Below are 72089 nucleotides of genomic sequence, written 5' to 3'. Positions count from 1 at the left end.
AAAAAAGAAAAAGAGAAGGAGAAAGGGAAAGAGAGAGGAAGGGAGAAAGGAAGAAAGGAGGAGAAAGAGGAATTGAGTCCCGCAACACATTTTTAGTTTGTTTTCAAAGTGTAGCAAGTATTTCAGTACAGTAGAGTCTCACTAATCCAAGCCTCGCTTATCCAAGCCTCTGGATAATCCAAGCCATTTTGGTAGTCAATGTTTTCAATATTTCATGATATTTTGGTGCTAAATTTGTAACTACAGTAATTACAACATGACATTACTGCGTATTGAACTACTTTTTCTGTCAAATTTGTTGCATAACATGATGTTTTGGTGCTTAATTTGTAAAATCATAACCTAATTTGATGTTTAATAGGCTTTTCCTTAATCCCTCCTTATTATCCAAGTTATTCGCTTATCCAAGCTTCTGCTGGCCCGTTTAGCTTGGATGAGTGAGACTCTACTGTATATCACTAGCTGAAATGTAATGGAACAATGACAATGATGTCACCAGATAGCTCTGGTGACATTCCTCTTATGGTCTAAATGCATATCAAAATGCATAGAATATACTGTTTATATTAACATCAATCTAGAAAAATACTATAAGCCTGCTCAATAGAAAATGAGTTGAAAATGAAAAAGTGAATAGCAAAGAGGTGTTGTCAACAAATGGAGGGGGGGTATGTACAAGACATAGGGTGATATGGGACCCATCTCAACAGGGCCCATAACGAGGGCCCTCTCACACTTTTTCTGGAGATGTCCAAAGGACACCTCTAGTAAAAGAGGATTAATTTGAGACAAAACAGGAAAACTCTGCTTTTTCCAGAATTAATTTGATAGTCCATTAGACCCGCGCCTTCGTGAAAGGTGCAGGTCTGATGGGCTATAGGCCCTGTGGGTTCCTGGAGCCCAAAGATGTGAGATGGCCCCAACCCCCTTTCCAAAATCCCCCCAAAAGCCGTAAAACTAAAAATAAAACTTATGGGAGCTATTAAACCTCTCTTCAGGCCTGATGAAACATACCAATGATGCCTGAGGAGACAGAGGACCCAGGAGTAATTCCCCATCCCCATCCCCACCACCATCATTGATATGTTTCATCATGCTGAAGAGAAGCTTGATGTTTTCTTTTTCTTTTTAAGGATTTTTTTGGTGCCGGGGGGGGGGGGGGTTGGATGGCCAGATGACATCTCAAAAATATTCAGGATTGCATGTGGACAGCCAATGAACAAAGTACGTTTTTCCCCTGGCTGTGCGGACTAAAACCTCCTTTGGAGCAGGTTTCTTATACCCAATCCAAAGTGAAATTAATGTATGTCTGGAACCGCCCATGGCGATGGGAAGTAGCTGCACCAGCCTGGGAAATATAGCCAGTAGCCACAATAGGGTATTTCTCACCACCAAACTGCCTCTCATTCCAAATAATATAAATAGTATGGCAGCAATCACCCAAGGTTGAAAATGTTGCTGTTTAGTGCCAGGTTGATGAATTGTAAAGCAACTGACTGTCAGGATATAAACACACTGACCTGGCATGTATTACCTGGTTGGATAAGACAATGGGTGAGCAAAGTAATATTTCTCAACTTTGCCCACTAGGATTCTCTATGCAGCAAAAGGTGAACACCAAACAGCAGGGAGGTAGATTTGCAGTGTTATATTAGGATAATATCCCCCTGATCAGGTGCCCTATTCTTCCATCTATAGGTTTTGAGTGAGTTTATTTGAAGGTGAATAGTCAGGACAGATTAGAGATTCTGTTGGTGTGTTGCTGCTCAACTGTTTCCCTTCCTAAATCAGATAGGTGGGCTCAGGGGTATAGTTGGAGACTCATTGTTTGGTGATACTGCGGGATTTCAATGTGCCTGTCAAGAGTGGCCCAGGACCTAAGTATGCCAAGACAGCCATGGGTCTCCCCCGGATGGTATATGGCTGCACTTGTTTGCTGGATATGATCTAGACCTTGTTTTCTTTACAAGGTAGAATGATGGTGGTCTGGCAATGGAAGAGCTTTCTATTGTTCCATTTTAGACTTGCTGGAACTCAGAACCTCTTCATGGATGGGGGGCCCATTCAGATAGTCCACCCCAGAAGATATGGATCCAGATGGATTCCTGATAGGTCTTGTTTAAGCAGCTAATCCTGTTGATCTCTGGAATGGAAAAAGTCCAAGATACTGGACACAATTGCTCCTAAATATCCCTTTTCATGTAGTGGAGTTAAAGTATACCCCATGCAGATAGAGCGGCAGTGGCAGAAAACTCAGAGTGAATTCAACTACGTAAAAACAAGTTAAAATCCCATTGAAGACATATGCAAAGAAAAGAAGAGTAGAAAAAATGTCATATCTATGCTAGGCTAGGCAAGTATCATAACATTCTGTTGTTCTACTTTTGTTGCATAAACGAGTTATTTTGTTCTCACTCAAAAGCTTATGTTGGTGCAAAATGGACCAGTGTGCGTTTTCCTAAAGTGGATAGACAAAACAGAGCAAAGTACCTTTAGTGAAGCTGATGATAATCAAAACAATCTGTTATTGCTCCAAGTACAGCTAGATTCAGATAAAAGCATTCTGTGTGATGAAAAATGAAGAGTAAATGGAAAAGCAATAAGATACATTCTCAGTAATAGCTCAGAGGAGCTATAGCAATACACTATAGCATACCTTCTGCAAGTAGGATAAGCAAATATTAGATACTTCATGATATCAAATACAAAGAACTGGAGCATAAGATATCAGTGGTAGATATCTGAATTTAGGTCATTGTTTGAGAGTATTGTTGGACAGACTGACATGTGCTCCCACTGCACAATCGTTCCCTGGGTTGATCCATCTATTGGAGACAACCACTGACAAAAACAGTCATCTTGGGGCTAATGTTATAGCTTGCAATGAACAAACAAGCTTTCTGTTTCTCATTGTAAATGTTCCTACACAGTAAACTGAATTGCCCTCTCACAGCTTATTTTGCCTTTCATTTTCCCAACACATTTATCTGGTGTTGATACCATCTTCAGTGGATAAAATTCCAGACATAATAACTCAGAAAACAACACTGGTGGATCAAAGGAGTATTTTTGTAAGGAAGCAAATACTTTAGATACACTTAAAAAAAAAAGCTTCCCGATATATATATTCATAGTTATTTCTGTTCTTTATAAAGTCTTTGACGTAGTCAAAACAACACCATCTGCACACAATAAGAAGGTATCATCAGGATTAGAAAAAAATCAAGCTACAGAGATCAAAGATACTACTCTATTCTGCTTCAGTCACAGCTCAACTGAAGTACTGTATTTATTTTGGGGCACCACAGTTTTAAAGGGGCATTGTCAAGCTGGAACCTGTTTTGAGGAGGAAAAGAAAGATGACAAATAATCTGGAAATTAAGCCTTATAAAACGTATATGGGAATTGGGTATGCTTAACATGCAGGAGAGGTAATGATAGCTGTCTTCAAATATTTGAATTGTTGATGCATAGATGAAGAAATGTTGGGTTCAAATTACAGTAAAGGATATTCTGTGTTAATGTTGGAAAGAAAGTCTTACTTGTAAGAGCTCTGTGACAGTGAAATAGGCTGAATCAACACTGCCGTATAATTCAGTTTCAGAAGTCAGATTAACTACATTGAACTGGATTATAGGGCAGTGTACATCCAGCCATAGACTACTTCAGGTGGACTCTCCAGCACTGGAATTAACACAAAGGTTGGTGGCCAGCTGTCAGATAGACCTAAATTCAGATAGCTACCATCAGTTAACCTAAAATTCTGAGATTTGATAAATCCCAAGGTTTTGTGAAGGACTAAACCTCCAGCTTCAGGAAAAAGGGAAAATTACAGCCACCAGGCAACTTTATTTTTCGTGTCAGGAGCAACTGGAGTTGCTTCTGGAGTGAGAGAATTGGCTGTCTGCAAGGATGTTGCCCAGGGGACGCCCGGATGTTTTGATGTTTTACCATCTTTGTGGGAGGCTTCTCTCATGTCTCCGCATGGAGCTGGAGCTGATAGAGGGAGCTCATCGGTGCTCTCCCCGGGTGGGATTCGAACCTGGTAGCCTTCAGGTCAGCAACCCAACCTTCAAGTCACAAGGCTTTTATCCCCTAGGCCATCGGAGGCTCCTACCAGGCAACTGATGGAAGAGAAGATAGACATTTGGTAACTCATATTTTGGAACCAAATTGTGGGTTTTTTGGTGCATTTCTCAAGATAGACAGGAATGCGGACATTTGAGAAATGTTCATTTTTATTAAACAGCTAGCATGGTGCTGTCATCTTTTATGGTAGAGACCAATTTGGCCCTGTTTGGCCATGGAAACCCACTGAGTGACCTTGGTCATGTCAAACTTTCTCAGCCTCAGAAGAAGGCAATAGCAAATCCCCTCTGAACAAATCTTGCCATGAAAATCCTGTGATTGTTAAACATGATTTGAAGGCACAAAACAACAGCAACTCTATCCAGCTAGATTTGGATATTGTTTTATATTTGTCAGACCTTTCTTGCTTCCAATCAGAAGCCATTTTTACCTATGAAGATAACTGATAAACAGACCCTGGTCCAAATCTATTAGAATACTAGCTGTGCCCTGCCACACGTTGCTGTGGCCAATTGGAATTGCAGTGAGTAGATTTGCTGCTTGTAAGCCTGGGGGCAGGCGCAGATGGAGCGTTCCAATTTTTGGGTTTTTTTAGGCCCCATGGAGGTTGGGGATGTCTAGTTTTGTTGTATGAACCTAGAGACGTGGATGATGGGTTCTGTTATCAAATTTTGAGGTTGGGGGGGGGGCGTTTAGTTTTGTTGTTTTGTCCAGTGGAGCGATGCCATTCTACTTTTATATATATAGATGTATCAGCTATGTAACATGATGAAAGTACATTTATCACTCTTTTTGAGCTAATGCCAAAATTCTCATCACAATGCAATTTAAATAGGAATTTGCAAACATCGTGATTTTCTGTTTTAATTTAAGAATAGTGTTGTTTTCCTCTTATTTCTCAAAGATGTAATGTATTGTATTGATTTCTTTGATGAATCTATTATTCTCAAATGTGGAGTTTTTCCTCCAGTTGTCCAGTATTCATACTATTGTTGTACTTCTCTTGAGATGGGAATATTACTTCCTTTTTGATTAGCCTATCTTGGAATCATAAACCTTTTGCTCAGGAACACCTCTTCAGCAGTTCTGGAAATTCTGAAAAGCCTTTTCCATAATTTTGGTTATGTAATGTTACTTTACGAAAGCCTTGGAACACTAAAAATAATACTTTGCTTTTCAGCAAAAGAACAATCTAATAATAACGTCATCTGATCCCTTTAAATCAAACTATGAGCCTATGCATATGTGAGCACTACAACATCTCTTAATTTTCATTCACATTCACAACAAATCTTCAATGTCTCATTGAAGTAAATGTGGTGGCCTTGGTAGCCTAATGCTGGGGTCACAATTAAATACTGCAGCCACCAAGGTTGACAGATACAGGAAACATTTTTTAATCTTTCTTCTTGCTTCCAGGAGTGTAGTTCTGCATGTCAAATTTAGGACACTCTTTCTTCTTCCCCAGCAATTGCCCATTGCATGAGCAATCCAATAAAACTATGGATGAGAACCATTCCTATCTTATTGCTCATGATCGTTTGTCTGTCCCACTTCAATATCTGTAAAATAGGGGGTAATAAATCTAACAGAAAAAAAAGGAATTTTCGAACTAGAAATGATGAATAAATAACCATACTACAATTTCTTTCACCAGAAATATGAATTTGGAAGTATGTGCCAAACCTGTACTTGTTTTGGGAATGGTAATTGTATAACGATGAGAAAAATAAGGTAATTCTCTCTTGTAGGTTTTCATTTAAGCATTTTTGTTATGCTTGGTTATGTTGCTAGGTATAATGAATACTGCATTCTGAGTCTCCTTAAATAGAACAGTATTTTAACATAATAAAGAAATATCAAACTCTATTACTTATGATAACTCAGTTTTCAGTTATAGGCTGCAAAATGATAGATGAACCCATATTTGAAAGTGAAAGATTATAAAGATTAAAGTGTATGATGACTTTGATCAAATCTCTAATGCTTTTGAATCACTCTTTAATTCTTATCAGTAGCCCTGCATAAAACTCTGAAGTATTGGACTGAAATGTCATTTAGTTTTATTTATACCCACCTAGTGCAGAAAAATATTGAATTTTCTAATTTTATGATTTTTTTTTTACAGAGTGCTAGTTAAAAAAGGAAATAAAACTCAATAAGGTGTATCACACTGGAAGATAAAATTAGGGAAACACTGTTGATTTTATTTGGAGTGATAGCCAAACATAATTTGGTGCATGAAACATGGGACTCAAGCATTTTTCAATGAGGGAAATGTACTACAGTATATTAATTGAATGTCATAGAGATTGTATGAAACATGTCTATTAATCATAGCTAACTGTGGCTGTTTCTCCAATAAGAATATTTCTACTATTTGAAAACAGTATATTTAATCCAAATAAAGTCATATATACTTTGATTTCTCTCTCCCAAATAAATTACATGAGGCAGACCCATGAGTGAATTTTCAAATGATAACAGGAGATTTATCCTGACATAATTGTGGTAATTGAACTACTGTAATGATTTTGAAATATCCAAATCACGATATGGTTCTGATAATATTTGTCATATTCTTGGAATCTAAACAATTAGTTATAAACCATTCTGGGGATAAGAAAAGGTAATCATAATTGTTGTCTTGTTTGCCCATGAAGTCATATTGGTATAATTGAGAATTTCAGAGGGGCTGCAAGTTATTTTGTGACATTATAGCAAGAACAACAAAGGATGTTGTGCCATTTTAAAAGACAAACAGATTATACTATATGCTTTGAACTGAAATCAGCTAAAACATAGAAGGTGAAGGCTGGGGAGGAAGGGGCAAATGGTAATGGAATACGAAAGAGTCAATCTGTGGCAGTTTTGAGATCATTTTTTTTTGTTCTATCAAAGTATGATGCATGTTGAGAGATGCATCATATTATTTGGTGAGTTAGTTTCCAGAAATGGAACACAACAAAATAGAAGGATAGTTAACTCAACAAATGGAAATTTGGAAGATGATCTATCATGTTCCTTTTTCAATATCTTATTTATTGTCTATGTCATGATAGAATCATCAAGACTATAAAGCAGATTAATACAGGAAGGGAAGGAGGGAGGGAGAGATCTGGAGTTTTTAGAATTCATACAAAATTTATGTTTTCTAGATAGATGGTTCCTGTCTTTAGTCATCTAAATGTCACTTCTGCCACAGCAATGAGGTGAAAAAGCAGAAGTTCTGTCTCAACTTTTATGTTGGAAGTTATATACATACCCACGTTGTTTTGTCCAACTTCAAGCCAATTCGGATTTATGACAACTCTAATGCGATCCTATTGTAAGGTTTTCCTGGCAAGATTTCTTCAGAAGAATTCGCAATTTCCTTTTTCTCAGACTGAGAGTGTGATTTTCCCAAGGTTTCCAGTGGGTTTTTTGGCCAAGCATGGATGTTTTTAATTAATCTTTTAATTTGTTTTAATCATAATTGTTTTAAATATTATGTTTCTTAATAATGGTTGCTGATTGTGAGACCTCCCTGAATCCGTCCCTCTCCTGATGTGTGTGTGTGAGAAGGACGGGATATAAATGTCTGAAATAAATAAATAAATAAATAAATAAAATTCAATCCCTGGTGTCCAGAGTTGGAATCCAATGCTCACACCAATACACCACATTGGCTCCCATTCTTCACATTCTCTCTTATTCTTCCAATAGTGAGAGCAAAATCTCAAAGTGGTAAGTTCAGAACTGTAGCTACAATGATAGACAAAACAGCACTTTCTCTACAAATAAAGAGTAGGCTTGTGCACCGATTTGTTTTGGACGTTTGCCTTTAGCTTGTTCGGCTGGTTTGGAAGCCCATAATGGCATAGGCTCTACCATCATTTTTTTACTGGCTACAAAAGAACAGTGGCTGTCAAAAACTGGCTGCTTTCAGTTTCTTTCGGTTACATGTTGAGTGTAGGGAGGGAGGCAGCCACTAGAAGGAAAAGGATCCCAAGAAGTGAGGTTTCTTAAGCCCTTTCTTTAAACCCACATCTCCTCTAAAGGGAAAGGATCCCAGGAAACAAGGTTTCTTAAGCCCGTCCTTTCTTCAAAACCATGTCTTTTTTAAAGATAGAAGGGAAAGGATCCCAGAAAGTGAGGTTTCTTAAGCCCTTTCTTTAAACACAGGTTTCCTCTAAAGACAGAAGGGAAAGAATCCCAGGAAGTGAGGTTTTTTAAGCCCTTTATTAAACCCAGACAGAAGGGAAAGATCACAGAAAGAGTGGTATATTAAATCTGATGCTTTTAATTCAGGTCTTAATAAAGGATATAAGGACAAACAATCCCTAAAATGATAGGAAGGGGAGCCAATGGGATGGATACTTTAGCTTCCTGGATTGAAAATGGATTTCTGTCCTCCTGAATTTGGGAGGCTCCCAAAAAATGGATCAGGGCCCCCACTGAAATCTGGGACACCAAAACGGATTGCAGTTTACCCGCATTGCAGAAGCCTAATAAATTGCTTTGCCTCCTCAAATGAAATTATCTCTCATTCCTCAGATTTCAAGCATTTCAGCAACTTAAGATGAACATTTAAAAATGCAGTTTAGACATCCAAAGAAAATGAATGGGCAAACTTGTCAATATGGGAGCTCCAGGTGTGAATAATATTCAATGTCTCACTCCCTACAATGCTAGAAATTTAGGGATTGAAGTAAAATTCATAGTGACATTCCTGGGTAAGGCTGTGTGAACTGTAGTGAGGAAGGTGTGGTGAGATTTTCTTTCCTTTGGGAGGGCTTTAATGCCAAGGTGGCCAACATATAAACTACAACTCCTATCAATATAGCCAAAAATAATGGACAACGGAATTACAGATCAGTGAATTCAGAAAGGCCACATGTTACCTCTTTTTGTTTTAATTGTGTATGATGTGCTCTCATGCAGTGTTTAGAGGGGACTTTGACGTTTTGCATTATCTCTCCTTTCTACTGTTTTAAAAAGCCACTTCGACTTTTTTTGATTAGCTCACCCTCATAATTTCTTACTCTCATAACCAGAACAGTATCATTATAATTACCTAGAAGCTTTTAAACACTGATGTTGCTAAAATTACTACAGCTGATTTCTCTGACTGTTTTCGAGTCTATAATAATGAATCATGTTCTTCCACACAATGATTACAAGGCACTAAGAACAGCAGGCCTTGTATGCCTTTGTTCCATTCTTTTGGATGATTTTGAGCTAATGCATAATACATGTTACAACCCATCATTAGACATACTTTCACTCTCATTCACTTTTGTCCCTCCCTTCTACCTGCATAGAATCCTCGAATGCCCATTTCATGGAATGGTATGGTTTGCAACATATTAATGGGAGAAAATGCATTAATTGGAGGTTTTATGCATGTTCAGATTATAGAGTCAGGGGGCATAATCAGTGGCTGGGGATTCTGAGACTATAGTCCAAGGAGAAACATTTCCATTTTCTGTATAAATTACATGAAAGGCAGTTTATATAACTGGTCCATGTCCCCCTTTAAAAATAACATAGAATCTGGGAAAGTGAGGGAAATTGTGCTAATATTTTCAAAATCTTATTAATGAGACACAAACTGTCCAACTAGGCAAAGGCTGAGATATCCTTGAGCTGTTCCTCCAGATCTGTGTGACTGCATTATAAATGTTACAACCAGTCATTAGACATACTTTCACTTTTGTCCCTCCCTCCTGCTTGCATAGGATCTCTGTCCTAAAACCTTTAAGTGTCCATTTCATTGAATGGTATGATTTGTAGTGGAAGAATGTTGCATGGAAAAAAATCTTTAAAATTTCCCAATGAAAAGTATAATAGTTGGTCTATACATTTCCCATGATCCTTACCCCTTTTCTTTGATAAGACAGTATCATTTTTTTGGGTGGGGGGTTGAAAAATTCTGCATGTTGTTTCATTACAATTATATATATGTGTTTTCAATTTTTATGTTTTTTGATACTTTTGAAATCTAACAGTTTAGAGCAACTGATAGAGCTGAGAAAACATTGTACTGGGATATGTATTATGCTCTGCTTCTCTCACTGGTTTGAATTTTAATGGATATTTCAATTGTATTTTAAATTCTATATTTAGGATATTGTTAGATATGTTTTTTTAAACCATTGAATCCAGAGTGGGTAAAAGGCAGGATAGTAATAAAAGAAACAACAACGACAAGCATTATAAATAGTGAAACTTACATTTTTAATACTCCGAAATGAACTGTCATGAGTACTTGAGCATGTATTTTTAACTTTCTCATAATGTTACATTAGGCTCAACTAATGTCAGGTAGTAAAAACAGATTTTGTCATCAAGAGTTTATGTGACCAGACTTATTAGTATTTCTGTCTGCAATTATTAAGAAATAAATTGCATCTAATAGGCTGGTAACATTGTTATTCTGAATGAGGCATGCTTACTTAATGAAGAGACACAAGCACTGTTTTTCAAAGCGGTAAAATGTTTGGTTTGATTAAATGTTAATGAGATTTAGGCAAACAAAGACTGCTAGCTATTTATATACAATTGACCAATAGTTTCATTATTGCAAATTAGAATTCTGATGCCTTGAAAAGTTTATCGCACATCTTGTGTAATGAGATTACCCACAGAAACAAATTCACCACCTGAAGAAATGTATGTCTAAAGTTGCAGTCCTAAGCATCCCTTCATGTAGTCATTTTGATCTTAAACCCATTTATTTCAGTGATAAATCCCACTGATTTGGGATTCTAGAGGATTTATTGTTCTGTTTTAACCCTGGGATTTCATAGGAAGTAGCCATGGCAGTTAAAACGGAGTCATATTGCTATAATTATGCTATAATTTCAGAATGACTACGGTCAAACTAGTCATTCTGAAATTATCAATTTGTGAATTATTTTTAAAAGTATAGAATCCTACGTCTAGGTTGAGGACCTGCCATGAGAGATAGAAGTATTTTAGTCCTGATCTGCAATTCTAGGATATGCTATTTGTGTTGCAGAGAAAACACATTCATTCTATCTTTTATACAAATTCAGATTATAAAGACAGGAGCATGACCAGTAGTTGGGGAATTCTGAGATCTATAGTTCAAGAAGAAACATTTCAGTGTTCTTTGTTAATTTAATTAATAGTAGCATATAGCCCATCTCCTTTAAATTTAACATTTAATCTGGGAAAGTGGGGAAAATTGCCCTAATAGTTTCAGATAGTCCAGCCAGGTCAAGGCTGAGATATCTTTGAGGACCAGGACCAGTGAGTATCTCTGTACAGTTGGGAGATTTTTTTATATATATAAATAAAATAACAAGTTCTCATGTGTGGTACTACCAATCCTGTGGGAAAATCTACACTCCTTATATTATCGCCTCATTATTTTGAAAGGATGCAGCTGTTCAGCTGCTGCTTTTAAAAATGTCTCTGGTCACACTAGAGCTTTAAAGTGGGCAGCCCTGCATTTCTGCAACCTGCAGAATTCTGGGGAATGTAGATTGGGAAGTGAGGACCTCTATAGCTGAGAATTCAAAAGGCCCCACCCTAAACTACATTTCCCAGAATTCTACAGGTGGCAGAAATTCAGGGCTGCCCGCTTTAAAGCCCTGGTGTGATAACAATGTTGAATATGTCTGGGAGAATATTTAAATGTAGGATATCTGTTTCTGAGTCTTCTCTTGCATTTTTTTCAAAAAGGCATTTTTAAACAATTTATTTTAAAAGCTGCTTGAATTTTCAAGTGATTGAACTATTTTGTTGCAGAATATCCAGTCAGATTATGTCAATATACGTCCTCAGCTTGTCCCTCCCATTAGACAAGGAAGAGAAATGTTCCTTTTTCCTGGTTATCCAAAAGCATGCACACCCTGCCACTTGTTGGTCTTGCTGATGCACCCTGTAGACATCATGCTGTATTGCGCAACCATTGGCAGAAAAAGCCTGGCAGATGTCTACTGGTGGAAATTTATTCTGCACAACCAGTGCTATTGGATCTTGATTTCACTCAATTTCAGACAAAGCTTTAAAACCTAAGCATCTACTTTGACTCCTTCCAACTACCACCAGGTTTGACATGGAACCATTGCATATGTGTTTTGATTCTGCAAAATTGCCGGGGTAAAGAACTGCACTTGGATCAGTCTGAAGGAAGGCAAGAATCTGTTGGCAGCACTGCAGGATCTAGAAAGGGGGAATACCAGGGGGTAAGGGTGGGGGGAAGATGGCCATGAGCATAAACCTAGAACACTGGAGGTAAGTTTCAAGAGGTGGAAGCAGCAAGAACTCCCATTATTATCACAGCTGCTGGGTGCATTTTGCCACCTGGAGAGTTACTTTTCCCCCATTTCTACATTCATCTGGCCCACACACCAATCCTGTCTTGCTTGAAACCTATGGCTACCTTGTCCCTGTGGTATCACAAGAATCTGAACCATGATATTGCAAGGATTCACCCATGTTATGTCACAGAGGCCTGTTTCTCTGGTATCTGTTTTTGACCTTGTAATGTGGATACCACTAAAAATGTGATAGTGCTGATGTGACAAACCCATTCAAGTCAAGATTTATATACCCCAAGTATAAAGATCATTTCTTACTTTTACTACTGGGGAAATATTTAAACGGCTGAACTCATACAAAGCGGCCATTCATTTCTTGAAGTGTCAGAAATGCTAAATTTCAAAATTTAGCTGTCAAATGTTCCCATGCTTGTATAAGGGATAATGGAGAGAAATATTAATCTGTAAAATGTCATATTGTAGGGAAATGATCTCAGCAGATACAACAGGGCTATCCATGGCTGACAAGGAGCAGTAAATAGTGACACCCAGATAATGGGGCAGCATAGTGGGACCAATGTAGTTTCAGCCCAGCTTGACTATCTAGACACTGCAGAGGGTTCAGCCCAGTGCATGTGGCTGCCGTCACAGCTGGTCTAAGTCAGAATTAGAAAGAGAAGAGGAAGGGGGAGAATCTTGACCTTTTCAACTGCTGCAGTCTCTATTAATTATGGTTCCTTCCTTATTAATAACATTTGTCATCTCAACCACACTGTAATATCAGCAAGATACGTCACAATTTTCATAAGTGACATGTTGGAAACAGTACTGCATCCTAAGTTCCAGAGTAATCATAGGTATGATATCAAGGTTGCTGATTGTTTCAATGCCAGTGGGAAAGTGAACCTGCTCCAAATTTTAGTCCACACTTTACAGGAACTATCCAAGAAATTGAATCAACTCCAAGCTGGTTAGTTTTCAATTTTCAGCTGATGATGTGTGAAGGTGCACTGTAGCTTTTGACAGGCTGAGGCTGCATTATGACTAGCATTGTTCATGTCAGCCAGTTCAACCTTTCCTTTTCACCTTACCTATTTTCCAATTAACCAATGCAACCATACATCTCCTGTACTATCAGTTCAGAAGGATGGAGAACCTATTAAAGGCTGCCTTGGATCTTTCCGCTCGTGGGTAAGTGTGAATTGAAAGCATAACAACTGAAGAAATTTCTATTTACAACAAGGATGAACTTTGGCCCTAGCAAGTCTGGCCATTTTTCAGGCAGATTCTTTGATGCTAATATTTTGAAAATAATAAAACAAGGAAGAAGCTAATAATATAGGACACAGCTTGCCTTTCCTTTCTGATTCAGTTGTTAAAACACATATTAAATGAAAAATAAGAGAGGGTTAGTGAAACACACTTACCATCGTGAATCTCTTCTAAAGTTACAGAACAATAGCATACAGCTTACATGAAGAAACTGGTTTGTTATCCTATTTTGCTTTGCAATAACGTATGAAAATGCAAGATGTGGATTAAAATGATAAAAATAACATGATGTTTAGTTACTGGTTTTTTTTTACAATATTTTATTAGTTAAGTATGAGAATTTGTGAAATATTACAATGATAAACATATCTTTCCACAGTCCTGAATTACCCTATATACCTAAAATAAAATCCAAAATAAACCTAAGTTGACTTATCTATGTGTCAGTGTAAGTACTGCATCAAAAAAGTAATCATCCCCTTCCCTGAGTAGAGTGGCAAAAGACAAAAGGGATAGCCTAAAAGAAGCACTGGCCAATGTGACGCTTTCCTCTGTAGCGCCACTTCTCATATTTTTAAATATCTGAATGTGAAAATGGCAGCAGTAAGGACAGGGTGCCCCTCCCCCAGTCAGCATTGCTGCTTTCTCCTCTCTATAGAAGATCTTTGATGTATTCACGGGACATATAAAAAACAATAATTTTGGCTAGAAAAGCTGCCCTCAACTTATACATGAGAATGACATGAGTATATATGGTAATCTTTGGATGTCCTCCTTTTTAGCTGTTTTTAAGTCCTAGTTTCTTTCTCCTCCCCCACTCTTTTTAATGCATACTGAATTCAAATGTAAAAGTAGTTGGCACTCATTGAAGAGCTTGTCTACACTAGTAAAAAAAAAGAAAGCATTTACTTCAATCCAGTGCTGACAGTCTCAGCACCACGTGCAATATCTTGTAAATATCCATATGTGTGTGTGAGTGTGGTGTGCATGACTTCAGAAACTCACTTTGTTTGTATTTATGAAATTTGTATGACACCCGTTTTGATTCTAAATTGTTTTGAAAAATTCCTAAGGAGTCCGGGTCGTATCTAAGACAAAGTGATGATAAATTAGTTAGTTTTTTCCATTTGTTATTTTACTTACAAGAGCTAAGCTATACCTGGTAGAGTAGGAAGCCCCATGGGGCTTGGGGCAGCTTTTCTCCGTCCACACTAATCATGCGAGCAGGCCCTGCCCTGCATTGGGCCTGGAAAGAGCCACATGCCTGATGGGGAGAGGCCTCATCAAAGGCCTTTGGTGCAAGAATTTTGGCCTTACCCAAGCAGATCTTGTTTGCACCTGGCAGAAAAGGAGCCCCCCCCCCCACTCTCCATTGGCCTCCTCCTCCTCTCTGCAAGCCACATGCCTGGAGAAAGAGGAGGCCCAGCCAAAGGCTCTCCCCCAGCAGGCACACAGCTCACCCCAGACCCAAAGCAGGAAGAAAGAGGGAGGGAGAGCAGCTAGGGAAGGGTCTATTTGCAGCTCTAGCTGGGGCCTCCTCCTCCACCAAGTGAGTGGCTCACCATGAGGGGGAAGCCAACAGAGAGTGTGGAGGGGAGGGGGGAGAGAGGGAGGGATGGAGGGATGGAGATCAGCCCTACTGTCATCGCAAGGGAGAAAGTAGACCGAGAGAAAGAAATGACATACAAAGTAAGCAAACGCCTTTATGAAAATTCAAGAGGTGGGAGTTTTGATTGGTTTGTGTTCAATGGGAGTGGTTCTAGGGGTCGTAAATCAGATTGTATGTTCAGATTTAACAAAACACTTATGATTTATGACCCTTTTACGATTTTTTGCACAGCCTCAGAAATACTCCAGAGTTTCCAGGGCAACTGCAGAATATCCTTGGGCTTTGTGGTCTTCTGGAAAGCTGGATCAGTTCCATTTCAGATCAATCCATTGTCCACATTGCCACCATCATCATTCCCCTGCACTCTTATGATTTTATGATTTATGCACAGTAATCTGAAAGTGATCATTTCAGATTATCTTTATTTTTTCATTTATAGTTTGCAGTGAAGGATTCTTTAAGAGACTTCTGGCCTCTTTATAAAAACCCAGTGAAAGAAAGACCTACAGTTAGCCCTTCAGATACATGGATTTTGCAGCCATAGATTCAACCATCCATGGCTGCAAAACATCATCTGTGCAATTTTTTCCCCCAAAAACCAAATTTTGATTTTGCGATTTTGTATTATGGATACTATCTTACTATACTTTTGTATATACAGTAGAGTCTCACTTATCCAACATAAACGGGCCAGCAGAACGTTGGATAAGCGAATATGTTGGATAATAAGGAGAGATTAAGGGGAAGCCTATTAAACACCAAATTAGGTTATGATTTTACAAATTAAGCACCAAAACATCATGTTATACAACAAATTTGGCAGAAAAAGTAGTTCAATACGCAGTAATGCTACGTAGTAATTACTTTATTTACGAATTTAGCACCAAAATATCATGAAGTATTGAAAACATTGACTACAAAAATGCATTGGATAATCCAGAATGTTGGATAAGTGAATGTTGGATAATGAGACTCTACTTTATTTGGACTTGAGTCTCTGTGGATTTTGTTATGTTTTCTACAAGACATCCTGGATCCAAACCCCACTGGATGCCAAAGGTCCACTGTAATTACAAAGTTGCAAAAAGCTTCCCTCAACATCAAAAAATATTTTAGACATATTTTATGAGCTTTAATTGAAACCTGAGCAAAACCTCACCCTAACCAGCTTGGCTTTTCTTGGGTGATAGGCTTGATATTGTTTTATTAGGCATATAAATGCTACTGGGAGAAACTGTATTTGGCTGAGTCAGAGGATATCAAACAAACTTTCCCTGGCGATCATCAGCCTCACAGTTGAAAATCTACTTGCAATGGAAGGTAAGTCATTTTGAGCATTGTACATTAATATCTTGATTCTTCATATTTGTTTTGTCTTAATATTATTGCAGCTATGCAAAATATAGTAATTCATAATGTCAGTAGTTGAATACTAAGAGTATAAGTGCTCTTTGTTGGTGCAGCTGTTCCACGTAAGTGACAGAGGCATCAGAACATTAAAATTGCTACTGTGAGCAAAACCAGAGAACCATTTAGCTCTAGCTAACCTGATAACCCAGTCAGATTTAAAAAGGGAAAAAGTCAGTACTGTAATATCCCATGTTCTCAGCATGCTTTTCTTTCTTTGTCCCCCCCCCCCCCGCCCCCAATTGCTTCAGATAGGTCTGTGCTTGTCATCTGTTGAGAGCAAAGATGCCATAAATCACTGAATTGTGATTAATGATGCTTGCTACATCCTTGGAATTAATTAGCAATGCATATACACATTCACAGAACCTTTCTGTTTATAAAGAGTTCAGTATTTACAATTGCATTTTACGTCTTTTTCAAAAAAGCCACAAGAACCAGCATGACCAAGTCATACGGGTTGCACATATCCTCCTACATTTCACAGCTCAAAATTGGGACACATGTATCCAAGTGAAATCAGAGAGTGGTTAAAGTGGCGAGGGGGGGGGGAGAGATATATTAATTAGGATAAACACACAACCTAGGAGAGGATACATAAGTCTGCTGTTGTCTGAACCTCCCGGAAATGATAAGGACCTCCTCTCTTTTCTACTTCTTGCTGATTTTTGATGAGTACCACTTGCTTTTGCACTTTAAAGTTTCTGACAAGAGTTCTTCTCTCACCCTGGACCTTCCACAGATATATAAATCTTCCTTTCTTAGTTTTCCCATATATCTCACAACCTCTGAGGATGCCTGCCATAGATGTGGGTGAAACATCATGAGAGAATACCTCTAGAACGTGGCCATACAGCCCCGAAAACACACAGCAACCCTGTGATTCCGGCTATGAAAGCCTTTGACAACTCTTTGAAGTTTGTTTGCAGCAATTGAAAGAAATGGAGGACAAATAAGTAAAGTAGAAGCAGGAGAGGGAATTCTTACATTTTAAAGAAGCTAGAAAGTGGAATGACAGAAGATCAAACAGAATTGAAACAGCTGGAGGATATGGTAGTTTGGAAGAAGGAAATTCTGTTGTGGAAAGTCGGGGCAGAATCCTGGGTGAGGTTAATCCCAAAGATTAGAAAAATTCTGGGTGTTCGCTCATAACTGGGAAACATCTGGCTTTCCTGATGTTTTTTAGATGCAGCTTCTAACATCTCTTCCTATGAGTAGGATTAGTGAGGATAACAATTTCAGCGCAATGATCCCAATCCCTGGCTAAGGTGGAAATTTTAGCATTTGGAATATCATTTATACTGCAGTGTTTCTTATGAGAAAATCCCAGTGAGAGTTCTGTTTTTCTTATTCAGTACATGTTATATATCTTCCTGAGAAATCTGAGTTCTAACAAGCCTATGGGGAGTGGAGAGATGTGGGTTATAAAACTGCCCCAAATAGTGATTAACAGCATAATAGCGATTAAATTTAAAATAGAAGGGAAAAAAGGTAATGCGATCCAGAATAGTAAAATAAACACAAAAAGTGATCCCATAATGATATTTACAATCTCCAAGGAAAGCTGCAGAAGGGCAGTGCTTAATAAATGATGGAGGGGAAAATTGATGTATCCAAATAGTTCAATAATTTTCAACAATAGTCTTTGTTTCTTCTTAATATGCATGTTTCTTTCTTTTTTAAAAAATAAACAATATACTGTTTTAGTGAGGGAATGCCAGATTGAAAAGCCATGGGAGGCATTCATTTTACAATGTGACATTCAATCTGCAGAGTTTAAAAGTACAGTTATTGTGTTTTGAATAGGCTTACATCCTGCAGTGCTTAACAAATGAGAACCTTATGTAAGAAACTATGTGTGTAAACCCAATTGTTAACCTTAAATTTGGCCATGGTCCTACATTAAACCAGCCCACACTGGATTACAATTATTATCATTATTTACTGACACCTGTTCCTCTCCACCTTTCTTCAAGGTAGAAAATACCATGTTGGGATCTCCTTTTGAGATAGACTTGGTGAATCTTAGTTTACATCAAAAAGTTTACAGAACAAAAATAGAATAGTATGGTCAAAATCGGAACATAACAAAAATGCAAATTGTTATAAATGATGAAGGACAGAGAAACTGGGAGACGTTGCAGCAGTTAGCTCAAGCCTACCTAGAAAGGGCTTTGCCTTTTTCTGTCCTCTTCCCACTCTGATTGAATAGAGTTGAAATTACTTTTGCACTTTGAACTCAGTTTGTAGCAGATAATATAAATCAAAGAGGAAGGAAAAAAGCAGCAAGAGGAGAGAGAAACTGCAACATTTCAAAATGATATTAACAAATGAGACTGCAGAAGATTCATTGGGGGGGGGGGCATCCAGACAGGGCCCATAATGCAGGAGTTCCCATGGTTTTACCGGAGGCGTCCAAACAACGTCTCCAGTAAAACCGAATTAATTTGAGACAAAGCAGGAAAACCCTGTTTTGTCCTGAATTAATTTGATACTCCATTAGAACCGGGTCTTCCTGAAAGGCCTGGGTGCAGTAGAATATGGGCCCTGTGTCAGGTGAGTTCTCCCAGCCCAATTCTCTTCTTTGGGCCCAGTGGGCCAAGAGAAGCTAAGAGGGAACTCACCCCTTCCTCAAATCCCTCCTAAAACCATTAAAACAAAAGAAAAACTTACCACAATAATGCCTTTTGGCATGCTTTTTGGAATGTACCAATGTAGTACTAAGAAATGGGGGGGGGATTGCTCCTCCCCCCAGTCTCTTAGCACTACATTGGTATGTTCCAGGAAGTGTGCTGCAAGGCCTAATGATGGCTGGTTAAGTTATAATCTATTTTAAGGCTGAGGGTGGATGGGTTGGGTGTCCTGTAAGTTACAGGGAGGGCGTCTAGACACCCCCCGAGGAAAGTGTGTGCTTTAGGGGGTGGTGTGTGGACTTAAAAGTGAGCCCAAGTGAGTTTCTTAAACCTGCTGCAGCGCACATTTAAGTGCTGTCTAGAAGCGGCCTAAGACTATCTCTGCCAAATTTGGAGAGTATAATTTAAGAGATATGAAATGCAGTAGTGTGAAATATCTGATTGGTGAAAAAATGTGTAAACATAACATTATGGATTATTTAGTAGATTAACAACTTCTTTACATGGGGCAGAAATGCCCTGTTTTGCTGTCTTCATGTGTGGCTTTGATGTGGCCTGCTGTGCACCATCACACGATGCACCACAGTCCCTGCCTACTTTCCTCCACTATGGAGAGGAAAGCACATGCACTTTTCACCCCAAACCCCCTTGTGATGACAAAAAGAGCACCAAGGGAATGCGTGTTGCCATGCATTGCCACCCTTTCCACCATGTAATGGGTATGGGGTGATGAGGGGAGGGTGCGCAGGGCATCACAGGGAAACAGAACAGCCCTGCTGGACCATGTGACAAGGTCCTTAGAGAGCCAATTAAGCTGTAACAGGTGTGTAAATATAAAACTGCCTTATGGTTGCTTAATGCAGGGCTTCTTAAAGTTTTCCACTTGGGACTCCTTTCAGCCTGAGAATGTTTTTTTTATGTGAACCCAGTTATTTAGGTATATAAAATAGTTGTTAAAATGAAACACTTACTGATAACAAATCAGCCATTCAACATTTACTAAATAGGCTGATTTTTCTTTTTATGAAGTACAGCTGAAGCATCTTCTGCAGAGTCCACTATAAACATTGCATGTTGTTGCTAACAGATTTGTGTAAATTTCTAGGTAGCTTTCAGAAATGTTTACTGTTGCCAGGATCCACTGTAAACACTGAATAACAGATTTGTGTAAATTTCTAAAAAGCCACTAGATGACATTGAGAAAATTTTTGGAATTCCAACATTGAGCTAATGGGACCCAGTTTGGGGCCAGGACCCATGGTTTAAGAAGCCCTAGTTTAGAGCCAGGATTCGGGGATTCATTTTATGAAGTTGTGATCCTTTTATCTCTTAAGACAATGTAGCATCTTGTGCCTAGTGCTAACACGTAATAAAATGTTGTGAAAGAATACCTCCTCTCACATGAAGCTGCTTGTTGCCTGAGATATTTTTAAAGCCCTTTCAGTATGTCCCAGCAGCAAGAAAGGCATCCTAGTGTGAACAGATAACAGGATCTTTGTTGTGGTAACATGTTGTTTGAAGTTAGATTGGCTCCTCCTTTGTTGATTTTAAGGTCATTAATGTCTCTTATAGTACATGGTATTGTATTATTATTGCTATACTGTATTTCTACTCTGCATTTCCACAAGATTCAAAACAAGATACAAATTAAAATGTTTAAAATATGGTTAAAATATCAACAACCTTAACACAATTTAATATGCATTCTTTTAAAATATAAAAAGATGCACAGTTTAAAACAATGCTTACCTGTCCTTTCCTTAAAAGCCTGTCAGGGTAAAAAAGCCTTCAGAAGGTACTGGTAGCCTAAATCTAGGGGCCCTCCTTGTGTTCCCATAACCTGCTCTCGTGAACATCATGGGACTGAAAAAAGAGTATTTCTTGTAAATTTCTATATTTCCTCTAACCTCTGTTTTTAAATTTCTCCAGCTCTTTATTATTTAGTTTGTTTGTGATATTTTAAAATCATGTTAAAATTTAGTTGTGAATTGCAGGAGAGATAGATCAGCCAAAAGGTAAAACACATTTTTAATTAACACCAATCCACATAAAAGCACCAAACCCAAACTAAAAAAGTTGTAGCATAATTACTTTATGGAAAACAATATGAAAGATATCAAAAAGTAGATTATACCCTCAGGAATGAGTGTTGATTACTATCTACCAATAAATACAAAGAGAGACTCCATTTTCAACATCACAACTGTTTGTGGATAGCCAGAAGAATAAAGGAAAAAACTAATTTTGTGACAGATGAGATTTATTGCCATAGTAAAAATAGGAAAATGCAAGTTATGTTTTTCCAATAAAGCCTTAAAATTCCATTATTTGTTTTTGTTGATTGGAATCTTCCACATAATCCCCCAAAAGGATGATAGTAGGCAATACAATATCATGTGAAAATTAGGAAATAACATGTTTTCCTGAAGATACTATTAGTTAGTTACCTTTATACTTTGAACATATAAAAATAACAGAAGAAAAAACAGCAAATGGAAATTACTTATGTTTATTGTTTCCCTTAGTACTTTTCACATGTCTTATCAAAGTGTGACTACAGGATTGTTCCTTATTGCACACTCAAAGTTTGTGTTAGTATCCTTCAAAGCCATAGATTTTTCATATATGAGGGCTATCCACAAAGTAGATTACATTTTGGAATTAAAAATGAACAAAGTATAGGAGAAAACATTTACCATATGCAGTTGAAAGCCACACCCAAATACCACTTCTCAACATAGTCGCCATTCAAATCTAGGCACTTATCATAGCGATGAATGAGCTTTGCAACTCCTTCCCCACCAAATTCTGCCACTTGGGTCCTCAACAGTGTGCGACCCGCCACATGGGGCCGGGCGTCCCCATGAAACAGGAAAATCCCCACGCTATTGCAATGCTGAAACACAGCTAGGCTGAATAATGAATTTACCAGGAAGAGAGGAGCAAAAGCAAGCAAGGAAGAACCCCACACTCACTTCTTTTGCAAGGAGATCTCAAGACAGAATAAAAACATTGAGGCTTCCCTTCCCTTCCTGCTGGCTCAAGGAAAAGGCGTGGGCTTACCTAAGAAGGCCTGCTCGGCCTGGCTGCTGAGCAAGCTCCGGAAAGCGGCCTGGAGGAGAGCGGCGTAGGCTCCCGAGGAGAAGCAGCCAGGATTGGCCAGGCTGTGTACCAGGACTGCACTGATACAGTAGAAGAGCATCCCCAGAGCCCTTTTGGTGTCTATGTGACTGGCCAGTCCATGGGTCACCAGTGCTACTGTTTTGCTGGCCACAGAGATTCACTGGTGATGTTGCTTCTGATGAGGTCACAACAAGGTGCTGAGTCATGTTGCCAGCAGAAATGATATTGCCAGCAAATCTCTGTAGGGAGCTGCATCTGAGCAAGACTGTGGTGGATCTGTTTGGTGTCTGTCTGGAAGCTCCGTAGTACATTCTGGTAGTCCTTGCAATGAACTAATGGCTGAAAGCAATGCATCTGCTTTAAACCAATCATATGTCATGTGGGCTCCCCAAAGCATTTGCAAGGTGAGTCTGCTCTATTTGATACGTGTATCCATGGCTGAAGTTAATTAAATATCTGACACATTCATGAAAACCAGGTACACATTATGTTCCTCAAAATCCTGAGACAAATAAAAAGGGTTAGAATGGAGGTGCAAGTATCCCTCTACTAGAATCACTAACCATGTGATTCAGCTACATGGTAGGTGGTTGGACCGGTTGGCCCTTGTGGTCTCTTCCATCTCTGTGATTCTATGATTCTACATCCTTGATAATTCCATGGGCATAAATCTACTGGCAGTAGAGTCTCTTGAAAGGGTGCATTTCTGAAGTTGGAAGGGTGACTTTGGACCCAGAGCTCTTCTATTCCTCTCAAAGACCCAGATTTATACCCTTTGCTTCCACCAGTCTGCCATATAATCCAGATTATCAAAGAAAATAATCCACATTATCCGCTTTGAACTGGATTGTATAAGTCTATGCTGCCATATAATCCAGTTCAAAGCAGATAATCTGGATTTTATATGGCAGTGTAGTCAAGTTTAGGTATTTTTGTTAGATGGTGTTTTTAAGGGAAAATGAACCAGAGAAAACCAGAAATATACCTCTTGTTTTGGCTACTTGTGTGCAGAGGACCTCTAGGTGCTGTGATCATTCTAGAGTGATTTCTCTTTTATTGAGCTGCAAGATAAAACATCTCCTAACATTTCACCCACATCTATGGCAGACATTCTCAGAGGTTGTGAGGATGCTTGCCATAGATGTGGGTGAAACATCAGGAGAGAATGCTTCTGTAGCATGGCCATAGATTTTGGAAAATTCACAGCAACCCACTATGGGGATTCTTTAGTGGATCAAAGTGTTAAATTAATTATTTGATTCTTCTATCCTTTTATTTTCCTACAGCTCTTGAGGTGAAAAATGTAGACCTGAACTGTGCTGAAAATTCCATTAGCCATTCCACACACCTTTTTAATGCTAATAAACTCATAGTGAGACGAGGCCAACCTTTTGGGTTCTATCTACATTTCCAAAACCGGGAATGGGATGATGAAAATGATAAGATCACCTTTACAGTGGAGACAGGTAATTCACTTATGTGATGATGTTACCATATTTCATGAAGTAACTTGGTATCTTTCTGAGTTTATTCAGATATTTAGTAAGTAGGGTTTTTAAATGGAAACCTACTGACTGCATTCTTCAAACAGTAGGCCCTCTACATTCACTATGGTTAGGGGTGGAGGACCCCTGTGCAAGTTAAAAATACATCAAAAAACCTTATTTTTTCAATCTGAGAGTACGCCTTTATAGGAATCTCTTGGCCTTAAAGCACAGCTTTGGCTGGAGGTTGACCACAGAGTTATGTTGCAGGATCTAGAAATCAAATCCTCAACATTTAATCTTGCAATTGGGGAGGATGAACTATAGTTATGCATTGCTACTACAAGCCTGAAGATCTTTTGGCAATTCATACTTCATTTGTAGTAAATTAGGTGGTCATAGGAGTGATCTATCTGACATTTTCTTGCAGAGTGTACACCCAACAAGGAGAAGTCTATCCTCTAAAAGAGAACACTTATTTGCTGCTCATTAAAGTATTCAGACAAACAATCTATTTGCGTATATGTTGCTTTGCATATCTTGAAACTATCCCTGTCCCTTTAAGTTCAATATAGCTTGTTCCTAGTTTTTAATTTTTGTGTGTGATTTATATAATGTTTAAATGATTTTATGACACCAACATTAAATAATTATTAAGTTGGTTATCATGTGAAAACATCCATAATGTCATTTTATATGTAGCACACACACATCCAGTTTTTTTAAAAAATAATTCTACACAACTCCCAAAAGAGAGTACTGACTGAGGCGGTCAACCTAGCTTCCCAGGGGGCAACATTTTAAAAATTAGAAGCAGCCACTGTCACATATACCAAGGAAAAAGTCTGTATCCATGGTGAGACTGAAAAAAAGCCTGCCTCTGAGGATCTTGAGACTTTAGCAAGCTCACATACAGGGGTATAACCTTTCAAATAAATCTAAATATGGTTGCAGAGCAGCACTGCACATATGAGGACACTGAACACAGCCAACATCACCAACAAATACTGCAAGGAAAAGCAAAGCAAAGTATACATTTGGAGCATTGCTGTGTAAATATGTAAGGCTTTCTTTGCTCCTTATACGTCACAAAATCAGAATTCTTTGGAAGCCAGTAATCAATGTCATTCTTTTGTAGCTAACACTTACTTCTCCTTTGCAGAAAATAGAAAACAGTTTTGCTGTTTTATTCTTTTACACCTTATTCATTGTAAATATAGTAAGATTGTATATCACTGGGACTGGAACTTGGCCTCTCTAGGTATTTTCAAGATCCTACATCATAGCTCTATAATATTCTTTTGTTGGAAATCCTTCAATAGGATTCGCTGTTATTTGTGGTTTCTCAAATCTGTGCAAGTCTGGGAATGTATCCCTTGCAGATACGTGGAAGGTACTATACATGTAAATAAAATACTGACTCAAACTTTATATTTGTCATTTTTAAAGCTAATTCTTTCTCTCTCTTTTCAATATTTTTATTTTTTTTCAATTTTATAATATCTTGCTCATATTTATACACACTACATTTCCATGTAACATTGCTTTTATATGCTAATTCTTTCTCTAATAGGTCCCAAACCTTGTGAATCCCTTGGAACAAAGAGCATTTTTCCGCTGGGTGGATGTCCAGATCACAACCACTGGAATGCTAGCTTCAAACTTCAAAATGAAAGATGCCTTTGTGTGGACATATTTTCCCCTGCCAATGCCTGTATTGGCTGCTACAGTCTGACGATGTGTCTGGTGTCATGTGGTCACAAACATTCTCAAAATGTGGGAGACTTTTACATGCTTTTCAATCCTTGGTGTTCTGGTAAGATTTTGTACAAACATGCACAATAGAACAACAACATGGTAGTAAATGAGAATACATGTTGAGGAATTTGCCAGTTTGATTCAATGACCATCCTTTTTAGGCATGTATCAACTAGGCTCTGTGTAACTAGCATGCATACATCCTATATTTGTACAGCAATAAACAAATACAGTGGAGTTTGTTTCTAGATCTTCACAAGGATATCAAAATCCATTTATGCTCAACTCACACTATATTGAATGGTTTAGCAATATGGCATCCTTTGTATGAGATGGTCAAAATCAAAGTTTGCTTTGGAATATTTTCTAGCTGTGGTTGGTTGTGGATGCAAAATCTATAGATACGAAGATCCTCCTGTATTCTCTACTGACATTGCCTGCTTCAGTATCTTCTAATTAGTAACATTCTATTAGGAAAGACTATTAACAACTTCTAGCAAACTTCTCCTTAAATTATATTTACTCCAAGCAACAACTTTACATACCTACATAATGCTGGTTGATTGTGCATCTTTCTCTTTGTGTGGTATATAGATCCAATTTATCCCATTGTTATTACTCTTACTTTTAAAGGACTATTCAAATAGCATAGTTCTATTGGAAGCTGAAATTGTAGTTTGCAGAAACACTTGTTCTCTCACTCTGACTCAGAGCCAAAATGTGAAGGACCTGAGTTGAAAATGTATTATTTTTCCCTAAGAGAGCATGAGTTACATGAAAAATCTCCATTCAGTGTTAGGTCTGTTTATTTTATTTTCTTAAAGACTTTGTTAATGCTCCTTTCCCAGATGACGCAGTGTATTTAGACAGCCAAGCTCACCGAGGAGAATATGTATTGAATGAGGATGGGATTATATTCAAAGGCCTTCCAAAACACATAACCACTCATCCATGGCATTTTGGACAGGTAAATACAACACGCTGGGTCTTCTGTGTATAGTGAATTACTTTAGTGTCTTTGTGTTTTTGAACGTAAACTGTCTGTCAGAAAGAGATGTCTGTAAAGTGACAGCTATCTTTTCAGCTATGAAAGCCACTAAGTGACCTTGGACACATCACTTTCTTGCAGCCTAAGGTAAAGGCAAAGACAAGCCTTCTATGAATAAATGTTGCCAAGAAAACCCAACTAAAGGGCTGCCACAACAAAGAGACATGACCATACTAAAGAACACACACACATGTATAATTCAACTGCAAATTCAAAAATTTCCCTTTTACACATGGCTATGCTTTCATTTGCAAGAGGGACAAACCAAAGTGAGGAGTGGGAAGATGAAAGCAGTGACTCTGGCAGATCAGATAATAACTAGAAGGTGTGCATAAGATTGGGTTGCAAATCTATAAATTACTTCCAGGTATGGAAGTCTCAGTACAAATGTTATTAGTCACGTTGCACTAAAAGTATAGGAACATGCCCATTCTGAAAATACAGAGGACAAGTAGATAGTATACATGTGTAAATTAAAGCTTATTATATGTTATAGATTCCAACTTAATTCTAATGATATCAGCACACTTTTGTAGTATAGTATATTTTGTAATTACAGTAGAATCTGACTTATCCAACATTCGCTTATCCAACGTTCTGGATTATCCAACGCATTTCTGTAGTCAATGTTTTCAATATATCATGATATTTTGGTGCTAAATTCATAAATACAGTAATTACTACGTAGCATTACTGCATATTGAACTACTTTTTCTGTCAAATTTGTTGTATAACATGATGTTTTGGTGCTTGTAAAATCATAACCTAATTTGATGTTGAATAGGCTTCTCCTTAATCTCTCCTTATTATCCAACATATTCACTGGCCCGTTTATGTTGGATAAGTGAGACTCTACTGTAGTATATTTCCCATTGTCTTTTTGATTATAATATAAAATAATAGAATAATTAATGAATAATTGTTTGTTTGTTGTGTTAGTGTTTGTATTTTGTGTTAGTTTGTATTTTTGTGTTTACGTTAGTTCCAAGATGACATTCTGGATATTTGTCTGAAAATTCTGGATACAAATACAAATTTCTTACGTGATCCTGGAATGGACTGTTCTTGTCGTAATGACCCTGTATATATCAGCAGGGTGTTGAACACAATGGTAAGGCTTTATTGTATGAAAAATAATGTTGGCTATGTTTTCTTCCATCTCACTTTCCTCAAAAAATGTGGAGTAGTTCATATGTTTTAATCATGGGGTTATATTTTCTTATAGTCTCTAACATTAATCTGCTTCTGTTTCAATAATCTTCACTGCTGACTGAGCTATCACAAAATTGGCAGCATGTAGAAGCTAAATCCCTATGAAATATGGTTTTTGGTTTATTTTAATTCTGAGTAGCTGCTAATAAAGCTAACCTTTTTTTTGTAAGTGTGGTGTATATTGAAAGGGAGAAGGCAGAAGAAGGGGGAAATGATGGTGAGGGTTTAGAGAACTGCAATGCATCTCTTAAATTGTACCTGCCAAATCTTTAAAAAATTATTGATAATATTTAAAAACAAATCTTTAATGAGATTCAAATCGGGCTATAGTCTGAATAGCATTTGGGGGAATTAAGGTGAAGAGAATGCAAGATATGAGTTAAATAGAACCATCCTCACACTAGAGAGATTTAAGTGACAGTGAGGAAAAATGGATGTGGGAATTAGTGCAAATAAGAACTTTATTATCCATAGGTGGATAGGGAAAAATATTTTTCTTAGTTCTCTTTTCCCATCTACATCTGCCTATACTTCTCCTAAATCTCTTCTGGACAGTTGAGCGAGCTTCTAGAATAGTATGTGAAGTGCTATTGAGGACTGAAGAAGAAAGGGGGAACTGGCAATAATCAGCCCCTCTCCTTCTTACTCTTATGGGATCATTGCTATGATTTCGCTCTGATGAAAGAGGTCCTTTTGTTTTGGGTAGAACAATCTTGAATTCAACCATATTCTGCCATCATCCAGGACTGTAATATAATACAAGATATGAAGATATGGCAGTGATCAATGTCAGGATGAAGATAAATAAATTTAAATTGAAACATATCTGAACTTTCTGGAAAAGAAGCATGATAGGAAGAGAACAAATAAAGATGCACTGCTATTTGGGACTAAGGGGTGGGGGAGGGTTTTAAAAAGTATTTTATACTCAAGTTCTTGTCCTTAATATAAGAAACATCCTGTCATACATGTACACAAATTAACAATATTCAGGGAATACGCGGTGTATTTGCTTAACTTAGCTGACACTGAGTAGGTTTGAGGGTAAAGCGTCATTAAACCAAAAGCTGACAAAACTCAGCCAATGTAGTTGGCAGTAAAAACACACTCCCCTCGATCCAGTCACATCCTATAACATGATTCCCTACTGCCATTAAAATTGTGCAATTTGATAGTGAGAAAAATAGCATAATCACTTCAGAAAACACCACTTTTAAAAATATTTGTATGGCCCACAAACCTTGTTTAACATATCTGGTAACTGCACCTGCTTTTTGGGTGTAAGTGCTGTTTTTTTCATAGCTATGCTGCCAAACCTCAGTGGGAAAAATAAGCAATAATATTACAATAAAGACCAAGTTTAGTGTTGAGGGTGGGAGAATATTGCATAGTTTCAAGATCCACAGAAGTTCCATACCTCTGTCTAAAGAAATTGCAATTTCTTGTGCTAATATATTTTCAGGTGAGTATAGCATTGGCATTTGCTCTTACCTTTATTTTAATCTTTTGACCTTTCCTTCTTTTCAAAATGCCTCTACAATTTTAGCAGGGATCTATTTTATTTAACCTTATGAAACATGGTGGTTGAATCAATAGAAATATTGATGTAAATCCCATCTTCTCAGGAAAGAAAATGGCAATGATATGTACACTTGCTACATAGGATAATGAGGAAATAAGCAGGTTAGCTTCTGCATAATGTATATAGCGCACACTGTTAAATTTGCATGCATATTGCTAGGTTTAAGAGTAATTCATTCATATGTATTCTACTCACATAATATTGTGTTACTCTGTTCAGGAGAAGGAATGATCAGCAAGAAAGTAGTGATGTATGTTGACTCTACACCATATCCAAAATGAGTATATAAAGCAGGGTACTGATGTGTCTTGTAATACCAACAGCTTTCTGTTTTCAGATTGGTTGTCATAAAAAGAAAAGCGTTCTAAAGCTCCCGTCCAACAATAACTATCTTCAGGGACCTAATCCTTCACTGTGGAATGGAAGCGTTCCTATCCTTCGCCAATGGTATCATAGCAAATGCAAACCCATCAGATATGGGGACTGTGGAACATTTGCTTCTGTATTATGTACAGGTAAGGAATAAAAGGAAAGATCCCAAGAGAAATATTTCTTTTGCCAAGCTTTGTTAGGAATTCTACTTGAACATTATGGTTGCATCTATAGAAGCAATGCAGTCTGATGCTACTTTAACTGCTATCGCTCAATGCAATGGAATTATGGGGGCTGTATGTTTATCAGAAATTGGGGCTCCTATGTCAAAGAGTGCTGATGTCTTATGAAACTACAACTCCCATGTAGTATAGATGTGCCCTATATCAATGTTATTACTAGGGATAAAAATGGTTCAAAAGTAATTATAAAGTTGGAGGGCACTGGTATTTCATTTCTAAAGTGTTTCTAAAGTATAGTTAGAGAAAAATTGTTACTATAACAAGAGTAATGACATTTTGTTACTATTTTGTTACAGTAATTGTGCATAAATTACTATAATTGGGGACATTTCAAGGGCTCCCTTCTCCCTCATTTTAAAGCTATTGGGGTGAAACATGCTACAGTGGTAGAACAGCTTTACCACTGTTAGCCCACCAAATTCCAGAACATTTTACTTATCCATGTATTTTTGGGGCTTTCCAAAATTTTTATAAACAATGTATTTAAAACAGAACTACAAGAGCTATTTCCTTGAATTTTCTATGCAATGACAGGAGAAACTTTCCCCAACTTTCAGAAATATTCATAGATCTACTGATTTTAGGAAATTTTAAAAAGGTTTTGACAAAAATGTTTTTTAAAGTCACAACATCTATCCCAGAGTTTTTTTTTTTGCTGTTCCCAGCAAACACTGTTCCCTCTTTTTCCTGCTCCTAATGTCGAGAATCCATTAATTTATAGAAAAGGCAATGCAAGGCACTAAGGCCCTTTTTTGGCCTTGCTTTGCTTCCTTGTACTGAAAAGGAAACTGACTTTTGGATCATTCTGAGATTTGCAAAACTAAAATGAAAAAGTATTCGGTAAATTTGATTCTTAAATTTTTGGTGCAGGCCATGCTCACATATCAAATATTGCCTTGTAAGTACAAAATTTAATGAATTTGAACCAAATTATGAGGCAAAAAAAATGTGCACCTCTAGTAATTACATTGGTGTAGGTTGTGATAGAAAAAGGGGGAAGACTAGTCTAGAGCAGTGGTTCTCAACCTGTGGGTCCCCAGATGTATTGACCGTCAACTCCCAGAAATCCTAACAGCTGGTAAACTGGCTGGGATTTCTGTGAGTTGTAAATCAAAACACCTAGGGACCCACAGGTTGAGAACCACCGGTCTAGAGCCATTGTTGGAAACTGGTTTGCTGGACCTGGAAGATTTTGTCTGCCTTCCTTGACAACCACTGTGTTTTATTCCTGATTTAATGAACTTGCTAGCTTATTAACAAAATCCTGATTCCCATCTGTAACTTCCAAGTTCCAACTCGTTTTAAGACATACACATTTTAAATTTTTTCTTGATGGAAATGTGTATCTCAACACATTATAGCCATTAAATTCCATGAGATTTTTTGTTCTGACTGACATTTTGTGACACATCCATTTTTGCAAAAAAAAAAAAAAGTACCGACAAGTGCAAAATATGTATTTTGTGCGAAATAAATTTCACAGAAGAGTCTATTCTGCATAAAATAAAGTGTTCAGTACTAAAATGGTCTTCTTTGCACAAAAATATTTTTGCACAAAATCATATTGTTTTGCTATTTTTCCAAAAAATGTTTGAAAATGTGAAATAAAATTTCCGATTCCAGAACTATACATCGAGTGCAATACTATTTAGAAAAAAGAGTGTACAAATTGATGTCCACATGAACAGCAGCATTTCTTCCTCTGTTTCCTCATTGGCCACCCAAATTTGACCACCAGCAAAGCAGAGTTTTGGGGATCAAAGAGAGCAATGGAAGGGGTAGAAAATCTTAAAGTTTGATGAACCTATTCTGCTAGTGGATGGACACAGATACAATTGTTTATGCACAAAATATTACTTTGACGTGTTAAAAATTAATACTGAGAACATATACAATCAGTGTTTTAAAGGGAAAAGGGAAAACTTTAACAAAAAGCAGACTGAAAATTAGTGACTATTTGTATGGTTGGCAACATGTTTAAGCTTCATGGCTAGTTTAAGGCGTGATAATGGGAATAATTTTGAAAGCATGTTGAGTACATGTTCTATAATGCACTCAAAAGCTATTGATATATGCACAGTAGTCATATTCTAATCCAGTGCCTTTTTTGATAAATCACTCAGAATAAAACTATCTTGGAAGAGTTTAAGCTCTTCCACTTTAGTGTAAGTTCTGGGTACATTTGAATCATAGAAATCTACTAAAGTACACAGTAATGTAATTATTTAACAAAAAAGATTATTTGGAGTTTATTGTGAACATTTTGTATAATAACATATGTGCATTCTCAAAAAGAATAAGTAGATCAAAGTGTATGAGAAAAATGCAAAAATATGTTCAAATTAAAAATTCTTTTTTCAATTTTCAAAAGAATCAGTAGAGATACTACAGACAGAGAAACTAGGTAATTTAGCTTGTTTTGTTAGAATGCCATGAAAATATAAGAGCAAAGAAAAATTTCACACCACCTACATAAAATGTTAAATACACCAATGTGTCTTAACATATTCTAATCACTAGTAAAAATAGAAATCATTGTTTTAAAAAACAGCAATTTGCAAATGCATCAGTGGATGTATGGATGTATAACTTAGCATTTAAAATCAATCCTGCATTATTCACACCATTTTCTCTAATAATGAACTCAAATGGTTCAGTGTTAATGGAAAAAGAGTTGGATGGGCAAATAAAACACAGGGAAGTGGTAGTAGAAATCCTGACTGAATGTGAGGCATGCAGAATTACAAAATGTGAACAAAACAGTAAAAAACAAAAGCAGAAAGTCATTGAAAATCTGAACATACTCAACTGCCTACAGCAGACATGAAGTTTTCAGTTGGGGGAACATGGGAAATTTGGGGGGGGGGGATGACTGAAAGAATAAATTAGCCTAGTTTGAATATTCCACAGCTGATAGTACTCCCTTGAGCAATATAATGTGTTAAATTTCCACCTGTTCTTGAGGTTAGATGTCCTAAGAGAGCTTATTTCTGAGACGGAGAGATCTTCTCCTCATTTGACATCACCTTGGGTTTAGGCCCAGAACAGAAGCATTTGTTCTAAAAGTGTAGGAACCTTTTGCTGCATCTCCCATTTGTTAAAACTAATTTCTAAAAATGAAATGTGCTAAGGATACTTTGATCACTAGGGTTCTCTTCTGTAGAGTAAGGATGTCTAACTATAGAAAGACTAGATTTTTCTTGTAATTAATTCATGTACTTTGGTAGTTCATGAAAAAGGCAACTCTCCTTGGTGTATAAACCTTCTTATCAAAGCTTATGCAGCCAGAATCAATATGGAGTGTGTTACAAGTAGTTACAGAAACTCCAATAATCAGTAGTCTTTCTGAAATAACGAGCCTAGTCCTTTATCTCATCATTACTGGATTGTGTAATGTTTTCTCTCTTGATAGTTCCACAGTTCAGTATTTATGTTTCACTTCTCATTCCAGTTATGAGGTGTTTGGGAATTCCCAGCAGAGTCATTACAGGCTACTACTGTCCCTTGAATACTGTTAACCCTCTCGTTGTTCAGGAGGTTTTTGACTACACAGGCAAAAACATAAATGGCAAAGAACATGTCTGGTAAGTGAGATGGAGAAAAAAATAGTGGCTTTTATCAAGCATAAAACCAAAGCAGTCTAACTAATAGATTGCTAGATATGGGGATTTAAACCTTTTAAATCATAAATTGACCAAAGATTCTGAAATCAGACTTGAAAAGCAGACTTGTCACAACTTGACTCAACTCAGATCTATTGATTAATATCCCACAAAGTGGAGATATTTTCATTTTTTTAAAAAAAAACCATAGCTCTGTAGCTCTAAAATCAAATCAAAATCCAGCATTGATTTCATACTTGCCCTTTTGCAAAATGGAAGAATCTCTTCTCTTATATATAACAATAATAAAACTTTAATTGTATCCCACTTTATCTCCTCAAGGTGACTCAGGGAAGTTTACAACAAATTTAGCAAACATTAAATGCTGTAAAGAGACTGGACAAAGACAAAATACCAACCCACCCAGATTCCCCACAAAAAATCCACATCTATATAAATAATAATAATACATTATTAAAATTAAACAATAATATAGCAGATATACGGTGCAAAAATGACACCAGGAACCAAGATTCTTTATCGTCTTATTACTAGTAGAGGTTGGAGAGCTGATTTTTTTTCACTCACTCACGCACTCACTCACTCACTCAATCTTATCCTTGAACTTCCAATATTGACCTTATGGAGGGTCTTCTACCTCCTGAAGCTGGTTATAAACAATACAAGGTAAAATAATAGTGAAATCACTTTTACTTTCAGCAGCCTTTCTCATGAAAAGACTTCAGAAATCGTCTGGATTCAGCTGGGAATTTTTTACTAGAAAGAGCCACTTGATCCCACTGGATTTATAAATTGTTTTTTTTGGGGGGGATTTTAAAAATCATATACTGCTACTGAATGTTTCAGTTTCAATAATTTTCTTCCTGCTGCAAGAAAATCTTTGAAATGTGCACTATTTTAAAAAGCTATCAAAATTTGCATGTGGTCGCTTTGCATAGAACACAGAATTTTCTGTGAAGAAAACCCAATTTTATACACAGCTTTTCTATGTCACACTTATTTTTAATTCTTCCAGATCAGGTTGCTATCCTATAATTTTCTCTCTTTTTATTTTTTTGTAGGATATATCACTGCTGGAATGAATCTTGGATGATCAGAAAAGACTTAAATCAATCTATGAGTGAATGGCAATATCTGGATCCAACTCCTGTAGAAACCAGCAAAGGTAAATCAAGCCTCTGTCCCAGTTAAGACATAATCATATGTCATAAAAATATTGCATGTGATTGGTAACTTGAACTTAATAAACACAGAAAAGGTAAAAGAATTTGATCTCTGTGTGAGTGTCAGACAAGGTTATGCATACATATCTAAATAGTTCAGGAATTCCATAAGCATATGCATTTTCCATCACATTTGCAGCTCTTTTTGCATGGAGCATTTGGCTTATGTTTATGAGATGAAGTGATATTGATAGAGAACTTTAAGATGGATCTCTTGATTATCCTTCCTCAGTAGAGATGCAATTCTATGCTCCTTGTCAAGATAATAACAAGTTATTTCAGTAATTTTCTTCCTTCTTCAAGAAAGTCTTTAAATATTTCACTGTTTTCAAAAACAAAATTAGAACAGAATAAGTCTTGAACCACATTTTGTCAATACAGGATTATTTTCATTAGGATTTGTCAATACTTCAAAAACATTCATTTCAACCATTTTCTTAATATTGTAGAACGTTCTTTCCATCCCTATTCTTCAGTTCCTTTACAGGTTTGTATAACTACAAAAAATGTTCCAAATGTGAATTATTTCAAACAATATTTATTCCAAACATAAATTTGAAATACAAATACCACTCCATGCTGAAAGTGACTACTAGATCAAGATGAAAGGTTCCAGCCAAGTCAAATGAATCAGCAAACATGTTATAAGTTGCAAGATAGGGCTCTATAACTTGTTGCCTGCTAATTTGAATATATTATTTATTGAGCCCTGTCACATGAATCTCCAATGAATATTGTAGAAATGCTTCTTCCATATAAGTCATATAAGACATTTTGGGCCACGTGAAAAGAGTTGTCACTATAACGACTATCTCTATCAGTGTTAACATTTTAGAAAGTGGACTGATTCTGATTTAGGGACTGGTTTAAGAAAAAATTGACTTTGCGTACATCTACACAGGCAACAAAACCTGGGGCCACTATGAAGCATTGTTGCTTCAGATCAGTCACAGATTCTGCCTTGCTGCTAACACAACTCTGCTCTCAAACCATATCAACAGCAGTAGTGGGGCCCACACTATCTAGCGGAGCCAAACCAGGAATTCAGTGGCCACTGCTACAGCAATGAACAATGACACAAGTAAGTACCAATCCATTTTCCCCATGTCATTAAGCATGGAGAAAGCTGGATAGTTGTACTTGACCATGTAAACAATGGGGGCAGTTCCAAATCAGTCCTTGCTCCATTGTTTACACACACATTAAAATGAAGGGCTGCTTGAGAGCTTCAGGGAAGCTGTGGAGCATTCCTCAACTTTGTCTAAAACAGGACACAACTGTGTTAAGCAGCTATGCTTCACATGTGGATCATGTAAACATCACAAGGTAGCCGTGTTTCACTCTGTGTATCATGTGAACTGTTAGGTTTCATCCCTGGACTGAACAAGTTCTTGTGTCATCAAGTTTCTAGTCCTCAATAAGTAGTTAGATTAGAGACAGGGCTAAGCTAAGAAATTCCTTTCTCCATATTGCTATGCATGTTTTCCTAAAGGGCTTTGCCTTTGTTATTTACTGCTAGCCACTGTTTCCTCCCTCTTTGATGATGTAGTAATGGAATTTCTGTAAGGGAACTTCCTCTTCCATTTAAACTGCCCTGGGCTGGCCATGCGGTCACCACCATTTTTAGGGTCTCTTTTGCTTTTCCTTTCTCCCTGTGATGATGCACATTTTGGCTTCCTCTAAGCAAAATGTAGCCGCATGGATATATATATATATATATATATATATATATATATATATATATATCTCCTTTTGTCTTCTTTAGAAGATGAGGCTTAGTAAGCTAGTTAGCTCCAAGACTTTTCCATCACGAATGTATTTCTTTTTGTTTCAATAAATATTTTTGAACCAAAGTTCTGACTCTGCAATCCTAAACCATCCTAAGGATTAAGAAGCTTTTCCTTTGCACCACACATAAGTTTCTGCTGGTTAAGGAGTTTACTCCTTGTACTCTGCTACATTTTGGTGGGATTGCCCCAGCTGGGGGTTATTTTTAAGCCTAACAGCTCAGATTCCCCAACATGAACACTACAAAGCTGATTCTGACCTGCTTTGGATTAAAGTACCATTGCCGATATACTGTCAGTTTCTCAAGGTCTGAGATGCATACTATTATTCTAACATGATGAAAAGGAAAAATTAGCGCCTTCTATGTAACTTTACTGATTTCTTGCATCCCATCAATGCAGCAAAAACAGAAGTTGTAGAGAAAACATACTTCTTAGATATCTGTATTGAGTTTTGAGGAACACAAATTGAGTTACCCTACAATGTATGAAAATCTTGGGAGTCATTTTTCAAATTCATAGCAGTAAACCTCAATTCTTTAAGATACTCAATTTTATTTAAAAGGTAGAGATCAAGGTGATCATTATTCAGAATGCCACAGATTAACGTTTGCCATTTTTATCTTAGGATCAGTGTGCAGTGGTCCTATATGGGTAAAAAGCATCAAGGATGGAGATGTGGATACTGATTCTGATGGCCACCGAGTATTTTGTATGCTAAATACAAGGAATACTGCATGGGTTTCTCAAGGAAGAGGCAAGAAGACCAAACTTTACTGCGATACCTGGCCTTGTGGCCAATGTATCAGCACCAAGGGTGTTGGTAGGGACATACGTGAAGATATCACTGATGTTTACAAGCATGAATTGGGTAATGACTAATGATTTATACTGGGTGTAACTGAAATTTTATAACATCAAAGTGTATCATGAAAACTTTAAAAAATAATATAGGAATAACTGTTTTATTGTCTATTTTTCCAAAAGAACTGCTTAATGAAACAAAACTCGTAAGAAGATAGTACAATATACATAAAACCAAAGCTGAATGCTGACATTAAGACAGCTGTTTATTGAATTAAAAATCATGCAAAATACCTAACAATAATAGTGTCTCATTAGAAAGATTTGTATTGACTTGAAAACTATTTTACTGAACAGTTACACACCACACATTAAAAGTGTTTCAATAAATGAGTCTGATTGTTTTAGTTGCTCATGAAGATTTGATGTTATTCTTTTTTAGGTTCTCTACAAGAGAAAAAGGCCTTCTATAAAGCTTGTAAGAAAATTAATCCTCAGTATCTCAATGCCCCTAATTCTGAAATAGAGAAAGATATATTATCCAACAGAAACAGAAGTCTGAAAGACATTGGAGTCATAATGAAATTTAAGATGGCTAATTGTCCTGTTTACGGTCAAAATGTTCAGATCAACTGGGTACTTGAAAACCTGTGTGATGAGATCAAAGACAGGAAATTCAACCTTAGTGCTCAGGGAATGATGCAGAATGGAAGCTCCTTGGATCAGCTCTGGAAAGAAAATATGCATGTCACACTTGGCCCAAAGGAAGGTAATTGTATTTATTTCAAATAATCAAATCTAGACACTCAGCAGTGCTTTCAAATAAAATTAGAATGTAACAAATCTGGGCCATAATTCTGTTAAGTCATGCTATGCATGTAGGGCCAAAAAGTCACAATTGTGTAAAGTTGTATTCTGCTGATTGTGGTTGATACAGAGTTGTGCAGATAGTATGTTCATTTATGCCTTTGTTTTCATGCATTACATGCATCCTATAATATGCATTATGGATGCAGATTATACATTGTAGTTGTGCTTCCTGTATATTGAACTGTAGTTGTGCATCATAATTTGCTTTGTGGTTGTAAATTTTGAACTGAAATTGTGGTTGGGTATCATGTGTTGTGTTTTGCACAATATCTAGTCAGTGATATGTGCTGCTCAATGTTGCTATTCTGTATGGTTTTCATACAGAAAAACTATTATGTATAGTTTTCATACAGCTATGCTGAGATGGTGTTGGACTTCAGCTACTGCAAGAATACATTTAAAAGTCCGGGAAAGTAAATATTCATTGCCTGGCATTTTAAAAGGTAGTAATATTAGTGCCACTTTCTTAACAACAACAACAACAACAACAACAATCCCCATAAAATAAACAACAGCAAAAATCCTTGTTTCTGGGTCTGTTCACATAAGAGGCAAATGAATACTTTGTTCACACTTCTATTGGAATTTCAGGATCCAAAAGAATTCCTGGAACAGTAGTAAGAGTCATCCATATGGCTACTAAGACTGTGCAAAATTTTATTTGTGCCTTATTTGTCGTATCTATTGTGTAAGATTCATAAATATGACTCAATATTAAGAAACACGAGAGGTGCCCACACAAAAAAACTTAAGATCCAAAATATTGACTTATGCCTTTCGGAAGAGTTGTGTAATCCTCGTAAATGGCTCCAGGGCTCCGTTGTGGCTGCCACTTCTCTCCCAAAAGGGCTGGGTTTGGTTCCCTCAAAGGGCCCTGAGAAGGATAGTGAGGGCGGAGTAGAGGGAGAAGCTCTGGTCTTTCCCCAAAGGGGGTGGCCGCGGGAGAGATGGTGACAGGTGGGCAGGAGGGAGGGATGCCTGGCTGAATGACCGGGCAAGGAAGAAGCCCCTCAGGTACATGGCCAGGCCAGAGAGAGACAGGCAGAGACCACACTCACATTGATGAGTGCAGCCCCATACTGAGGGCAGCCCCAGTATTCTGAAGTGAGCAGAATTCTTGGAAATGTAGCTTAGGATGGGGCCTTTTGAATTCTCTGCCACAGGAGTCCTCACCTTCTCAAACTAATTTCCCAGAATTCTGCTTACCACCTTGTGCTGCCTCCTCCTCCATGAAATTTTTGGTGCGGGAAAGCCTGTGTTCCTTCTCTAAAGGGAGTTCAAGATAAAGGGGGATTGTTGGGAGTTGAACCAATCCTGTAAGGCAGGCAAAGTTGAGAGGCAGTAACTCTAAAGTTTACTTAGCAGGTTTCTCCTCCTCCTCCTCCTCCTCCTTCTTCTTCTTATTTTCTTATTTCAAAGGCTGTATGGGCATCTGCTGGGGGTGCTTTGACTGTGCTTTCCTGCCTGGCAGAAGGGGGTGGACTGGATGACCCCTGGGGTCTTCCAGTGAAATAGTATTATTAAGTTTATGTTGGTTAAAATACCCTAAAAGTCCATGGATGTGCAAATCTTTCTGAAAGTTGGGGGAATTATGCTCTGGCCATGTTGTATCATTGGAAATAGAAATTCAAGGAGATAGCACTTGCAGTTTTTTTAAAAAAAAAATTGTTCATAAAATCTTTTTAAAATTCCCCAAAATCAGTGGATGTGTGAAATATTCAGAAACGTTGGGAGGGGGTTACAGTGGTAAATGTGTTCTACAATTGTAACTGGTTTCAGTCTGACAGCTCTAAAAATGAGGGGAAAAGGAGATCCTCTCCCCTTGTGCAATTACATTAGAAAAAAGTAACAAAAATTGTTATATTTGCAATATGGATTCCTAACAATATTTTAGAAACACTTTAGAAATGATTTGCTACAACCACCCCTCCCTCAAATTAGGCACTGAAACATTTTTTGATTGATGGCACAGGTCTAATGGCTATGAAAGGAATGGGAAAATACTTAAAATAAATATGGGGATAGGGGAATAAAATTGGAAACATAAGTTTTTGGTGCTAAAAGTGACAGATTTGTCAATGGATATGTGAGGGACTTTCACTGAGTGGACTTAATAGAGACTTTGGTATATAGTCCATAAAGTTACTGCAAAGGTTTTTTTTTTTAAAGACTACAACTTGGAGTGGATTCACATTCCTACTTATATAGTTTCAGTGATGAATGTGCAGACCACTCAAAAGCCATCCAGATATGCTTGGCGATAATCTTCACAAACTATAGTTTCTGTGTGGTCTTTAAAAGTAGCCCCAACAAAAAACACATTGTAATAGTCTAGTGTAAATGTCATTAGAGCATTAATAATGAAGGAAAACCCTGCCTTCATCAGAAAAGGTCACAACAGATACATCTTACTGAGCTAGTAATAATGTTCCTGGTCAATATCACCAACTTCCTCAGTTGGTGATTCAACCTTTATTTTTTCTCTCTTGGAAGCATCTAGCTATAGCAAAGGGCAGGTCCTCCTTAACATTGTCTTCTGCCCAGCTCTTTCCCCCCTCACTTGGGCATTTCACCAAATTGGAAGAAGACTATCAACCATTTCTGGTTTAGTTTTTCATTCTGAGCTGATGGAGATGTAAAATTTGTTTCCTGGACATCTGAAGCTTGCCTATCCCTACTCTATACTGACTAGTTGACTTTTATACTTAGATTACTGTTTTCTTTACTAGATTAACATTTTTTTTGCCTTAAATAATTTACCAAGATCTTTAAGAGAGTTCCACATCTATGGGGAAATATCTCATTCAAGTCCTCATCATCCATGCCTGTGAAAATGACTGAAAGAAATCCCTCCTGTGCAAAAACTCACACTGTCTTATATAATGAAATATGATCTTTCAGATAGTGTTGGATTTAAACTGAGTAGAGTTTTAAAGATCAAAACTGGCACTTTGCAATCTTTCCAGAAAAAAGACCATTAGTCAACACAGCTGATTTAGCAGGGGGAATCACATGATCCTTGTAACCAGTCCTAGATAATATCCTGGCTACAGCAGTTTGGGCCCACTGCAGTTTCCAAAAGCAGTGCACATAGAGTGTGTTATACTAGTCCAAATAAGAGATAGTCAAGACTTCTTAAGGAATGGGCACAGCCAGTGGACTAATTTTAACTGTACAAATGAATTCCTGGCCACAGCCAAGGGCCCTTTCACACTGCCTCTATATCCCAGGACCATCTGATCCCAGATTGTTTATCCCAGGTGGAGACACATATATTCCAATTTAAAGCAGATAATCTGGGATCAGATCATGGGACAAAGGGCAGTGTGGATTGGACCTGCAGTCTATTCATCCTGGTTAAAATCTACACTCAAGCCGTAGCCAGAGATTTCAGACTGTATAATGTTATCTGCATAGGCTGAACCCCTATTCCGTGATCTGCCGTCTAACTGACCAGGACCAATCTCTGCCTTATGTGGATTTTATTTCAGTTTATTTATGCACATCCAATCCATTACTGACAGCAGACAATGATTTGTATACAGAAACTACTTTCCTGGAGTTGGATGGAAAGAAGAGATAGTTGTGTGTCATAAGCATACTGATGACCCTGAATCCCAAAACTCCATGTGAACTCTTACAGTGGTTTCATGTAAATATGAAAGAACCAAGTCCTTAGGGATGCCATAGGATAATGGCCAAGATGTTGAACAGGCATTCCCTAATGCCAAATTCTTAATTTGACTCTTCAAGAAAAAAATGGAGCCACAGCAAAACCTTGGCCCTAAGCCCCCTTCAAAGACAGCTGACTTAGGATGCCATGGTTGATGCTATTGAAAGTTGCTGAGAAGTGCAGCGGACCCAACAGTGACATATTCCCCCTTTGTAGTTCCATGCATAGATAATTTACTAAGGTAAAAGCTTTCTCTGTCCTGAAGCCATACTGAAATTGCTCTAGATAATAATTTTCATTAAGAAACCTCTGGAGCTGGGAAGCCACCAGACACTCCCTTGCTCCCCAAATATGGTTGTATCCAGGGAGGATTTTTTAATAATGGCCATACCATAGTCTCTTTTAGACAATATGGACATTTTCCTTGCTGTAGTGAAGCATTCACAATTCCCCTTACCCAATCCCCAGTCCCCATTGGGCTGCTTTCAACAGACAGGAAGGGCAAGGGTGCAGAATGCGAATGGTGTTTCTCACTTCTCCAAGGATCCTGTCCACAAATTTAGGTTGCACAAATTGAAATGTATCCAGTTGCATATGTTTCCTAAAGTTGTATAGGATCATTTAAATGAAAATAAAAGGCAGTGATGAGTGTAATCCATATGTTGATGGCACTAAGCTAAAATTTTGAATCACTTTCCCTAGGAGACAACTTTGCGGTACTTTGCAGGCCAGTGGCCATATGGCAGAACAGAAGTACAAAATCACAACTTTCTTAGAGCAACTGTCAAGGTGGAATCAGAATCATCATAATACTAGACCCTTACTGCCCAAACTGAACAAATAATCCACATGAGTGCTATGATAATTTGTATTACAAACTGTTGAAAAATGTAGGAACATACTATTCTATTAATTTCCAACTGTAATGCATATCCTAGGATCATTAAAGCTGTTTCAATTCCCAAATCTAGACTGAACCTTTTAATAAATTTTGTTTTCCAGTGAAGAAAATCTTGATTGATATTCCATATGATAGTTACAGCTCTCACCTCTGTGATGATAATATTATGAGAGTGGCAGCAGTCTCAATGCCAGAGCCCAAAGGAGAAATAATGATGGTGGAGAGGGACATCCTGATCAACAGTTTACCTATTGATATAAAGGTAAAGGTCTTTGATACTCCTACAATGATTCAGTAGTATGTTACCAACAGGCCAAACATTTATATTTTACAACACACTACCCAGACATGTTGATAGAGTTGTTTTATTGTAATTTTTATTATGTAAGATTGATAATATATTTTATTTGACAAATTTACATTATTATGCTTATTTATACCCCATTTTATTTTCCCAAAGGGGACTTAAAGCATCTTGACATAAATTGGTATCCAATTAAAAATATACAAATATACCAACACTGATATCCAGTTTAGAATATACAAATATACATACATTAGAGCTGGGTGTTCACCAGGTTTCCAGGTTGTCATACATTCTTGATGATTTATCACATGGGTTTTGATTAATTTTGGAAGAGAAATAATAATAATAATAATAATAATAATAATAATAATAATAATAATAATAATTTTCTTACCTACCTCTCCTTGAGGCTAAAGGCGGTGCACAACACAGTTAAAACACATAAATATAAAACACTATATAAAACACATATACTAAAACATATATCTATGAAACACATAATATTAAAATAGACCGTAAACATGAGACATGAGTTTAAAATTCAGTTAAAAATTGACTGGGAGAGTGTTGGAGTATGTGAAGTGCCTTCCTACTTCCTAAACATTAGTTCCCAAAAAAATCCAGTTTCTGTTAAAGACCTATAAACAACAATCCATGTAACAGAGGTTGTATTAACACTGCAGAATTATAGGACACCACATTAACCGTAATGCCTCGATGCTATGAAATTCTGGAATTTGTATTTTTTGCGATAAATTACCTTACTCTCAGAGAGCTCTGATGCCACACAAATAACAATGCCCAGGTTTGCATAGGATGGAGCTATGGCAGTCAAATGGTGTCAATTGCTACAGTTCTGTAGTGTGGATGTGAAGAGTCATATTTAAAAGCTTGAAATTTGGGAACAATGTCGAAAGAAGCAATTTTTCATTTTTTACTAGATTTTAGACCACCCAAAGTTAAATGTGCCGTGCTGTACAGAAATCACATTCTCTAATCCCCTGAAAGAGGACCTCAAGAACTGTGTTCTCCACTTGGAGGGTTTCGGACTGATTGGTGAACCAATAACTACAGAGTAAGTAACTACATGTCTAGTGGGTGCTCATTCTGATTTGATTTATGGTTCAATCTCTATTGGTCATGATGTTCCATTTCAGAATCCCGCAGACAATAAATTTAAGAACAAATGTCAGTGAATGCTTTGTAGCAGAATATCCAGTAATCAAGAGGTCAGCTCACAATACTAACAATGTATAAAGATAAGAAACAGATATATTCCTTGTCCTTTATCTCTTCTGCAGATTGGGAACACTGGATGCTAGTCATAAGGCACAAACATGTGTAGAGTTTACTCCATGCAGGTATGGCAAACACCAATTTGTTGCAAGTATCAGCTGCCATAAGTTTTGTAACTGCAAAGGATATTCCAATGTAGACATGGGGAGTCCACCAACAACATCTGGAGAAGGAGGTGCATGAGCAATATGTAAAGTCTAAGAAAATATTTTAATACATAAATAATGTTATATTTTGAAATGCAGAAGTATGGAAGAGTTGTGTATACAAGTAGGTTTTGGGTTAAACTGGGCATGCTTGGTTAAATGAAAAAGTTATTGAATGCAAAGGCAAATGCACATTAAAAACTCTGTTATGTCTGCCATTAAAATAAATACATACATCAAAATGCATTTTGTAATGTTATTTTGAATCTGATTAATTTTATTTAAATATTGCATTACTGTATTTTGAGAGCATTGATACATTTAGATAGACATACTCATATATTTTCCAAATTTTTTTGAAATTGTTACATTCCAGCTTTAGTAGACTGGTTTGTTTAGTAGGATTTATACAAGTGCAATGATTAATTCAGTAGTTTGAAAAATCATTTTACTTAGGCTGACCCCAACCTCTAATCCCTTGGTATCCTGTTACTCACCCAGCACATATTTCCCTAAATCATTTCCTTTGTGGATTGGGTTACTAAGCCTCAGTCTGCCCCCTTTGAATGTGGATTTGTGGCTATGTTGTTCCAAGGGAGTAATCTAAATTTTGGACCCAAATTTAGACTATTCCCTAGCTTTGATTAACCTTGGGCAAGGCCATGTTAAGGTGACCTCGCTCTGTGTTACCCCAGATTGGCTCCATGCAGCATTTGTCTACCATAGAGGCAACCCAGACCCAATCCCACCTATGTGGTCAGTGTAGAGGTACTGTAAGGCACAGAACAGTGGATTCAACCTGTAGGAGAAAAGATCCCATTTAAACATTAGGAACAACATTCTGGTGCTATGAACTGTTCAACAGTGGAATATGCTTCCTGGACGTGTCATGGGGTCTCCTCTGGAGGTTTTTAAACAGAAGCTGGATGGCCATTGGGAGTGCTTTGATTTTTGTGACTGTATGGCCCTTGTGATCTCTTACAACTCTATGATTCTATGATCATAACAATAAACAAACTTATTCAGGTGTAGGCCTGTAAAATCTCTAAGACCCTGGTCTCCAGAACCAAACTACTTCACTATATTGGCTCTCATGTGACATTTACTTCATCTCAAGGTATTTCTTGGGAACTTCTACCATTACCAAAGAATTGTCATTTTTACTTACCAGATCAGTTTAAATTATCCTAGTAGTTTTTATCACTGTTCTTAACTTCTGATTTCTATGTTCTCAGGACTCATTATTACAGCTATTGTTTCCAGGACATTGTATTAGCAGACATCATGCAAGAAAAAGGGGGTATTAATATGGACCAAAATTATTCTAATGCCTAACTAGTGTAATATTGTTAAAGCATTTTAACATTTTCACTATAAGACAATAATAATAATAATAATAATAATAATAATAATAATAATAATAATAATAATAATGTAATAGTGGAATTTGGTGGAAATAATCTTCTGAAACATTGAATGAATCTAGATATGACATGTAAACACAAGAGGGGAAAGGACACAAAGAAGGGGGAAGTAGGGAAACATGAGATTTCAAAAAGAAGACTAGATGCAATTTATGAATGAGCATGTAAAATCAAAAGAAGCTGATAAAAGGACTGGAAATGTTTGATACTCCCAGACATCTTACCTTTTTGTGCAGGCACCCTAAGCTTCACTTTTGATTGGTAGGGTAGCTAAAGTGTGTCCAGAGAAGAACATTGCTTTAAAAATATATAATTGTTTTAGATTGCTGAATGATTTTGATTTGCAGCCAGTTGTGCTTGCCCATGGTGTGCTATCATCTGTTTCATCCAGAATACCTGCTGTACTGTGGTGGATCCCTAGAGATTTATACTGTAAAGAAACCCTGAACAAGTTTTCAGAGTTCTCTTTCCTAAAAGGATTGAATGCATTGTAAAAGCTGCACAAAAATTCTCATTATGAGGGAAAGAAGCAAGAAGAAACATTATTTCCAGCCAGTTACTGCTTAGAAACCTGCTTGAAAGGGTCATTTGTGTCCCCCCCCCCCCTCAGCTTCTTATACATTATGTTCTGCACCATGGTATGCTGAATACAATAATGATCTAACTATTTTTTAAAAATTCTGTTAGACATAATGTTCCTTTTGTCTGCAATATTAAGTATTCTTGCAACCCTCCTTTTCTGAAAAGCTAGTTTCCAGTTATCCTTGCATGTAGCACCATCACCTATGTGACCTCATTTAGAAATCAAAAATGAGAAGTAACATATGGGAAAATGAAAAAACCTCAGGAATGTTCAATATCAAGATTATTTTTTTCCATTCCTGCAAAGTGTTTGATTAGATAATTAGCTAGATGTGATCAATAGCCTTTCATTTATCGTAGTTCTGAGAGTTTCACTGCAAAAATGTCTTTGTGATAGAATAATGATTCAAAACATGTACAGTAATTCACACTCCTTTTAGAGATCTTCAAAGGTAGAAGGAAACAGCCCAAGGGACTTTGAACTGTGGACTTTCATTCTCACTTAGTTCTGACTACTAAAGTGCTCGTTTTTTCCTCATTAAAAGTAGGCCATAAAGCAGTCTAATAGATATATCATGGCTCTAATGTTTGAGACCATAACAGTCTCATCTTATCTAAGATTATACAGAAATAAGGCCAAGTCCTATCAGTGAGGCTTCCAAGTAAGCTTTTCACCGATTCAACAAAAAATAGCCAGCTCTTTGGAGCTGAACTTTCTTTTTATTGTTCTACATATCATGCTGCATGCAAGATTCCCCATCTGCTTAAAGCCTGCTTCCTTCTTTAATGTTTGAATTTTAATTCTTAAAGGTTAGTAATATTATTTACGATTGGAAGAAAGCATACTTTGGTGCTGAACTTTCGGATCTGACCAACCTTCACCCCATATTTTGACACTGGTCTATAGTTTGTTCTTTATTGTTCTCCACTGTTCCTTGAGGCAGTACCTTTATAACATTAGCCCTAACCACTTTTCATGCATTTCATCCTTCTCACCTGTTTTAAGCCAGATTCTGCAATTTTATTGGGAAGCTTGTGATTTGAAACAGGAAAAATGATACTGTGTTTCAAACTCTATTTTTTTACAAGATGGAGGTGTTGTTGGAGATGTGGATTGATACCAAAGAGTATGCATGATTCTACTTGCCTAATTATACCACTTTGTTGTGGCAGTAGGAGAAAATGAGTATTTGAATACTTAGGGAGAAACTATCTATGAGTGTTTAAGAACTGGCAAGAAAAAACCATTCTCAAGTCAGCCTGGGCTTAGTGAGGCCACCTCCTCCTCCTCTGCTTCCTTAGGCCAAACAGGAGCACTCAGTGAGTGTGCGCACTAAGCCACCACCTTCTCCTCCTCCTCCTCCTCCTCTCACCTCCAGCTTCTCTAGGCCCAACTGGGCCCACCAGAGCACTTAGAGCATGCTCCAAGCTCTTGTAGTCTCCTCTGGCCAGGCCCATCCAGGCCGGTCTCTCTCCCCGAGCAACAACCAGCAACAGTTCCAGAAGAAGACGACTTAACGTATATTTCAATAAATGTAAATTGTTGTAACATACTTAATAAAAATAAGACATCCCCTGAAAATAAGTCATAGTGTGTCTTCTTGAGGAAAATGAAATATAAGATAGTGTCTTATTTTTGGAGAAACACATTATCTACTTTCTGCTCTTTCCTAGCAAGGCAGCCCAGTGAAAACAATAATCATGTGTTGTGTTGCAATATCCAGGAGAGGATACTAACATCTGTATCATCTATATATATAAAAGGGTAATGAAATTTCGGCCTAGGACAAAACAACAAAACTACACATTCCAGAAACACTAAACTTGGCAGCACAACCCCTCATCCATGCCTCTACATTCATACAACAAAAAGAAAAGAAAAATAAAGTCCTAATTAGAGGGAGAGGAATAGTTGTTTTTATCCAATTGCTGCCAGTTAGAAGGCTAAGCTCCGTCAGGGGAAAACCTTTACCCTTTACCGTAACTACCATCAATATCTCAATACTTTATTTCCCATACCACCATACTTCGCCACAGCAACGCGTGGCCGGGCACAGCTAGTTAACTATAAGAAAACATGTGAGGTGACTATAGCATCCCTGATCCTTGCTCCCTGATCTATTCCTCATTCCTCATTCCTCATTTCCTGATGTCATATGGAGGCAGATGTCAGAAGAGAGTTGACAAAAGATCACAGAAGACTACACCCTACCTGGTATTTGCTTAGGTCCTCTTTTTATTCTTAATTTTGCACAGTAGGCATCCAAGAAAATATCATGGATAGTTATAGTCTCCCTGATCTCACACCTCACTGTGCTCCCAGTGTCATTGGAGGATTGAGCAGGAGCCAAGACAGGACTATGGAAAGCTGTGAACACATTGGAAAATTCCACTGATTCAGTGAATTTTCTCTAGTTAGGTATTAACAACAGGATTTAGATTATAGGATTTAAGATACAAATGATAAGACTTAACTCTGTCCTGAACTTCAATCAAAGAGTTTCACATTTTGTCCACCTTTGAAATCACTTTGTTCAAACATGATCATTATTATTTAATTTATTATTATTATTATTATTATTATTATTATTATTATTATTATTACTACTATTATTATTATTTATTTTCTACTCATTTGTTTTCATCAGCAATGATTTGCTTGTCCTATGTCCTTGCTGAAGATCATTCCACGTAGCACAATAGAAGATGAACAGATGAATTAAATTTGTATGTTTTATGTGGCTTCATTAGGTTTGGCATTACAGTGTTATGACAATCCACTGTCAACAATTCCTTCTCAATCATGTGGCTATACCTATAGATCAGGATAATATTTCATCCATTTAATGATATGAATGGCGGTCCAAAAAAGTTATACAGTATAGTCTCGCTTATCCAACGTAAACGGGCCGGCAGAATGTTGGATAAGTGAATATGTTGGATAATAAGGAGAGATTAAGGAAAAGCCTATTAAACATCAAATTAGGTTAGGATTTTACAAATTAAGCACCAAAACATGTTATACAACAAATTTGACAGAAAAAGTAGTTCAGTACATAGTAATGCTGTGTAGTAATTACTGTATTTATTAATTTAGCACCAAAATATCACGATGTATTGAAAACATTGACTACAAAAATGCATTGGATAATCCAGAATGTTGGATAAGCGAGTGTTGGATAAGTGAGACTCTACTGTATCATTAGAAATATACTAATCATTAATGTCCTGGTTTGACATCTGTTGGCAACACTTTCTTTCATAGCCATTTTTAAAGAGACTAAAATGAAATTTGTGCCAGTTTTCCCACACAAATTTCACCAGATGCTGTTATTTCCCAGCTGGGATAAAATAATGTTATACAATCCTATCAAATATGGGGTGGGCTGCCTTTGATTTCCTCTGCGGCTCAGAGAGTGTGATTTGTCCAAGGCCACCCGGTAGGTTTCCACGGCCAAGTGGGTATTTGAACCAAGGTATCTAAAGTAATATTCCAGTTCTCAACCCATTCTTCTAACTGGCTTATGAAACAATATTCTCAGAAAAAGCAGATTTTTGGCCCATACAAGCTTTTTCTCTTAATGTATTATATGCGTAAATAATTGTCAGTTGTGTGGACATGTGTATCTTAAGTACATCTAACCTCCAGCTTCTTATTGCCTCAGTAAATATTTCAGAGGAATGAGATACTTAAATCTTGATGTGAAAAGAGGTCATTGCTGTCCCCAAGGCTTCTCAGTGTAATGTGCTAATGAATGTGCTCTCTCCTCCAATGCAGTCACTCTGCTTATCATTTCAGTTACAGAAAAGAAGCTGTTTGTTTGGAAAGAATTGTAGAATTCAACCTTTCTGTGAGCAGATCAAAGAGACATTTCAAAATGCTTGTGAAGAATGAGGTTCCATAAGCAAATCTTTGTTTTTGGTGTCTCAGAAATGAGAGAAGCTGGCCTCTAAGGGCTTATTCATATAAAATTGGGCACTACCTGTCTTTGTAGATGCAAACACATTTTCAGGCCATAACTGAATTTTTGTTTCCTTCACCAATGTCTGAAACTAGACCCAAACATTTCTGTCATCAGGCTAGCCCTAACTCAGATGTGTCGCTTCCTGTGAGAAGGGGGTTGGATCACCATACTTTTAGTTGCCACTGGATTTGCCCCCTACATTCAGTCTATGACCCTTGGAAAATTATTTATGAGAGAATGTGGCCCTTAACCACAAAAAATGTCCATCCTACCTTCTTAATAGTGCATTGCTTTATTTCAGGTTGCTGTTTGTTCACTGTAATTTTACCCATAATTCCATACTTTTTCGTTTCCACTTTGATCTGTTAACTTTAAAAAAAAATCTTCATAAACATTATTTAAAGTATTGTTATCTTCTCAAACCCTTTGCTTAAATGTATACTCTGATGAGTTGAAAACTGTCACTAGAACTGTAGTAATGAGAAATGTGGTGAATAATTATGTTCCAGTAAATACATTAATTTGAAAGAAGAGCATAGGTCATGCTTTATAGAAATGTGTGAAGATGAAACTTCTAAAGCATATTTTTTATTGGTATTTTTCTCATTTCATATACCAACCAACCCTTTTATCCTCATTTCCATGTTTTCTGCAGCCTCCTATAATAAAACCTTCCTCCAAGCTGTTTCTCTTGTAACTAATTCCAAAATATAACTTTTTTTTCACTTGTTACTTTGAAAATGTTGCTTCCCTCTGACGTTTGTCCTGTTCTTTAATAATCATAGCTATATCTCATTATCAATCATTCTGCAACTGAATGCTTAATGTTATCACTAGCAGGATTATGGTCAAAACATCTATTTCCACTTAGGGGCACCTAAACAAAGATGCTCAGCAGAGAATTGAATGTCTAAGTTGGCTTCTTCATGTCTCTCTTCTCCTTTGTGCTTTGAATTTCTACAAAGTTCTTGCAGTAATACATTTCTAAGTTCATGATATTTTGTTCTTTAGCATGAAAAAAGAAAAGAGAACAAGTTTTTTTGTCATGAATGTGTTCTACACAGCAAAAGGTCTTTTGGAGAAAATGCAACTGTTTCCATGATATCTCTAGTATATATCATAGTACTGCTATCCAATAATGAAATAAGAAGGGGAAGAGTTTTTGCTTTTAAACCTACCAAGAGACAGTGAACAAATGAAAAACAAAGCTATGTTCCATTAAATCATGGAAAGTACATGCAGGAGTCTGCTGCTATCTATGATGGTAAGGAATTCTACTTGGGAGAGGTTAATGCAGAAAATAGGTGGACATGACATTATTATTTGCGGTTTGGTTTGACTCACTTGCAGTCTTTTTTAAAAAATCTGTTCTCTCCATTCTGGCAAGGAGGAGGAAATATATTTTAATTTTGTACCTTATTTGCATGCTGCAGATTAAGCGGATGAAAATAGAACAGCCTTGGGGATTCATAGATGTCAACATATCATCTGACACTCTTATAGAACACTATTAATCTATTAGTAGACAAACAGCAACAGTTGATCTGCTCCCAGGTACAAGGGCAACATGGTTGCAATAAGGATGGGCTGTTCATGTTAAACACCTGTCACTGCAGAAGTGGCACCATGACAAATACATTTGTAGATAACCCTTATCAGTTGAGAATGTAAATTCAGGACTTACATCCAGAGGCGGGTGGAACTTTGGCTAAGCATATGTTGGAACTTTATCTCTGATAGATACTTAGTCAATAGTCCAGGCACTAGAAAGGAAAACAAAGGCAGCCACCCTGGCAGGTTGAAGCTGATTTCCTCCATACTCCAGTGGCCAATTTGTAACTATTTGGGTTAGGGTGGAACTGTGTACAGTTGTTGTCCAGCAACTTCCAAGCAAAACATGATGACTCTTCCTAAGTCAAAATGGATGATGCTGAAAAGATCAGATAACTTTGGCCCCTTTTACACTGCCATATAAAATACAGATTATCAGTTTTGAACTGGATCATATAGTAGTATAGACTCATATAATCCAGTTCAAAGCAGATAATATGGATTATCTGCTTTGATAAAATGGATTATATGGCAGTATAGAAGGGGCCTTAGTTGAATTATTAACTGAAGTTTGAAGGACTTTGAGACCCTTCGTGGAGATGGCTATAACACCTGTTCCTTGAAACAGTGGATAGATTCCCCATTCTAAATCACAATGGAAACTGAGGAAACCAAAATATACAAATCTATAGGCTTTTTGGTGAGCCAGACAGCTACTTCATGAGCAGACCATTATCACCTGTCACTGATAGCCTGAACTGTGCTGGTAGGCAGAGAGTTCTGAAACAATATTCATACATAGTTGTTACTTTCATAGCATTTCCATTTCATGCCAACTCTAAGATGAACCCATCCTAGGGTTTTCTTGGCATGATTTGTTCACAGGCAGTTTGCCTTTGTCTTGCTCTGAGAGAATGTGACTTGACCAAGGTGACCCAGTGGGTTTCCATGGTTCATTCAAACCCTGGTCTCTCATCAATCAAACCACTCTTCTGGCTCTCACGTTAGCTCTTATAAATCTGTCCTCCATTCCCTTGACTATGTTAATCTTTGATTGGACCGTCCTTGTGGTTAGAACTTCAGCCTGCCTTCTGACTGTTTTGACTGTGTGGTTTGACTTGCGGAAAAAATATTTATCATTCTTCTGTACAAGTTTCTGTGCATATATCAGAGGCATTTACTTCCTATTTGAACTTAAGTTGGCTAACAAGCCAGGAACAATCTATGAAAAATGTTAACTATTCCATCTAATCTTGATGCCACCAACTAGATGCTCAGGATGGCATGTGGAAATATCACAAAGAGATAATGGCAGTAGCATGTGATATTATTATTATTATTATTATTATTATTATTATTATTATTATTATTATTATTATTATTTTACTTCCCCCTAAAATCTGCACAGTATACACAATGTGGGAATCTATCCATTACAGGGATCAAATAATGGAATTTTGAAATAACCAGAATATTCACCTGTGGGGGAATATTAAACATTCACTATTTTTCATGAAGTGTTTTATTGGAAGAGTAAAAACAATAGTATTTGTTTGTGTAATGTCGTTTTCCAAAGTAAATAAATTATTTCACCAGAAGTGTCATCTCAATGTGACACTTGAACATGGTAGGCATATTTTCTCTTCCCCCTCCATTGGGAGGATATAAATCAATTGCCTAGTTGGTTTGTTGGTGATTTTCCTACTCATGGGAACAATTTGTGATAGCCACAAGCTGCCTGATGCATCATTCAAAATAAACTGCAGTATATGTTTTAAAACAGAGAGCTGCTTCATCATGGGTTTTTAGTACCTTTCATGACAGAAAATAGTAACATGTGTTTCGTTAGGTCTGAATGAAATTATGCCCTTATATTTTTGTCTACTTCACCCTGTATTTTGTGTGGGAGAAAATTAGATTAATTCATTTGATTTGGCTTTGTATTTTAATTAAATTTCAGTTTGGCTGTTCCACTGTTCATGAATTTGTCTTTGGCTGTCTGTACATACAGATGACACTTTTCATGGCACAGTGCAAGACAGACAGAAATTTATTAGAGGTTTATTGAATACCTGAAGGCATTCACAGATGAAGAATTGGACAATTAAGAGACTTATCTCCTTCCCATCCAATGACAGGGGCTTTCATGTAGTCTAATATTTTTAAGATTGGGTACTTTAGCCACATCTAAGGACCTAATAGTCTGGATGTGCTCCATATGGTGAGTTCTTTCTTTAATACTAAGAGGGAGCTTGGAACAGCAAAACATTGCGAAGGCATTTCCTCAACCCTGTGTTCAAACTAGGTCACGTTGCTTACTTCATGTAGTTATGGTACAGATTCTAAAACTCAGGATTCCTGCACTGTTTGAGTCTAACCTTCCTATCCTCCTCCCTGTAGGTTATCTATTCAATAACATTGCAGCCTTTTATGACACAAGGATTGTTTAAGTTGTCATCATTCTTAGGGTAAGGACAATTGGTTACAAAAGTTCTTTTATAATTTCACAACATGACATACAAAACTTGGGATGTGAAAGGATGAAGAGGGAGGCTATTTATTGAACTGTGAAAGATGGAAAGCAGAGAAAAGAAAATTAAGGTTGTATACAAAGATGCTTGTGCACAAAACACATTTATCTCTCAGCCTCTTTAAGTGTAAACACCAGCAACCTATGCTTTGAAATTCAGAGTGATTATCACAGGTGCCATCTGTTCTTTCTGAACTCATTTAACAATACCTCCAAACTCGAACACAAAATTAGTCAGTCAATCACTTCAACTTGTAATTCTCATCTGGGGTGGATGAAATGAAGTGGAGGTGAGAAATGTCCTCTGTGTGTGTGTGAGTGTGTAAATATGTTTAGGTATTGAGTTAATATCCACAGATGGTTTCCACCTGTGGAGTTATATAAGTACTAGCTGTACCCAGCCACGCATTGTTGTGGCAAAGTGGTGGTGGTGGTATTGGTTAAAAATAGTTGTGGAATTTTTATTTGATGTTATTTGTATTTTTAATTAATTTTATTGTAACTCATCTTTTTATTTATTATATTTTATTATTTTCTTGTATTATTTTTAGTTGTTTTCTGTTATAGTATTTTATTATATTAATTTTTTTAGTGTTTTTAATTTTTTTAAGTGTTTTTAATTATTTTTATTGTATGATTTGTATTTATTTATTTTATTCTTTTATTATTTGTGTTTTTATTATTTTATTTTATTATTTATATGTACAGTAGAGTTTCACTTATCCAACACTCGCTTATCCAACGTTCTGGATTATCCAACGCATTTTTGTAGTCAATGTTTTCAATATATCATGATATTTTGGTGCTAAATTCATAAATACAGTAATTACTACATAGCATTACTGCATATTGAACTACTTTTTCTGTCAAATTTGTTGTCTAACATGATGTTTTGGTGCTTCATTTGTAAAATCATAACCCAATTTGATGTTTAATAGGCTTTTCCTTAATGCCTCCTTATTATCCAACATATTCGCTTATCCAACATTCTGCCGGCCCGTTTATGTTGGATAAGTGAGGCTCTACCGTATTATATATTTATTATTTGATTATATTATTTTTATTTATTTATTTTTATTGTATTATTTTGTTTTGGTTTTTTTAATGTGTTTTTTGTATTTATTTTATTATTTTTGTTTCTCTTTGTATTGGGTTGCTCTGAGTTCTATGGTCTGCCTGGCCATGTTCAAAATGTATTCTCTTCTGATGTTTCACCTGCGTGTATGGCAGGCATCCTCCGAGGTTGTAACAAAAGGAAGTGGGGTTTATATATCTGTGTAATGACCAGGGTGGAAGAAAGAACTATTGTCTCCTTTAGGCAAGTGTGAATATTGGAATTGGCACTGAATAGCCTTGTAGCTTGAAAGCCTGGGTGGTTCCAGCCTGCCTGGAATGAACAAAATGTGGCTCCCAGTATTAAAAAAATCTGTGAAATAAGGAGAGTTAACTAAAGAACAGCACTGAGCAATCAGGGAATTCCAGACATGATGTCCTGAGGGCCAGCTAACATCTCCCAACAAAGGAGTCCTCTCCGAAGCAGGAAGTAGGCAGGCCTTGAAGGTGCAAGGGCATTCAATGGCAATCAAGGTGAACATTCACAGTCGCCTCAGACAGATCAGAGTTGTCCCTGGATATCACTGGTAAGATAGAAATAAACATTCTACTTGTCTGTTTTCAAACAGATCTCCTAATCTCTGAGGATGCCTGGCATAGACATGGATGGCCGTTTGGCAGCAGAGAGGGTGGTGAGGGAATGAGAGGTTTAATAGGCTTTTCCTGAATCCCTTCTTATAATTCAACATATATTCAGTTATCCAATGTTCTGCCAGGGTGTTTATGTTGGATAAGTGAGACTCTACCGTATATCTTATATTATTTGCTTAGAACTGGATTATATGAGGCTCCTTCTACAGAGCTGAATAAAATGCACACTGGTGGATTATATGGTAGTGTGGACTCAAGATAATCCAGTTCAAAGCAGATAATATAAGATTATAAATGGGTTATATAGGTGTGTGGAAGGGCCTTGAGTCTGCAATGCCATATAATCCAGTGCAAATTAGATAATCTGTATTTTATAGGCCTGAGAGAGAGTGAGGCCTGAGTAGGTTGCTAGGCGACCAAGTGGGCGGGACTTAGTCTTCTAACTGGCAGCAATTGGCTAAATACAATTATTCCTCTTTCTCTAATTTGGACTTTATTTTTCTTTTCTTTTTGTTGTCGGAACGTAGGGGCAAGGATGGTGGATTGTGCTGCCAAATTTCTAGGTTCTGGGGCTTGTACTTTTGTTGTTTAGTGGCAGGGGAGGACACCATTACTCTTTTATATATATAGATTCATGTTGGATATGTATTCATGCGATCTATGCAGTGAACTATGAATGTTCTAGTACCCAAAATTAAATGCCTATATTCACTGGTGGTAACATGGAGGGAAATGAAGATTGACCTAGTATTTTCAAAGAATGAGAGCTTACTTGTCACAAATTAGAAATAGAATAAACTCTGGTTGAATAGTATGAACTCTGGTTTTCTATCTTTTGCAGAAAATATACAAGAACAAGACCTCCTCTGGATTTAGCCGACCTTGTTTTTTTCCTTCAGTTCCATTCCAATTTACTCTCTGCTGTAAATAAACTGATTTGCACATGCATGCTCTTACACTGAATATGTTGAAGACATGAGATTTCATTGGTCCCAGTCTTTTCCCTGTTGATACATATTGCAACTGTTCCATGCTGTTGTTATGTTCATAATTTCTGCAGGCAATTTGTTACCTCCTGCCCAACATTCTGGTAATAAATGCTTATCTAGGCTGTCTTTAGATGGCAGACACGCAGCCTGCTAGAACTTGGCAGGGCATATATTCCACTAGCATAGTCTGAGAGAATACAGGGATACCAGGACTCTGTGATGAGACAGCCGAGTAAGACTTTGCGGAGGACACTTCAGTTTTTGAGCAAATCTTAAGAACTGTGCTACAGTGGAATACATTGGAAGATTGTGATGGAGTCCTGTTTGCTGGCAGTTGTTCAACAGGGTATGGATGGCATCTGTCAGGAGTCTTTGATTAATTTTTGCATGGCAAGGGGTTGGACTGTATGGCTCTTGTTATTTATTCCAACCCTTTGATTCTATGATGAAGTTATGATGAAGTTATAGACTACACATAGTGATTTCGGAAGATATACTCTCCCAATACATATAATATCCTTTGTTGATAACCAACATCAAAATGAACCCTACATAAACTTAGCTGAGCTGCCTGTAGCCTACAGTTCCACACCTTGTAGTTAACAAGAACTTAAAAGAAGAAAATGCCAAATGTCTTCAAGGAACCTATTTTTGCCAGCGTGTATCAGTGTGTGAACTGCTGCTCAGAGTGCTAAGGGTACTTCTAAAATATTCTCATGGACTATTGAGTACTGTGTGGCATGTAATCCTGTTTCATAGACCTAGAGAGCAGTGAGAGAATTTCACATTGTTGTTGTCTAGCGATATGTAATTATTAGGCCTTTTTTGCAATATGCTATTTTAGCCATATGCCATTATTTCATGAGCAAAAAAGATCAGAAGGCTACTTTGAGAGTACTCAGAACTGGCAAAAAAATATAAAGTGAAATTGACAGACTTTCCCCGCATTTCAGAGGTAGCTGCATTGATTGGTTTTCATCCCATATTTCCCTTTTCAGGTATTAAGTTTCTCCATGTTCCATTTCATTATCTTTCTCTGTTCCATAATTTGTCATTCAGATTTTGTTAGCATTTTAATAACCTGATCCATATGCCAGCTATAGCATAATACTTGGATTTTATCTGAAATTTTTTGAAGTTGTCAGGACAAATAGATTCATGTAATATGATGCCAGATGCTAGTTTTATCTTCCATTAAAGTTTGCTAGATCCCATGCATCATTTCCTCTCTATCTTTCCCAATGAGCACTGGGGAATAATACATTCATTCTGCTTTGACTCTTTCCCCCTCCTTCCCTCTTTTTCTACTGTTCTCAATCACTGGTTTCCTTCCAATGGCTCCACGTTATGAATTGTGAACAATACTGGAATTGCATGCTGCCTTGTTATGGCAAATAGGTTGCCATTACAGCAGAGAGGACATTATCTTAAAAGGTAAAAGCCAGCAAATAAAGAAAGGGAGGAAGTATGTTTTTTGCTATGTCTGAGTGCTTTCTCTTCTTTTGGCAATAACAATGATACCTGGGACCATAACTGAAGAATGCTACAGAATTAGGTGCTTTTAAATGCCTCTTTAGTTTGCACATGATTGTTGGTTTAGCTGCTACTTTGAACTCTTTCAAGCATTTGGCAGGATACAAAATGAACAAATGGATCTGAATGCTTTGTATACATGTGATCTAGGTTTTGCATTGCTTGTGATAATGGTTCATTGTCTAAATTGATATGTTTGTATTCTGAAGTTAGACTCTTGTAAACTTCAGTCATGGCTATGATTTGAATACAATTTATTATTATGAGAGCACTAATAAACACATTAGATCATAGTTGACATATATGGTAGATCTGAGTTTGGTCATATCTATGGCTCCAAATTCCAGCAGCTGTTTCATATATTATGCTGCTTCCTCATGAGCATATAGGAATGCATGAGGCATGCTCCTGGTAAAACCCCATTCCCAAAAGGAGAAGGAAGGGCAAGCTGATGGGGAGCCCCACAAATTATAGTTTACATTTTGGAATAGATGTGGGAATTATCTAACCAAAGGAGGATTTCCCATCTTTCCATGGGGCCTCCTTCCTCACCAGATGCTTCCAGGCAACATGTTTCACTATTTATTTGTTATTTCACCTTCATTTAAGTTAAAATACCTCCCAAATAGCAGTTTTTAAAAACTAAGAATTTGTTTTTTAAGTCTAATGATTTTTGTTTTGGTGAAATTGTTCAGAAGTGACCAATGGAGGTTGGTGTGCCTGCCTATGTCAAAATGGGATTTGTGTATCTCGCAGATACTACTCATTTCTATTCCCAAATAAATAAAGGAATACAGAGTAGTTCAGGATTTATTATTTATTTTATCCTGCTTTTCTCCCATGGTTGGGATTCAAAACAGAGTTGTGGGTTTTAAATTATTTCCTTCCTGCTGTGATCTCAATCTGAAATGGGGAAGAAGAGGTTAGAATGTTTTTTGCCTCCAGAACACATCTATTGTAAGAAACATATCACTTGATGCTTTTGAAGCTAAAGTTGATCTGAAACAGGGAGGTTTCCTGTGTTGCTATAGGAAACCATGGGCGGGGAGTCCCCTCATGGGATCAAGGAAATCTGCAATGGGGCGATGTGGGTCATGGGGAGCAGGGTTTCTCATGCCCCCCGACGATGCGACATGATGTAGGACAATTCTGATGGCTGTGTGACAAGGTTGTTAGTATAGAGAACTGGGCAATTCTTAGGTCCCTTCTACACTTCCCTATATCTCAGATTCTGATCCCAGATTATCTGATTTGAACTGGATTATATGGCAGTTTAGACTCATACAATCCAGTTCAAAGCAGATAATCTGGGGACCCTTAGTGATGTGTTTCGAGGCCAAACATCTTTATGGATTGCAAATCACATTTTTCCATGTTCTATTGTACCCCTTGGTCTTTTGAAGGTACCATTTTAGACCTTGTTGGTTTTTCTTTTTAAAAGGCTTCTTCTATGGGTAGAGGGTGGGAGGAGTGTTTCCAAATGCGTGGCCACTAGAGGCCATTTGGAGGTGTTTTCCTCTCCTCAACCAAGGGTAAATAAAAAACAATACAGTAGCCACTAGCTACTCCTTTCAAATATTATCTAGTGTTCATCTAGACATTTTTTCCTTTGTCTGCAGTTCCAGCAATCAGAACATTCTGTTCTTTAACATTGAACATGTATACATTTGTTTTAGTGTTGCATTTTGTTCTTCAAATTTCTTGTCATTTAATGGGTTTTTCTTTTATGTGCTATTGCTGTTTTAACTGAAGTTTTTTTTAATCATTTTTATCCTTTCAATAAAAGTATTTTTATGTAGTGTCACTATGGTACAGTGGTATGGGTATTGGAATAGGACACTGGGAGCCCAGGGTTTCAATCCCCACCCAGCCATGGAAACCTGCTCAATGACCTTGGATGAGGCACACTCTCTCAGCTCAGAAAAAGGCAAAAGCAAATCCCTTCGGAACAAATTATGTCAAGAAAATCCCATTATAGGTTCGCCACAAGTTGGAAATGAGTTGAATACTACTTCTTTGAACCATTAAACATTGCAAGGCATGCAAATTGGATTTTTTTAAAAAAAATCTGCAAACTTATCACTGAAGTTGAATAAGCACATTTGAACATGAAAGTTTCATGCTCTCTTTCGCATGTTCCAGCCTGTTTCACTTCAAGGCATTTAAAATGCCCGTTCTATCCTTGATATATGCATTTCTATCTAACTTGGGTGTCTCGGTCCTCATTAAGGTTTGTGTTGTTGTTGTTGATTTGTAAAGCACTAGGGAATGGACTAACAATTCTTATGCAGAATCCCCATTATCTTGAGCATAAAATATACTTCAGAGAATCTTCTGCAGAATGCAATCATTTCCTATTACTGCCTTCACCTGCCAATTGCATTAAGTGTCATTAAGTGCCTTTTATTTGTATTCCTAAAGCCACTTCCTACTTGTTGGCAGCTAAGAGATTGACAGGAGAACAATTTTAAATACATTTCCTATGAAGCACGCACCTGTTCATTAAAAATCAACCTGGAGAGATCTTCGAGTAGCTTGGCAGCAGATGCTGCTGATAATAATTTGGGCTGTTTGACAGGCAACATAGATGCTAATGACTTCTATTGCTAGTGTGTTTGAATACATCATAAGTCAGTGCATCCCTTCTATAAATTTTCCTCCATCCTCAGCCTTCCTTTTATTCATTCATATGTAAAAGAATACAAGGAATTGGAAAAGAGAAAGAAATATTTTAAAACGCTTACTGAACAAAACAAGGATTGTTATTTCAATTCCTCTTGATTCATTAACCAGGAGAATTGATGAATTAAAACAATAGGCTCCAGAGTTTTGTAACCATGTAAACTTAAGGAGAACTGTATTCTGATGCCTCAGAAATATATGGAAAGGGAGGCTCAGTGATAAAATAATCAGATGAGACATTTGGTGATCGTGGCGAATGCTAGACCTTATTAATTGTGGTAATGGGCAGGCATTCTTTTTTGATGAGGGCTTTGTTCTTCACCATAAAAGTTGGCTGACTTTCCCCAAGTTCTGCTGATATATTTATAAATGAAACAGAAATTGTTTTTTTTTTTTGCATGCATGCCTTCAAGTGTCTGTATGGCAAGGAATAGTCAGAGGTAGTTTTGCCAACTTCTTTCTCTGGAATTATCATATCATCATCATAGGCTATCATTTGTGTCTCTGCATGATTGCCTTCAAGTGTAGGGTTTTGGCGGTGGGTCCATACGTGACTGTAGAGAACTGTTCTTGATCTGCATGTTCTTTTGTAGTGGGAACATAGATTTCCAAATGGAAGGCAGTCTTGACAAAGATTGGCTTGACGTGCCTTCATCTTGACACGTTTCTCATTCTCTTGACAAGTTCCCTGGATTATAGCCTACAGTACCTGGTATTCAAAAGTGATTTCCCATCTCAGTACTTATCAGAATTGTCTTTTCTCAGTTTATCTATATGAAAAGGCAACAAAAATTCTTATGGAGCAGTCTCTGGACTTCTCAATGCTTGGCAATGTAGGAATTATCCACAATATTTATAAATATTTACTCTGTCTAAGAGTAAAGATTGTGCAGAAACAAAATCAAACCAAATAAAGATCCATTCCAATGGGATCCTGACACATATGTATTATATGAACTTGTAGTTGAAATGACTAACAGTTCATCTACCCTATTAAATTAATGTAGTTTGATTCCACTTTATCTGCCATGGCTCCTGCCATGGAATCATGAAAGTTGTATTTTGATGAGGCATCAACCACAGACCTTGTAAAATTCCAACTGTTGTCATTCCATTGCATTGAACCATGGCAGATGAAGTGGTATAAATTGGCATTAATTTTACAGTTAGCCTGAGAAAACTGTTCTATTGTTCCTTGAACATTACTTCAGGTTTGATTTTTTGTCTTTTCTAAAAACATTAGAATGTTTGGCTCAATATATAACCAAAACGTTATTTGCACATTTTATCTGGGAAAGAAAGTGTGAGCTGGAGAGATACAGAATATTATTGCCATGGAATAAAAGTCGAGAGCTGATATGATGAGAATTAGGCTGGATATAAAATCCCCTATATCCTAGGTTCTGATCCCAGATTATCTGCTTATTCCAGATTATATGGCAGTGTAGACTCATATAATCCAGTTCAAAGCAGGTAATCTTGGATATAGGGCAGTGTAGATCCAGCCCTAGACAACGATTCCGGAGACCAGAGTCTGAATCCTCACAAAGCCATGGAAACCCTCTGGCTGATTTTAGGTAGACAGTACCCTCAAAGGAAGGCAAAAGCAAACCTATGCTGATTAAATCTTGTCCAGAAATATTTGCTTTAGGTCCACCATGAACTGGAAATGACTTGAAGGCACCCAACAACAACAATAACTACAACTTTGGGGAAATTTATATGTGCTTTTAAAACAGTTATGAGTTGCATTTTACTGTGATACCCTGGGAAAATTTGAAGAGTTTTAAAGATCACAATTGTACAGTATACATTTATTAAGTGCCTATAAAACACTAAAACAGTGGCAAACCAACATAAACATACCATGGAGTGATATACTTTGAGTGATAAACATCTTTTCTTCCTCTATTTGGAAGTGGTTTTGGACAAAGAATGTGTTCAAATGTGGAAAATCACCCAACTTCCCTCTAACTCAGTTGTATGTTAAACCTAGGATGGGATAAATGTAATCCATGGGCCATATGTGGTTCACCCTCTTTTATTGAATCCCCAGTCCCCTAACCCCCCCCCCTTAAAAAACCCAAACAAACACCTCAACAACATATTTTTCAGGTGAAACCCTCTACAAAAGATCGATTCCTGTTCCTGGATACCCGCAGGAGTAGATAATTTGATAGAAACATCCACAGTTCCTTCAAAATGCTTCAAATAATTTGAAAAGGGAATGCACTGACAAAACTGACTCCAAGTTACAATTTGGGGGGGGGGACGGACACAGTGTGAAATACCACAATGTCTGAACTTTCCCCTTCCCCTCCTGCAGTAAGATAGATGCCTGAAAATCACTGTGAAATATCTGAGCAGGCTCTCAGATTACTTCTATATCAACCTGATATTCTTTTTCTTAGAGCTGTGCAGACTACATAGAAATAGCCTTGGTCTTTGATTATTGTCTTTGCCTGAATAGACAGAAAAGTACGTCTCACCTGAAAGCTACTGTGATCTTACAATCTTGATAATTAGTTAGCTAATGGTTTGTGTTTTCATTTAAACAAATACTTTAATAGCAATTGACTTTTTCTGAACAACTTTCTGCTTTCTTCTTCAATAGATATACTAAATAGACCATGGTGTTGATTGAATTTTTACTTAGTCCAAAAGTTACCTAATTAAAGTATGGAAAGAGTGCTTGGCAAAAGGTCCCTATCCATTCTAAAGATATAATTGTTTTATAATTTTATTCTGAAGGGAAGCAGTGTTTTTAACATTTTCCCCTGCCATGAGAAAGCCCTTGAAAGCTCTATAGCTTTGAATACTAGCAATAGTTTGGCACTTATTTTGAATAAAATAGATATGGATATTTTGCACACAAAACATTTTCTGAGCAGCAAATATAATCTTCTAAATATAACTTCTGTGGAGAAAACTATTATTTCTGTGCGTAAATATTGTATTATTCTAGTGTATATTATTATCCTTTTATATTTTGATGTATTTTCCTAATTGGCTGCTATTGACCAGAATCCCAATGAACCAGTAATTCCTCAGCTTTCAAAGTAAACTATATAAATTGGCCTATTAGTAAAAATGGTTTCTACATTGACAGTTTTCCCTTATCAAAATCTTACTCCTTTCCTAGATTTAAATGCTTAATTGTTGTTAACAACAACAGCAAATGTAACATAATAACAAGCAGTATATGTAATTGCCATATTCTTTCAACACAGGTTTTTCTTTCACATAAATGTTAATATGACACTTGATATCACTGAACATAAAGTAGAAAACCCTAAAGTCAGGTATTGATCCCCTATGAATCTGGAGTGAAGAAAAAGGGTTGTGGACAATATGAAATCAAATACTGATACCACAGAACTGAATTTTCTGGCTCATAGGAATGATGATATTACAGAAAAGATTTTCATCAAATCAGAAGAACGGACTGCTTCAGGGGAATGTGTTTGCTCCATTGGTGTTTGACATTTACACAAATGACCAGCCACTGCCAGAAGGGACAGAGAGTTTCTTCTATGCTGATAATCGTGACATCACCACTCAAGCAGGGAGCTTTGAAATGGTTGAACAGAAGCTCTCTGAAGCTTTAGGTGCTCTTACTGCCTATTACAGGGAAAACCAGCTGATTCATAATCCATCTAAAACATAGACACGTGCTTTTCATCTTAAGGACAGGCAAGTATCTTGAGCTCTGAGCATTGCAACAATGGATGTGGCTTTTAATAAGACATGTCACATTATCACAGGATGTCTACACCCTACACCACTGGAGAAATTATATTGCTTAGCTGTATTGCACCACCTGACATCCTTCGGGAAGTAGCAGCTTGTAATGAAAGGACCAAGGCATTGACATCTCTAGCCCATCCTCTGTTCAGATATTAGGCAGCAAGCCAATGCCTTAAATCAAGAAATAGCTTCCTAAGATCTACAGAGAGACTTGCAGGAACACCTCAACAAGTGAGAGTCCAAAAGTGGCAGGTTCAAACCCCAAACCTCAACCAGCGGCTGATACCATATGAGAAACTCCCTCCTGGGCACAAAGAAGATTGGGCGACTTGGAAGGTGCTGAACAGACTGCACTCTGGCACTACAAGATGCAGAGCTAACCTTAAGAAATGGGGCTACAAAGTAGAGTCCACAACATGTGAATGTGGAGAAGAGCAAACCACAGACCACTTACTACAATGCAGTCTGAGCCCCGCTACATGCACAATGGAGGACCTTCTTACAGCGACACCAGGACACTCCAAATGGTTAGCTTCTGGTCAAGGGACATCTAGGATTATGTCAAGTTTTTAACTTTGTTTGTGGTTTTTCTAGACATTATAGCTGTATTCTCAATTCACTTCTGACACGATAAATAAATAAATAAATAAATAAATCAAAACCCTGGAGCATTTTATTCTATATTTGCTTAACATAGAATAAAACCAGTTAATCTAGTTTGTCCTGCATTAAATATTGGAATTCTCTGAACAACTTCTGGGGTATAGGGCTAGAGTAGACAAGCTCTAAGATATAATTAAATGCATACAAAATAAATTATTATTTAAAAAAAAATTGCACTGAAACCAAGATCATGCTTTCTATAGTTAAGGCTATGCATCTTGAATTGACAGTTGGAATTCACACAGGTATGTATCAATTTACACTATAGTGTGTGGATGGTGGATGTGCCTATTTTCTTGTATATTTGATATGTCTGAAAATCATGGCGCCCAGAGACCAAATAGATACTTGTGATGCTCACAGACAGATGTAAGTAGCATTGCTCCCCCACTCCAAATATTCTTGTAGTTTATTAAAAAGTGTTCCATTGCAGCTTTTTCATGAGTGTATAAAGGTATTTTTTACAAGAATGCATTGTTTATCTAGATGAAAGGAGCTGCTTATTTTTTTGTCTTCACAAAGAGTCTTTCTTCACCATTGTCAGTCCTTCTGCCTTGTGCATGAATATGCTTAGATCTGTGAAGAGAGAATCCTACTGCCTTTGTGTGTCAGCTCTTTCTACTTGTGCACTGTGCTTAATACTTCACCCGGCTTTTGGAAATCAAAGACAATTATAATGATTCTGACATTCTGCACAGTTTGACTCTTTCTCCTGCAACTTTTCTCTACAGAGAAGGCTCTTCTTTTCTATTACGCTTAGATGCAGAGAAAAATAAGAACAAAGATTTGTTTGAAAGTGCAGGTTCTGTTTTTTTACTCTCCAAAGGAAAAAAAAGGCAAAATCAAAAGCACTACCAAATTTCATTTTTAAGGAATGTATCTGTAAGAAATGGCATTTCCCATTTTATTTTGTCTTAGACATTTAATAAAATATAGAATAATAGTTATCCAAGTACAATATGCTATGTTCCTTTCCAGTTTTGCATTCTGCTCTTGTTTTTAGGACCAAAACACAAATTTTCTTATTCCGTCTATTAAATTAATACCAAGTAGTCATATTTGCATTGGATATCTGTCTATTTGTCTGAGTACCTATCTGATCTATAGGAACTGAATATTTCAGCCTATTGTTTGACTGCTCTTACCAAGATATTGTCTGTTACCAGTGTATGCTTAGCATTGTCTTCTAAAGTCATTGTGTACTAGATTCTTTTGCTGAAACATTTTCCTATAAGTGCAGTTTTATATTTTAACCTTCACAGTATGAGTGCACTCTCCTTTTCTTCCCAAATGTCCTGAAATTTATTTCTTTGGAAACATGGAAATGGCCATTTTTTTTGGAAGGGGAGGGGGGAGAAGGATGAATTGCTAAAAATGTAGATCTCAGCTACAGACTAATTTGTCCTTTTGTTTTCTGTAATCTAATAAACAAATCACTGTACTCTCATGGCATGATCTTTGCCTGGGGGGGGGGGGGAGCAGGGGGAAGACTTAGGTGCTGCCTTCTAAACAAGAAACTTTATTGCTCTACATACAGCAGATACCACGACTTTACACAATCTCTGATTGTTCTGCAGTGTATCAGATTATACTGTTTAGTTTATACTTCATTTTTCAGTTTCATATATAATGAGAATTTCTCAGGATCATATTTTGCAATGTAGTATGTATTCTACTTCCTACATTTTTTTCTTACTCCAAGGTGTGTGTATAGAGGATATCATTCAGAATGAGATATCTGGAGCGCGCGCGCGGGGGGGGGGGGGGGTAGATTATCCCTTTACTGTGGTCTTCATCTAGATCAGTAAGGATATCAGTCTAGATCAGTGGGTCAACCTGTGGGTCCCCTGGTGTTTTGGCCTACAACTCCCAGAAATCCCAGACAGTTTACCAGCTGAAGGCCAAAACATCTGGGGACCCACAGGTTGAGAAGCACTGATCTAGATTGATATCCTTATGAGAAATATTGCTGACAATGGGAGTTCACAAACATATGGGGATGTTTTTAGTGGTTGTCTAGCTTTGACTTGATGTAAGGAAAAATACTGGGAAAAGAGAAATAATTATCCAACTGAACCACATAGAATCATAGAATTGGAAGAGACCTCATGGGCCATCCAGTCCAACCCCCTGCCAACAAGCAGAAAATCGCATTCAAATAGATTCTCCACTTCTCAGAGCTGGAAAGCAGAGAATGGGAATGAGTTGTTGCTAAACTATGTTGCATAAGTATAGTATATGGGCAGAAAGAGTGTACTAGCCTTGCGTTCTCCCTTGCTCCCTTTGTACATGCAGGATACCTTCATGAATGGTTCCAGCACACACTGAGAGACTTTATGAATAATAATATAATAAAATTATAAGTAAAGGTAAAGGTTTCCCCTGACGTTAAGTCTAGTCGTGTCCGACTCTGGGGGTTGGTGCTCATCTCCATTTCTAAGCCGAAGAGACGGCATTGTCTGTAGACACCTCCAAGGTCATGTGGCTGGCATGACTGCATAGAATGCCGTTACCTTCCCGCCGGAGCGGTACCTATTGATCTACTCACATTTGCATGTTTTTGAACTGCTAGGTTGGCAGAAGCTGGAGCTAACAGCGGGCACTCACTCTGCTCCTCGGGTTAGAACCTGGGACCTTTCTGTCTGCAAGTTCAGCAGCTCAGTGCTTTAACACACTGAGCCACCAGTTATAAAATTATAACAGCAGGTTAAAATCACCAGCTGCAGTAAATATTGTCAATCAAGAAGTTGACAGTTCATAGCCTGAGTCAGGCTGAGCTCCTGGCCTTTACCCCAGTTTCCGCTTACGTAGCCGTTTGAAAGCAAAATGTAAGTAGATAAATAAGTACCACTTAAAAAGCGGGGAGGTATTTTAAAAGGCACACAGAAATGCCAGAAATGCCAGTGATTAGATCAAAAGGAAGAAGTTTATGAACAAAGCTCTTTGGCAAAGCGATGGAGCGATAGCACCCCCTGTAATTACTTGGAGTTAGGGGACAACTCCAAATAACAGGCTCTTCTCTTCAAACCTGTCATATGTCATGTGATGGAACTCAGGACGGGGAGGGGGGGGAGAGGATTAGCACACTCCTCCTTCTCAAAATGTGCAAATAATGATGAAACAGGGCTAGAGAAATTTGAACTATAAAGAGAGAAAAGAAAAATAACTAGCAAGGAAAAAGTGACTGGGACCTGATATTAATTTGGTGATTATTTTCTATACTTGAAAGCTTGTGAAGTATCACTTCTGTGACTGTGTAAGTGAAGATGGAAGTTTCTGCATTGCATTTGGTTTGGAAGAATTGCTTCTAAATTGTTTTGAAGTGGATTTCTCTGTTTTCTTTTTTGTGTGTTAGCAGAGAAAAAAACAACATATCAAGGAATGAGTTAGAAGTCTGGTAGCAAGGGAGTACTAGGTTCATATAGAAGTTTATTTAGTTGAACAAAAATAGACAAGGGATTAAAAGGAAACCCTTTTAAAGTCATATAGAATCTTAAAACCTTTTGATACATCAATATTTTGTTTGCTCAGGCATAAATCCTACTTGTATTTCCCTCTAGTATCCTTCACTTCACTCAAATTTCCTTTTCTCTTCACTACTATACTACTCACCTGCCCCCAGTGGCCTGGTATTTCTAAATACATGAACTAAAATTTCTTCCTTTGTAGGATATCAACACAGGGTAGAAATGCAAGTCCTTAGAAATTCATATTCTGAGCAAGAAGAGGAATATATATTTTTTCTGAAAGTTAAAATGAAATAAATATCCCTTCAGGTAGTATAACATAGGAATAAGCATGCAAAGGTTCAGATATAATGTGATAATTTGAAATAATGTAATAGAAAAAGTTTATGCTCAGTTGACAGTTTCCTTGCCCTCCTTATGTAGTTAAAGGGATCTTCTACACAGGTCTCAATTCCGAGAGGAACTAGGATATTTTCTTCCATGATTGAGGCCCCACACCTGTCCTAAACCCTAGGCTTTCCCTGGGTGGAGTGGAACCAGCCCTCCCTTTACCTTTAATACCAACCCTTGGCTTAGGGCCCTCCAGTGAAAGCTCCTGCTGCTTGAAAGTTATGTGTTGGAGTTTGGGGTGGGGAGGGATTTCCCTCCTTCCCCCCCCCCCCACTCCCAACAAATCATTTTCATATGTTATGAGCTTTCACCAGAGAGAGCTGAGCTTGCAGCCAGGTCCCTCAGGTAAATTTAGGGGACAAATGGAAGGCTATCCCATTCCTTTGAGCATTTGGAGCCCGAAGAACCAGGATCCCAGTGGGGAGTGACACCAGAGATCGATGAAGCAGTCCTGGGAGTCAGTCCCCAAAGGGCCCATATCTGGAAAGGTCCAGAGTTACATTAAGGTCCAGATGTTTCTAGGTGTCTAATTAATCCAAAATAATTCCAGTTTACTCTGGATTAATTCGGGTTTACTTGAGGGAGGTGTCATTTGAACTCATCAGGTAAACCCATGACAGGTCTGTGTTTTGGGCTTCTCTGAAAGGGCCCTCTGAAGATGCCTGCTATAAATGTGGGAGAAACATCAGGAGAGAATGTTTCTGGAACATGACCATACAACCAGGAAAACCACAGCAACCCAGTGATTCTGGCCACGAAACCCTTCAACAACACAACATGTTTTTAGCTTAGTATCCCCCTCCCCACCATGGAGAGGCTATATAACATTATTATCACATAAAAGTTGTGAAACTATTTGGTGTCCCATGACCTAATTTCCAGTATGTGCAGGCTCCCAAGAGCTGCATTCAGCAGTTGGTGGAGTTAACAACAGAGTATGGTGAGAAGGGTAAGGTATTGTGAATAAGCAGCAGATGTGATTCCTACCAGTGTGGACATTCCTCCACCAATGCACAGGTCAACTGTATACAAATCTTCTTAGGAACACAGCAGCTTTTCTTCCTTTAAAGCAACCCATATTTTCATAGTTACAAGGTGAACCTCAGGTCTGTGCAGTGTAAACCTATTCAATTAATTACTTCTGACCACTCATTGGGGAACCTTCCTGCAGTCATCATGCCATGTTTCCTTTTCAATCCTGCTGAAATGTGGGACTTTATTGAAAATGGAATAAATGTTTTACTCGTAAATAAAGCTTCCACAAGTGTTTTCTATAAACTACGATACCATAATGTGCCTGGGACATTTTCCCTGTAGTTTGTCCTCAAGTGAGAAACAGGCCTTATATTATGTATGTAGACCTAAATCCTCTTTATAGTTTCAACTAGACTTAAACCCATTGAATCAGTGTGGTTTAATTATTCAGCAATTAATTCTATTGGGTCTGTTTTTGCTGGAGTAGAAAATGGATGAAAGTCATGGGAAAAATGTATGACACTTCAACTCCCAGCATTTGTCACCATTAGCTATACTCCCTTGAACTACTGGAGTTGCTGTTCAACAGTACCTGGTCACATAATTCCCACCCCAAGAATGCATCTGAATTTCACTTTCATTCTATTTACTCTAGTCTCTATTTACTCCTCTACCATGGATGCCAAAGCAAAATAAATAACTATAATGCATGTTAGTTGGCAGGGAAAACATAAGACAGGCTTCTTTAAAAATCCCACTGGTTAGCTGGAATTGTTTTCTAGAGACCTTTATGGAGGCCTCAGACTTTTTTTTATGGGTATTATGATAGGTGATGGTGAATTCTGAATTAAAATTTGAATAAGTCTGGGACTTTACTTCCCCCTAGAGCAAGAAACAGATGCCTCTCAATTTTAGATCTGTGGATACAACCTTCAGTTTAATTGCTTAGAATGTAAGGAACCCCAGTGGATCCAATTAAACTTTTGCTGGTTTCCATCATATTTCAGTCTCAGGGCAAGGGAGAGTTTCTGATTTTTACTCTCTTTGTTGCAGGTAACACATTGCTGGAATAAAAGCAAAATCTCTTTATCCCACAAGTGGAAAAATTAATAACCAACTAACTAATATATATAGATTCATTGAGGCCAAAATA

General features: G+C 37.3%; 1 protein-coding gene across 2 annotated transcripts; it reads left to right on the top strand.

Annotated features, from left to right (window-relative positions):
- Positions 1-22680: 22680 nt before the first annotated feature.
- Positions 22681-44977, top strand: LOC100556900 (protein-glutamine gamma-glutamyltransferase 5). 2 transcript variants are annotated; one of them, XM_062980568.1, is made up of 13 exons: positions 22681-22810; positions 23693-23872; positions 25464-25706; positions 26497-26615; positions 27679-27807; positions 29828-30005; positions 33556-33688; positions 34789-34892; positions 37366-37608; positions 37984-38310; positions 43087-43247; positions 44234-44367; positions 44594-44977. In XM_062980568.1, exons 3-13 carry the CDS (start codon positions 25628-25630, stop codon positions 44769-44771), a joined length of 1785 nt encoding a protein of 594 aa, XP_062836638.1. In that variant the 5' UTR covers positions 22681-22810; positions 23693-23872; positions 25464-25627; the 3' UTR covers positions 44772-44977. The 2 variants fall into 2 exon arrangements, with proteins under 2 accessions (XP_062836638.1, XP_062836639.1); XM_062980569.1 differs by lacking the exons at positions 22681-22810; positions 23693-23872; positions 25464-25706 and having other exon boundaries at positions 26496-26615; positions 27636-27807.
- The last annotated feature ends 27112 nt before the right edge of the window (positions 44978-72089 follow it).

This window comes from Anolis carolinensis, chromosome 4, assembly GCF_035594765.1.
Source record: "Anolis carolinensis isolate JA03-04 chromosome 4, rAnoCar3.1.pri, whole genome shotgun sequence".
Lineage (NCBI taxonomy): Eukaryota > Metazoa > Chordata > Lepidosauria > Squamata > Dactyloidae > Anolis > Anolis carolinensis.
The sequence above is the reverse complement of the archived record's forward strand: the minus strand, read 5'-3'. Positions and strand labels throughout refer to the sequence as shown.

Coding starts and splice junctions, on each gene's coding strand:
- LOC100556900 (XM_062980568.1), top strand. CDS start 25,628: ATGTGTCTGGTGTCATGTGGTCACAAACATTCTCAAAATGTGGGAGAC. Junction 30,006..33,555: donor TGCTTCTGTATTATGTACAG/GTAAGGAATAAA, acceptor TTCTCATTCCAG/TTATGAGGTGTTTGGGAATT. Junction 43,248..44,233: donor GTTTACCTATTGATATAAAG/GTAAAGGTCTTT, acceptor ATTTTTTACTAG/ATTTTAGACCACCCAAAGTT.